The 72,089-nt window shown below is 34.1% G+C and overlaps 2 protein-coding genes across 2 annotated transcripts; one reads left to right on the top strand and one right to left on the bottom strand.

Moving 5' to 3' along the window:
* Positions 1–21,814: 21,814 nt before the first annotated feature.
* LOC128245775 (heat shock 70 kDa protein 12B-like) lies at positions 21,815–22,632 on the top strand. The gene is made up of 2 exons (XM_052964004.1): positions 21,815–22,114; positions 22,507–22,632. Exons 1-2 carry the CDS (start codon positions 21,815–21,817, stop codon positions 22,630–22,632), a joined length of 426 nt encoding a protein of 141 aa, XP_052819964.1.
* Positions 22,633–36,769: 14,137 nt separating this feature from the next.
* LOC128245773 (heat shock 70 kDa protein 12A-like) lies at positions 36,770–44,558 on the bottom strand. Its single transcript, XM_052964003.1, has 4 exons — positions 44,076–44,558; positions 43,401–43,619; positions 41,495–41,630; positions 36,770–37,824 (listed from the first exon to the last, which is right to left on the bottom strand). The coding sequence occupies exons 1-4, from the start codon at positions 44,427–44,429 to the stop codon at positions 36,770–36,772; spliced, it is 1,764 nt and encodes a 587-aa protein (XP_052819963.1). The 5' UTR covers positions 44,430–44,558.
* Between the last annotated feature and the right edge of the window lie 27,531 nt (positions 44,559–72,089).

The following is a 72,089-nucleotide window of genomic DNA, read 5'->3' as shown; positions in this document are numbered from 1 at the left end:
TATATGTTTTTAAGAACTTTTAGTAGCAAGTCATTAGAAAAATGGCTTACTACCTTCTCCGTAGATTACTATAGTCTTAACGATTGCTTTCGAATGTTCTCAAAACTTCACCTCATGTCCGTTTGGCGTTTCGTTACCTATTTGGGTGTCAAAATCTTTCTGTATTGAAAAGTTACATGTGCTAAGCCAAACATTTGACTACTCTGTAATAGTGTGCATGGTTATGATAGTCATTGAAAAATCAGCACTGATTTACCCAACAACAATAACACCAAAAACAATCTTTATAATAGGTCGAATAGTCAAACCATTCGGACATTAATCATCCCGCTGGTTTACCAAGGCCGACTATCTTTATTAAAGATACGCTTTGTAATCACTGTTTTATCAATGCATACACATTGTAGTTGTTTTGGATAAATAAACAGATCATACCCATTTTATCCCAGTTGCAAATTAGGGGAAGCAACCGCGATAGTAATTTACGGGAAATGGAAAGGGATGTAAACCTTTGTACATTCACATGCGTTCTTAGAATTCCAGGTTACCGTTCAAATCATCTTATAGCATCGTCGCGCTGGTGTGCGATAGTGTATGCAAAGTCTCACTCTGTTCATTCACGATTTTAAAGGTCATGACCGAGTAAAGATGTCAAAACAGAATTTCAACAGTTACCTGGAAATCCCAATGTTTGGCACAACACATGTAACATTAGAGAGCAATCGTTAAGACTATTGTTATCTACCTAGAAGGTAGTAAGCCAGTTTTCTAATGAATTATATCAAATAGCAGTACTGTAATGTTGAAAAGTTATCCTGGATGTTCAATAAACATCCAGGCCCTATTATCGCTTACTAACGTCATTATCAGTTCTCAGTCCTTATTTTACCAATTACCAGTATACCCTGATTCAAAATAGACATCAGGTGTTCGTTCCATCAATAATCTTACGATAGAATTCGTGGATAATGTTGACCAATATTATAAAGAGAACAAAATCCAGAGTACATAAGTATTACCGTATTGAATTATCACACAAAAATCGCATAATCTACAGGTACGGGAGTTTAAATGAGTTTCTTGAGTTTTATCATGTGGCAGTTCAAACAATCAATGGGATACTGTACTTTACTTATCACAGCTTAGCCAGTAGTTGCCACTGTATTCAAGGAGAATGTCTTGCAGGGTATGTAAGGTCAAAGGTTACTTCGTTTCAGACAAACGCCTGAGATTTGCGGTTAAAAAAAAGATTGCCATCCTACGAACGAAAACCTAAAAAAGCAGCAATGGTAACAAGTGTAAACGTTATGAATATGGAAAAACTATTAAACTTAAAATAACTTAGATAGTTTGGACGAGCCGTACCAGTGATACCGATTCGTTTTGGACTGTTCGTGCCCATTGAGAAATTTAGGTTTAATGTTTCCTAGCCACTGAGATGTTATTCAAATAAGTTTTGAATATTTAGTCTTTTCATTCATTGATGTCGATTGTGTATTAATTGTGTAGCGAGTTTACCCCTTAACAAATGTGTAAGATGTATTTCCCTCAAACTATAAAAGTATATAAGTACAACTTAAAACACTAGAGAGACCACTCATGCGTTAACATGTATTTATCAGTTAATGTTTGGGTATTCGCCTTGTACCGGCCAAAGTGGACTTTTTTATTTCCGCTTTTCTGTAATGGACTTGTATTGTAATGCCGAAGTGGACTTTTTTGCACCACTTTTATATCAATGCACCTCCCGTGCATACGAGTCTTAATGTACGTATGCGATTGTTTCATTCAAGGGAAGTGTAATTATCACTATAAAGTTATTTCTTTCCTTAAACGAAAAACAAGAAAAAGATCAAATGTATTGTTGTAACAATATGAACAATAAACTACTTTCTTATTTATTACTTTATTTGGTATTTGAACTAAATAAGACATATTTAGTATAAAAATTGTAAAAAAATGACTTCATATATTAACAAGACGGTTTAAAACAACATTTTTTCATATATTTTTCAAATTCTCTCAACCAAAATATAATACATGTCGGTTTAAAAAACGGGTAAACAAAACAAATACTTTCAACAATCCTTAAGAGATAACAACCCACTCATTCGGCTTTGTAATATTTTTGATCGGTTATTGATCGTTAATTTTGGAAAATGGTTTACTTCCCGCTTTTAGGTCTATTCCATGAATTTATTAAGATATTTAATGCATGAACTAGTCAAAAGATTGTATTCGAGTATAAAATGTGTGCTTTTGATTAAATATTGATCATGGAAGGATATCACAAAAGGTTGAAATTTAAGACATCAATACTCTTATAAACCAAAGAAAAATTCACACTGCTTATATTTTAATTTTCGTTCAGCCTTATCATACCTTTTCGGCGTGGTATTATGTAGAAGGCAAACATGTACTGTGTTCACTTTACGAGGCCTTTTTTAAGATAAAGGTAAAAACATCAGTTAACCATAGTTGGCAAGGACGCCGCGACCGTAAATACATGCACAAAAATCAAATTCCAGAAATTTATGCAAATAACAATGAATTTATTAGACGACATATGCCCCTTGCCTTGTGACAGTGATGTTAAGCATAATATAAACAAATCGATGATTTTATCAGTACTTGGTCATAACATGACTTTGATATCATATAGTCCTGTGCTATACATGTATGTGATTTTCTTTACAGCTGGTATTTATTGTTGAGGATAAAAGAATGTTTGTCTCCCGGTATTTAATCAGTATTTAAGCAGAGCAGAAAAGATTGTGAAAATACTTCTTTAAAGTTAAATAAATCGTTTGGAATCAGCCAATACTTAATGATTTGCGTGTTATATTTCACTTATTAGAATAGCTCACAATGATTACACGTTGCGTATTCTTACAGTCGTTTTTCTTGATCTGGATAACATAAATATTCATCATTTAATTCACAAAATCGCTTATTAGATAGATAGATACAAGGTGGGAGTGTATATCGGAAATAAAATATCGCTGCACTGAAATATGATACCGCGTGTATATTTAAATTAATACGGCAATAAATTAATATGAATGTTGACAGCTTAAAGGGACTAGACAGAAGATAATACCATTGCAAGATTGTTTGTCAAAAACGTGCATAAAATTGACAATGTTCTGTACAAAGCATTTAATCTTTCTTACTGATGTTTCACATCGGTTACACATGCATCTTTAGCAGTTTTTGAAATTCGAAATTTATGGGGGTTGTCTACCAGGTATATCCAAGTAAGTTTAAAATAACGTTGTTATACTTATCTGCACTCATAAACAGATATGGATTACACTGGGAAACCAATATGCGCTATTTTTAAACTTTGGACATCCGTTGAAACAGCAACATGACAGTTGCTTTTATTTTTTAATCATTAAAAATGTACTTTTGGCCTCCTGCTAGCTCGTATTGTCAATTCTAAGCTTTCTTTGAAAAAAAATACTGAATTTGCCGATTTTTTGGACCATCTAGTGTTTTGTCTCTTTAATGTCTCTACCAAAGCTAAAATACGAACTTCAATGTTTTATTATTGTGTTAAGATGTCATTAAACTAGAAATCCTGCTAATGGATCATATGTCAACATCTTTTGCAGGAATACGATAACAAATCGTATGCAGTAATACTTTTATTTAAGGAATAGTAAAATGCCTTGAAATTTATAACTGAAAACTAAAACTGTATTTAATAACTGGATTAAATTCTATGTGTTGACGACATGTTCAAAGGAGAAACAATAAATAAAACATATATGTTAGGTATATCAAAATCAAAATATGATTGTTTAAGTGAAATTCAGAGTTTAAAGAAAACTATTCCAACTGTTTTCATTTATGTTTCTAGTGATTACTACAAAGTTTGTGTTTTTAATGTTATACGACTACTGTATACTTGCTGGCTTTCCTGACATTTCTTGGCTTTTCGCAGTTTAGTCATATTGTAATTCAATATATAATTCAGAGCAAATTGCCTGTTGTTTTTCTACACAAACGTTAACATTTAGTATCGATACAATCGTGTTGTTGATATCAGTATAATTGCATATTCAAGTAATTTATTCCAGTTACATTAAATACCCCTGATAGTGGTGTTCCTATTGCATGTATATCTGTAGACAATCGTGTAAACATAGTTATCATTTAAGTGACACTCTTATTCAATATCAATGCATATACATGTATAACAAACAAACATTGTGACTGATAAACCTTTAATTACTTACTTTACAATGCATTTATGGAAAATATTAATTACTGATTGTAACCATGTATTAAGTAGCTGAAAACGCAAAAATATTAAATAATTTGCGAATGCTAAAATATTTACTGTGATCTACTATAATCTCAAATGGTAAAAATACTGTGTTTTATGCACATTTCTTTCAAATTAAAATAGGTATCCTCCATTAGAGCCATTATTTTCGACATTTATTCATGCTTTTTGGAATAATAAAACAATAACATAAATTGTGGTAAATATTATGTGTGAGTAAGAGTGCATCTTTAAGTTACACAAGTTATATGATCATAATTGTGGATTACTTCGTGTGGCCCTGATAAAATATTGTATTAGATTCAATTGTTTAAAATCATATGCAATACGATTTGTTAATTGATTAATAGAAAATATCTGAATAAATCAACTATGAGGCCCTCTCATACATGTATCGGTGATGAGTGAATTACAGCTTATACATTATGCTGTCCTTGAAAGAAGATTAAGAATTAATCAGACGCTCAGCTTGAAATATTTTAAATAGGCAAAACTATAAATCGCCGATCGTATGTTGACAAAACACTTCAAATAAGTTTCACAGTGAACTTAACATATATTGTTACGTCTTATCTATACCACTGTAGATTGTGTATTTCCTAAATCAGTAAGTGGTTATTGCACGATTTCGAATTGTAAGTAAAATTTTAAAGCAGTCTGAAAATAGTTGTGTGCATTTTTTAGACGAGCTTGCTGATAGAATTTCGTTTCGAATATAGGTTGCTTTTGCAACATTATATTTCATTAGGTACTTAACATGATGTAATTCATGGTTTATTCTTCATATCTGTGTATTCATGATTTCGTCGAATTGTAAAATAAAATACTGTTATTATGTACTTTAATTTGAATATCATTTAGTACATTATAAAATGGAAATAGATCTGTGGTAAAATTAAACATTTAATCAGTTGTGACCTTTGAACGATTCCACCAAATTCATTAGTGTTTGCATTGTGTGAATGTGTGCGCATGACATTAGCGGTTTACATACACTATTATTACGATTATATTTTTTTTCAATTCTAACAATCGATATTATTGAGCTGAGGTTTGTAAGTTGAAGAATAAAGAAACAATGGTTTCCCGAATGTTTGTATTTTTATGTCTTCATTACATAAGTGTACATTGAAACTCACAACTACTTCCGGGTATAATGGTTAAAGGTTATATAAATCAAACATTAAATAATTGAATAACATACACTTTTATGAAAATCAATTGAACTCATTCTAATAAACATTGACTTTAGATCTCGAAAAAATTTTAGATTTAGATTTAGAAAAATATTTTACCTTTAAGCTCGTTGTGATCAGCTAGCTAGTCGGCAGTAAAATATATCGATTGTCAATTTCAGCAAGTAATCTACTTCCTTTTCTGTGAACAGTCATTGAAAATTTGAAAACTTTAACTTGAAATCAATAAATAAGATATCCAAGAAAACTATAACTATGAACTATATACGTGTTAATTCGTGTTTCCATTTATTCCAGCAACAAGTCAACCTTGTGTCGTTTCATGTGATGCGATTAGGCACTATAGAGTATTCACATCAATCAATCAATCAATCAATCAATAAAAAAAAAATCTATGCAAAATCTCGATTTTGGTGAGATAATTTGCTTATTTTCAGAAATAAAAAGATAACGGGTTGAATAAGGCCTTTAAACATTTTTATAACAATATTCGCTGATAATCAAAAACTGTGTTTCTTTTTTGTATTAAAGGTGATCAAAAATATATATTTCGATTTCGTCATGATCTCAATAATTCATTTTACCACCTTCAATACAATGATTATGTTCTTCAAGATCGTCAAAATTAATTATAAAAAATACATATAAACGGTCGGATAGCCATTCGAAGTTTCTTAAACCTAACAATAGTTCAATTATCCAAAATGCATGCTTTAAAATAAATTATAAAAAATTGTGTGGTTAGGCCACAACAAATTGATCATTTGTTCTACGGATTTTGCAAAAACAAAGTAGGAGCGAGCGAGCGAAATAAAAATAAAAATACTTTTTCCTAAATTTAAGGCAAATCAGAGGCGAGTGCAAAGCGAAAAAAAAAAAAAAAAAGTTACCAAATTTATCATACAGTGTATGTCAAGAAATGCTTATTAATTGCAAACATAGGTTCAGTTATTAATGAAAAGGTTTTGATTGTATCACTTGCAAATCTCTCTCAATATTTAACAAATGGCAATAAGGTCCAGTGCTTTACTATTAACTTCAATTTAAACGTGGATTTATTGTAAAGACAACCTTCCACATAGTAACATATAATTATTTGAAGACCAAAAAGAAAACTATTGTATTCATTCCATAACTTACTATTACAAAAAAAACAACATTTTAGACTTGTAAGAGTAATTCATGATTTGAATCAGGTCTAAGTTTGAACCTCTTGAAGCACATGATTAAATTGTAGTGACTTTGACATTGCAGAAGATCGAAAATGTAAATAACACAGAGAACATATCTAAAAAAGACACTGTGGATTAAATTGCGGGACAACATAAATGAAGCAGTATCAAACAAATCTGCAAATGTGGCACCAGTCATTATATTAAAGCAGGTGGTGGAATAAAGATATTTCCCTTTAAAGAACCCTCCTTTACCCCTAACCTATGGTTTATAGGTCCGTGCCTTGAAAAAGAATATGATGTCGGCCTCCATAGCTTCAATGCCCATAAGAAACAGGCCACTTTAATTACAGGCCATTTTATACAAATCGATCAATGAAAACAAGTGGATAAAAACGAAGAATTGAGAAAATTAAAACAGTCATTTTACTTATAAAAGGTTTTATTTTCTGGTTTTACTGATGTTTTTTTTTAAAACTGTCCATGTGTATGTAATGCACTAGTCAACTGTAACCACGCCCCAAGGTCCGGGGAATAGCGGGGACTTTGACATTCGGTCCAGCCAACCCCGGGTAAATCCACTGCATTCATCCGGCACTGTGGAACCACCTGGAAGGTAAAAACTTGGCCCATTTCCCCGACTATCCCTGGTATATCTCAGGACCTGGGGGGAGGGGGCGTGGTTACCGCGGATTGACTGGTTCATAAATATAATTTACAGGCTGTTTCTAAAACATTTACAAGTCCTACTATTTTTATCTGTTTATAACGATTATGATTATATGAAAAATGAGAAATGCATTTTAGAAAATTTAAAAAATAACTCACGAAAACATGTTCAATTGTTGTAAGTCGTGTGTTCGTGTATTTTAATATAAGTTTTGCACTCAAAATTCGATTTAGTTATTATTTAACACAAAATTTTGAGTACAACACAATGAATTACTTAAAACACAATAAATAATTATTGCTTTCGACTCTGTGAAACTGTTGTTGTTTACTGAAGACTATAATCCATTGACTTTGACACTGATTTTCATTTAAAACGTGTATTTTACATTACGAAAACTGAACGTAACCCGAAAATTAATACCGGAAATAAATAACAACGGTGCGTCCTGCAAAATATTCCCGACAAAAAAGACTGTCAACAAATATCGGCTGTTTTGCGGTTACCCGGACCTGATTTTGTCCTGACACGAGGAAATTTTGCTCGCGAAGAATGTAAAGCATGGAAATACCTTCAAAAAAGGCAAAGTCGACGTTGAAGGATTAAATACTTAGTAAAAGAATTTCAGAAAATAGAGGAAATTCAGAAGTAAACAAAAAAAAATAATATGCTCGGCCAAATAGTAAGTGCGGGCGCAAAAAAAAGTTGTTTTTTTTTTTTTCGTTTTTCGAATTTTAGGTGCGGCAAATCCGACGAACAAATGATCAATTTGTTGTGGCCTAATAAGGAAATAAAATATATTAAATAAATTGGGACCAGGGACTTAGTCTATGTATCATCAGCCCGATATGTGTTTCTGTGTTGCTGTATCGTCTAACGATACGTGCCTAAATTTTTCAATCCATTATTTATTATACAAACTGATACTGGCCTCATTTGTCGAATTCACGCGCCACTAAAATAAAAACTACTTCCCCTGTTTTCCTGTCCTCATGTCACTTAATTGAAATCTACTTCCTAGGTTGTTCACCGTAACGCACCATAGTAGTCCACGTGTCACTAAATTAAAGACTATTTTTTAGTTGTGAAATCCACATGCCAATAAATTAAAAACTGTTTGTTTCAATTGTACAACCCAAGTGTCACAACATAAGTTAAAGAAAGACAAGTCCTGTTCCGTAGTCTAATGGCAACGTCATTAATGCGCAACAAAAAGTGAAAATCTTAGGACACTTTATTGACAATGATTTGTCCGGTGAATCTCACAATTCCCACAAGCCACCCAGTTTCATTCAAAGCCATCCATTAGATCCAGCGACAACGACATTGTCCAATGTGACACAAACATAGCTGCGAGACGACCTAAGCCTCTTCAAAGTGACGTCTTATTGTGAATGAAAGAAGACATTCCAGGCATACGACGTGACCTAAATTATCCAAATGAAATTATATTAACGTCCAGTATTTTCATTGAGGGTCCCTGGCTTACTTTTAAGAATGACGTAACTGTATCTTTAAACCGAAGTGTACCAAAGAAAATGTCTACATTTCGACACACAAACCCTTGGATAAACCTTAAAATTAAGAGATCAGTTCGAAGAAAGCAAAATAATAGAAGAAAAAAGATTCACCAAGGCAAAAAGGGGCCTAGGTCGATACAAGAATTACAGCATGAAGTTAAAGACTTAATCCGCAAACAAGAATAACTTATAGTTTTTGGCATATCTTAGAATTAAAGGCCAGGAATCCACAGTGGGAGCTTCACTGAAAACCAAGTATGATTTTCTTCAAAGTAACAGTATAGCTAAAGCAAACATCTTTAACGATCAAATTGTATCTGTCTTGACCAAGGAGAATATGGAAAACATCACAACTAAAGGTCCAAGCAATATACCATCAATGCCCGCTAAAGTTGTTAAAAAGGGCTCCACAAACATAGAATGTACCTAACAACTCACAAAGCTGCAGGGCCAGATCAGATCCCATTGTTTTCTTGAAAGCTGCTGGAAATGAACTAGCTCCAGCCTTAGCTCAGCTATTCCAACTTTCACTCAACCTAGGCCAAGTCCCTCAATACTGGAAGGAAACGTCTGTAATACCTCAATTACAGAAGGGTGAGCGTATTCAACCGGCAAACTACTGACCTTTCTCGCTGACCGTGCAAGTTGCTAGAACACAAAGTCCACCGTTATGTCATGCAACACATTTTACACACACCACGTCCTTAGAGACAATCAGCATGGTTCTCGGAAGAGGCGCTTATGTGAGACCCAGCTAATGACTACTCTTCACGTTATAACATCCAACACTGATAATGGACGGTAAGTTGGTGCAATACTCCTGGACTTTGCACATACCGTCGACAAGGTTCCTCATTAACACCTTTTACACAAACTAGACTTTTATGGGGGTAAAGGGAAATGTCAACTCCAGGAACACTCGTTCCTCTCCATCCGAACCCAGCAAGTCATTCTAGACAGTAAAAAACAGAGACAGCCAGAGTTTTATCTTGCCTACCAAAATGTACAATTCTTTGACCATCGGTACTTTTAGCCCACATCTTTTAGCTCCCTAAGATGTTACAATCCCCAAATACGGTGTTATTTGCTGACGACAGTATGGTCTTTAAAGTAATCACCAGTGATCAGTTGCATACTTCAAGAAGTATTTCATTTGAGACTTTAAATCAAAGAATTGTAATTTCTCATTAAGTGAACTTTTCGGCTGTATAAACTGTGCTCCTAAATCGGTATAAGGTGGGAACCTTGCTTGTTCCTGTATATCAATTGTATTATAAACAATGTCAACCAGCTTCTTATCAATATCTCTGGTTTACAGCGCTGACTCCGGTTATGAAGCCAAAATTCTTCAGAAATGGATGAAACACGTGTAATATGCTGCATGTCTAAAGTCTAAGGTAATATGTATCAATTTTCATAGTGCCGCATAGTAAAATAATGTTTATTTGTTAAATCATTGCTGGTTGAAAAGTATGAATCATACAGACATAAATGCTTCTGGTATACTTACCTGATGAAGATAGTACAAAAATGACTAAAAAAAAAACAAACAACGCATTTCATTTTTCTCCCGTTTAAAAATCCTAATGCCTTTCAATAGAGTATTTCGTCCTGTTTATTTCAATTTTAAAGCAATCAAATGGCAACCAAACGGACAAGATCCTATTAGAAACAATATAACATGCATACACGAGAGAAAAACGCATATTAAATGTTTATCAAATTAAGGGTAACCGGTATGCGGATCCTCATGTTTGTGATATTGTCATTCAAGAGGGAAGCGTATTGTCAAGTAGCATTGGATACCAAACATTTCAAATAAATTACATATTCATTAAAACACCACCAAGCCTGCAAAAGGTACTAGGATATGCTTAGTACATATCTTTATGCATTCCATACACAACAATGTTAATGTGAGATTCAAAAACTACTTCTTTTTCGGTTTGCTTTGGTCGACTGATTGTAAAAGTGATCACTTTATTGTGTCAGAATGATTCAACCGCAAGTGATCACTTCTGTAGGGTAAGAGGAGTGACCCTCCAGTGATCACTTCAGTAGGGTAAAAGTAGTGACCCTCAAGTGATCACTTCAGTAGGGTTCGAGGAGTTACCCTGAAGTGATCACATTAATAGGGTAAGAGGAGTGACCTTGATGTGTTCACTTCAGTGGTGTTAGTGGAGTGACCCTCAAAAGATTACTTCAGTGTGTCTGAATGAGAGACCCCCAAGTGATCACTTCAGTAGGGTAAGAGGAGTGACCCTCTCTTGATCACTTCAGTGTGTCAGAATAATTGACACTCAAGTGACACTCACTTAATTGTGGTAAGAGGAGTGACCCTTAAGTGATCACTTCAGTGTGTCAGAATAATTGACCCTCAAGTGATGACTTCAATTGAATAAGAATAGTGATCCTCAAGTGCTCTCTTCAGTAAAGTTGGTGGAGAGACCATCAAGCGATTACTTCAGTGTCTCAGAATGATTAACCCTCAATCGATCACTTCAGTAGGGTAAGAGGAGTGACCTTCTAGTGATCACTTAATTGTGTCAAAATGATTGACACTCAGGTGATCACTTCATTAGAGTAAGAAGAGTGACCCTCAAGTGATCTCTTCAGTGGAGTAAGAGGAGTGACCCTCAAGAGATCACTTCAGTAAGACAGAATGATTGACCCTCATTTGATTACTTCAGCAGGGTAAGAGAAGTGACCCTCAAGTGATCACTTCTCTGTGTCAGAAGGATTGACACTCAAGTGATACTCACTTAATTGTGGGAAGAGGAGTAACCCTCTAGGAATCATTTCAGTAAGGTAAGAGGAGTGACCCTCAAGTTAACATTTCAGTGGAGTAAGAGAAGTGACGCTCAAGTGATCACTTCAGTAGGGTGAGAGGAGTAACCCTCAAGCGATAACTTAAGTGGAATAACATGAGTGACGCTAAATTGATTACTACAGTATGTCAGAATGATCTATCCTCAAGTGATCACTTAAGTATGGTAAGAGGAGTGACCCTCAAGTGATCACTGTAGTGGTGTTAGAGGAATGTCCCTCATGAGATCACTGCAGTGTGTCAGAATTATTGCACCTCAAGTGATCTCTTTATTAGGGAAACAGGAATTGCACTCAAGTTATCTCTTTAGTGGGCTTAGAGGATAGATGCTCAAGTGTCACTTCAGAGTGTCAAAATGATTGAACCTCAAGTGATCACTTAAGTGGCGTTAGAGGAGTGACGCTCAAGTTAACACTTCAGTAGAATAAGAGGACTGACTCTCAAGTGATCACTTCAGTAAATTGAGAGAACTGACGTTCAAGTGATCACTTCAGTAGGGTAAGAGGACTGACGCTCAAGTGATCACTTCAGTGTGTCAGAATAATTGACCCTCAATTGAACACTTCAGTAGGGTAAAATGAGTGACCCTTAAGTGATCACTTCAGTGGAGTTAGATGAGTGACGCTCAAGTTAACACTTAAGTAGGGTAAGAGGAGTAACCCTCAAGTGATCACTTCAGTGGGGTAAGAGGAGTGACCCTCAAGTGATCACTTCTGTATGGTACAATGAGTGACCCTCAAGTGATCACTTCAGTAGATTAAAAAGAGTGACCCTTAAGTAATCGCTTTAGTGGAATTAGAGGAGTGACGCTCAAGTTAACACTTTAGTAGGGTTAGACGAGTGACCCTCAAGTGATCACTTCAGTGGGGTAAGAGGAGTGACCCTCAAGTGATCACTTCTGTGAGGTACAATGAGAGACCCTCAAGTGATCACTTCAGTAGAGTAAATGAGTGAACCTCAAGTGATTACTTCAGTGTGGAAAGAGGAGTTACCCTCAAGTGATTACTTTAGTAGGGTAAAATGATTGACCCTCCAGTGATCACTTCAGCGAGATAAGAGGGGTGACTCTCAAGTAATCACTTCAGTATGCTAAGAAGAGTGACCCTCAAGCGATCACTTCAGTGGGGTAAGAGGAGTGAAACTCTAGTGATCACTTAAGTAGGGTAAAAGGAGTGACTCTCAAATAATTACTTCAGTAGGGTAAGGCGCAGTGTAGTAAGAGGAGTGACCCTGAAAAAATCACCAGATTAGGCGCAACACTTGTTGGACTGGTCCATTTTAACGTTAGTTCATTTTCCATAGCGGAATCATTATACTGTTCTAGGTTTAAAAATTATAATCAAGACTTATCAAATCCTTATTTGCTGTACAATTTATAATTAAACGATTAAAGTTTCAACCCCTATATTTGCGCTGCAATTATAACAACCCGTTTAATTGATAGAACTGAAATGTTGTTTTCATTTTTTTTCACTCAACAGTTTGTGTCACACTTCGTGAGATACTGATAAAATCTAAATTCCTTACAAAGAATATGGTCATTTGTCTTTTAGGAATAAAAAAACCATCATAGGTCAATTAGCTTGAAATATAACTTTCTTTCAACTGCAACAAAAACTACAGATCATTTTATAATCGCGTTTGGAAGGTAAAGCAATGAATTGTGTCTTTGATTTAAATGAGTTTGTTGACATAACACTTCATACTGGTTTTAAAGAGCACTTAAGATATTTTGCTAAATCTTATCTTCACTGCAGAAGATTGTTCAGTTGTAAAGTACACAAGTTTTCTGTTATGAGTAGTTAAATCACATCCTATTTTGCGAATTCAAAATAAAGTTGCAAACAGTTTTAAAATGCTTCTGTGCATTTATTTCACATCTGCGTTCACTTTGCGTGTCGGTGTAATTACAATTTCGCTACACAGATACAGGCAGTTTTTGAGAAATTGTATTGCATAACGTTATTGATGTATCTTAGAATTCGTCTGATCTATGTTTCCACGTGTTTCGCCTATTTTTAAAATGTTATTAGTATTTACAATGATTAAAAACATTCATTGAAGAAATTATTAAACAAATATCAATCGGTGGAAAGTGTAAACATTTCAATGCGCTGTGGCCTTTAACCTCTTTTACTAAATGTATAAACAATTGTGCGCCTCTGTCAGTGGTTAATATACACTATTATTTAAGTTATACCAACACAAATTTCAAACATCGTCTGTTATGTTTTTCGCAACTTTTAAGCGATATTTTTTTAAATGAATCTTCCGATTGAAAAGCGGAAAAAAATAAACTATGCTAAAAAAATACTGCATTAGATTTGCTTCTCACCAAAAAGAAATGTTTGTTTAAAAGTTGAAAAATATTATACCTTAAAGTTAAATATATAATTAAAAGCTTCAATTGTTGGCATTGCCAAGGCACAATTGCTTTGTGGAAGGCTCTTTATTGTGTTTTGTACTTCAACAGATCAATTGAAAGCAATTTACACTTAAAGTTCGTGTCCTTTTCGACAAAAGCACTTTTTGCTGAGTGAATTGGGGTAAGGCAACGCTGTTGGGAATTTACACCTATACATCTCGCATTAGTAAAAAACAACGGCTCTTCAAATTGAACGGTGCGCTATGAGATTTTCACAGGGATAAAACAAAGCCAAGCCTAAATGGCCATAATTAGGTTCTCTTTCAAGTACCAAGTAGACCAAACAGATACGAAAATCGCGTGATCGGTTATCGAGCTTTTTCAACCCGTCTTATAATATACGTTTGCATACTTCCCTGTTTAACTTATGTTTAAAGTTAATCTAATGATTTCCCATGAAGTGTTGATTCGATGACAAATGTCCGAACTATAGAAATAAGGGAAATATTTGAAATTCAATAAATATCAATTACTAGTGTTATAAGAATTAAATTCTTTGCATGATTTATTCAATCTTCGTTTAATTTCTGGAGCAACTTCAAAATGTTGTAGCAAACACTTCATCTGATTTTAAGATATTGATGATTTTTAAACACATTTTAATTTGACAGGCATATATCCCATGAGTATGTGTAATTCACATACAATAATTAGATAATATACATAAAATATTAACATTTAATTCATATCGTATTTTAAAACATCTAATTTGTGCAAAGGAATTGTGCAAAGTCAGGCAAACGTGTCAAATCTTGAACTCGAGTAATAGCAGTCATATTTACAATTAAATTATTACTTGCAAATGCCATGTTTGCATTTTGATTCAAACTAGCTTTATTTTGTATCAAACATTCATTATTGAATATCTAAGGCATAACTATTACAAAAAAAGGTAATACGTACCTGCGAAAAATCCTTTATGCAAAGGTAAACCAGCGCCCACAATATGGCCCAAACAGATAAGAAATCAGGTGATATCGGATATATATCTTTGGAAAAACGAGCAATTTACTTCCTTGTTAGTCAAATTCATCTTGTTTTAACAAATCATGTATCTTATGTTGTTTAAATATAAGTTCCAAGACGAGCAGATAAATCACAATCATGTCTCTATGGAAACGAAACACTTCTATATAAGTTCCAAGACGAGCAGATAAATCACAATCATGTCTCTATGGAAACGAAACACTTCTACCTCCAGTTGGGTAATAAGGAGTATTCAATTTTTACTTGTTATATTTTTTTTTCATTATTGAATATTAAACGTTAGGAATAGAAGTACTGCAATGAAACTTGGCAAGGGAAATAAATTAAGAATAACTGTGTTGCAATGTTGCAATTTTGAAGTTTACGATTTTTTATTGTAATAAATATAATTCACGGTGAATGCTTTACAATGGCGTTCAGACATGGATGTGCAATGTGATTATTTCTATTCAACCCTAAGTTTATTTCAGAAATTTGTGATATTTGATGTTGTTCCGTTCCTCAAAGCCTTAGTCTAATACGCTGAAGAAATAGTTTAATAGTCCAAAACGACAATTGACCAAAAATATAATATGTTAACTATTGTGTGTATCTATATGTTTAAAATGTTTAAAAAACACCAACTCGGTAAGCCTTCTCTTTGTACAAAATTTAAAAGGATTTGAAACATGACCTACATTATGTATGCATATTTATAGACTTCCGAAGAGGGACTACCCATGTCCGTACAAAATGCAATGATTATTTTAAATTTGAGTTGCTTCCCTAAGAAATATTCGGCAGTTACTTCAACGTTTTTAGGTTTTTCGAAATTAAACTTAAAATACAGCAATTCATGGTATTTGTATAATTTATCACAGGTTTTATACTTTATAATGACAAATCAATAATATCGTCTGATAGTGCAAGGTATAAGGAAAATTAAATAATTCCTTACAGGGCTTCATGTAAATGAGCGCGCGCGTGATGACGTCATCCTCGCGTGCAACTTACAAGGTCAGAAGTGTAAATAATGATTATTTGGGTCGAATTCCACATTACTACTTACATTTGAACGCAGAAAACAGCTGATATCTGTCAAAAAGGATGCCGCAATGAAACACCAGACTGATTTGTTTTAAATATTTCGTTTTGACAGGTTTTAACTTGGTGGGCCAAAAAAGTGGTATGGGCGAATAAAAGGTCGCTAACCAGTACACACCATTAGATAACATATTATAAATGATTATATTATTAGCTACATAGCTACAGACAGAGTGTGGGTGAGAGAGAGATTTGGCCGCTAGCTATAGTAAGACATACATAAGTTTGGAATATTCTTAAAAATATATTCTTTTTAATCATATTGGTTTGATACTGTTTGACAGTGAAACATTACCAACGTCTTCAAATGTCTGGTCTGTTGCTAGCTCTTTCGTAAACATGCGTTCCCATTATATTCGCTTAAAAAAAGGAAATTAAAGTCAACTAGCAATTACAACTAAGTGTATTTTTTATTAGAAATTTGGTAATATTAAACGTGACATCAATATAAATATTCTCCTAAACGGGCAAGACTTATCTGAACAAGAAAAAATATGCTGTTTGAACAAATAGGATGAATTGTTCCTGAAAGGAAGTAAATTGCTGGCTTAATTATTCTTTGAAAGATCGATAGCCGATCGAATCATTTATTGTCATTTTTTCGTTGGGTATTTTCCTTCCTATCAAGAAAATTGACGTAATTCGATTTTTCAGATAAATATTCTTACAAAAGAAGTACATATTGAACATTCAATCATCAATGTTAAATACCAAACATAGCTATTTTAAATCAAAATGTATATTATCATTTGCAAGGGATAACGCAAGCGTATATGTTATTGCTTAAACACGATGAGTTCCAGATTCTGCAATTTTTGGTGCCATAGCATAGTTCACCGAACATTATATATTTGCACGAAATGGGTCAGGTGTAATAACATCTTTTGTATCTAATATTGCCACTTAGCTTTTGTAGGATTGACCTTATAATGTAAAGGATTCACGAGGTATGTTTTATGATCCGATGCCGATTGGATTGCTCATGTTGTTGCCTGCCTGCTGCTTTAACATTGTAACAAAACATAATTGTCTTTTACCCAAACGTTATTCCTATTCCAAAAAAATATTTACTTTTAAAACTAATGTCATTTTACTGGAAAGGAAGAAACAGAGTTTCTAGCAGACTTCAGGTAAGTATGCTGATTTGCATATGATTAACTCGAATCATCGCTCGCTAGTTATTTGCTTCTTTGTAGTTATCGATAACATATATATTAATTAGGATGCAGTTAATCCCGGTGATTTAAACGGCAAGTTACAGTTTAAGGATTGTTGTTTGCGATACATACACATGTTGACAAGTACGCTAAGCTTGTAACGCAAAATGAACTCAAATCGATTTTTTGTACAGTTGTAATGTTAGAATTTTAAACCGAATTGAGTTTTTTTCTGTGCTGTGAAAAGAGTCCGTCCAACGCAGAGACACTGGCAGTATTGTGAGGTCGTTGGTTCGATCCCAACTAGGGGAACTTTCTCATTGCCTTTAAAAAAGGACACAGTACTGGTTTCTGCTCAGGACACGGACTCGATAGTGATTCTATAAGCCCAGCTTTCGTCACGATCGGGCTTAAATAAATTAGTACATATACTCAGTCACAAAGGTCTTCAAATAAATCTAGCATTTTTATTTTTCATTTGACCAACATCTTATATTAATACTATTTGTTTTCAAACAAATTTACAACCCATCTTCACAATTAAATCTCGAAATATTACAATCCAGTGAACATTAAAGTGGAGCACACGTTCTTCTTTGCTGTACGTATGCATCTATAACTGCAAATGATGATTTAAACAAATATTAGGCAACTTCAGAGATGTTCAAAGTACATCGTCAAAAGCATTAACAATTTATATTTTGTCAACGTATATATACAAGTTAATAGTTTAACGTATACATTAACTTCAATGCAACCACTTGTTCTTAAGTATAATGCATAAATCATAAGCCGTTCGAACTAATAACTCGAAATTAAACATATAAATTAAATAAAACTCGTATATATGTACTTTTCTTGTAACACTAGCTATATAAATTTGTTAATCACAAATTATCACGTATAATACGTCCGAAATTTTCACCGAATTAAGCCCTGTTAGAAAGGTTAATATGTGTCTTATACATGTACCACCTAATATAGTAAAATATAATAATAAAAAGGCTCGATAATCGATTGCGCGATTCTCTGATCTGTTTGGTATTCTTGGACAGAGAAGTAATCTCTAATCTGAAAGATAGCCTTATAGCTTTGATATGTACTCCGTGTCGAAATTTCCTGACGTAGGCTTTCAACTTGAAGACTCGGTGTTACACATTTAAAAAAGATATACAGAGATTGGTTCTCGACATACTTGCATTTTCACCTTTGAATCGGCAAACAGTGCGTTTGTTAAGAGGGAATGACTATAATTATATATTTGCATTGCTTTCCCATTTATCTGTAAAAGTATAACATACATTCAAGACCTTCTTCAAATGGTGGTTGGGAAGGGTTACAATTGAAACTCTTTTTTTCACTTTTATTTCATTGTTGAGGTACAGGTCTGAGCGATCTTTGAAAAATAGACGACTTTACAAAATCATGTTTATTGACAAAATACTCTCTACGAAAAAAAGTGTTTATAATCACCGTCAATTCTGCTCTACATGATATGGAGCTGCTTTAAGTAGGGTTAATCCTCGATTGACATTGGCCCTTAAATATATGCGAACACCGATCAATCACTTACCGATTTCCTTATTTTTATTTTCAGTCAAGGTTGTCGAACTTTTGAAAGCTTATGTAGTTTCAATGTCTGTTAACAGAACAGGCAGTCAAGTACTTGCTGATATTGACAATCGATATGAAGCGCAGACTAATTGACTGAACTTATTTGATCACCAAAAGTAGGCAGTAAAATAAATAGTCATGACAGAACACTGATTAACTTAACACATCAATATTCATATATATCATAATCTCATGTCAAAGTATACCTTGAAACTTGACATTGGTTTAAAAACAATATTATCATCATCATCATCATCATCATCATCATCATCATCATCATCATCATCACCATCATCATCACATCATCATCATCATCATCATCATCATCATCATCATCATCATCATCATCATCATCATCATCATCATCATCATCATCATTCATCATTATCACCATCATCATCATCATCCTCATTACCATCATCATCATCATCATCATCATCATCATCATCATCATCATCATCATCATCATCATTGAAATTGACAATCAATAACTGTTCACAAATATTATAAAGCCCATCAAGTTGGTAATGGTAACTTCTTTTCTATAGGATTGTTGAAGGTATTTTGTTTACGCTTTTTATACAGACATAATGATTCATTTTGAGGTTTTGAAATTTGTATGGACAATTAGTTTTGTTTTAACCGTCTTGTAAGAATATATAATGAGTCGTTAATGTTCCTTACTAAATTGTCTTATTCAGTCCCTGATCAATATTCAACAAACAAGGATGTCGTTTATTTAAATATTCTTACAGTAACTTTTTTAACTCTTGTTTGTTCCATGTTTAGGGAAACAAGTTTCTCCATTATGAAAAGAACGCTTCTCTTCATAGACATTATCACATACATGAAGGAGGGTCCTTTAGTTTCATATGTTTTATTAAAGGAAAAACAGAAACAAATGTTTGTACTATCGTCAACAAGTAAATATACCAGACGCATCTATAGCAGAATGATGCATACTGTTCAGCCATTAAGAACAAAACGATAAACAGTTTTAGCTATGCGATATATAATATCGCGATATTGTCGTACTATAATGGAAAAAAATGTATTGTTTCCTACTTGATAGTGTCCTGTCTGAGTGACTGATTGTTCGATTTATTACTTGAAAGCATTGGATTATTGTTATTTGTGTACGAAATCATGATTCACGTGATCCCCGCTTTTTATGTAACTGGTCAGCCGACTACAGGAAGGCCGCGCTTTACACATTTCACTGGGTTCGTCACCGGTGTCAATATACACATTACTACTCACTACCATGTGTAATTGTTTTATAAAAAAACATCGGAGGAAAACTTAAGCATATGAAAAATATCATTTAAAGTTGGACTATATAGCAGATTCTTAGTAAATCTAAGAATGCACAACCTTTGAAAGGTCGGTACAACAGAGGGCTCACTTGAGCTTAAACAAGATTTAATAATTCCACAATAGCATTACACTTAAGCCTCTTGGATCCAGAAGGAACGTTTACATTTTACCTTTACCGCCAGTGTAACCTTTTTATACATTGTGAATGTATTCTATAAAACTCGGAAAATAAGCATAAAAGAAACAGAAAATTTGTTTATTTCAGTGTAAGATCGTATTTTAACCCACTCGTGATCATAGAAAACTATATTTTCACTCGTGAAAATATGTTTTTCTATGACACTCGTGAAATAAAATTTGATCTTTTTGCATAGTATGGACGGTTAGAAACGTCCTTGCTTGTCATTATTAACGTTCAATACGTACAAGTTATCGCGAGTATTTACATAAAAGTTGCCTTAAGAATGTCCACAGTTGCAGTTAAAACGTCCATTACATAAACGGTGCCGTGATGAACGTCATTTAGAGGCAAGCGAAACGTCCGCATCGGTCCTTACTAGAGTCAATATCATAATGGTTGCTGAACGAAACATCCGCTTTTTCAGTTAGAAACGCCCCTGTCATTGGCAAAAAGAAATGACAACCTTTTAAAATGATCTCAATATGTTCGATCAAAACAACTAAAACAACTAAACACTAGAATTTCAAAACGTTCTTAAAACTAATTATAATTCGAGACAAAGAGTAAGATGAAATATTTGTTTTAAATGACCAATGTATGTTCTGGAGTTGTCGTATGTCGTATTTTATTTTCCTTTCTTTTTTATACGAATTTATTTCGGCTAGATTGTGAAAAAAGCACTTATATGAACTTGTATGAATTAATCTCCAGCCATTTGTTTGGGTATTAAGCATAACTGACCACAAAATCATGAAAATACTTAAGCACTTCCCAATCTTACTCACACCTCATTTTTTTTTAAACAAAGCAAAGCATGATTAAAAAACTCATGGTATTCCTCTTCTTTATTATATAATGCTAGTAGTTAGTCATATTTTGATAAGGTGATTAATTATGTACAAAATAATTCAGTAGAACGTTATGTTGTTTATCAATTCCTTAAGTTCATTTTGTGCTCTAGAATCATTCCTCTTAAGAAAATTGACCATCATATTCATTGACAGAATCTGTATGTCAATAATGTAAAAAACATATACTAGATAGTTTAAGATTCATGCTATGCTGTTGGGATAGGACCGAGAGTTATAAATGACTTAAGCTTGCGATATTGAGGTCTGAAGGAGGTTTCATACCTTGGATATATAGCTTCAGTAGTGCAATACTATTGAATATAACTACTAAGCACGCACCCACTGACGTTCTACTGTTGAATATCTCCCCTAAGAACGAATTTTTCCATGATGTTTTTGTTTAAGACTACGAAGAAACAAATCACGACCCCATGGGTGAGATGCGGATCCCTTAACCACTAGACCACTCTCATATTCACCGTTCTGTCTTGTTTTAGAGCAGCGTGTGGCTTTATCAACAATGGCAAGCAATGTTCAAGGCAAGACGCTGTTAGTGGCCGCTTTTGATTTTGGAACGACGTACAGTGGCTATGCTTTCTCTCTCCGAGATGACCCGAACAAGATTCAGACAAACTGGAATTGGTATGCAGGAGGTGGTGCTTCCTTGAAAACTCCTACATCCGTCCTTCTAAATCAGAAAGGAGAGTTTCATTCATTTGGTTTTGAGGCTGAAGATTATTATACATATCTGGCTGAAGATGGTGCACATGACGACTGGAGGCTTTTTCGGAGGTTTAAGATGATCCTGCATAGTAGTGAGGTCTGTTTTAGTAAACAAAACATGCTAACTTAAAAGGTCTAATGAATAATAGAATATTAATTGCATGAACATTTACGATGACCTTGTTTAGAGACAGGTGTGTCAACGCAAAACACAACTTTAGCGTCACATTACAACAAACACAACTTACATAGGCATCATGATATCGTTATCAATAAATATCGGGGTTTACGCCTTGGAACCAGGAAGTCCCGGGCGTCGGCTCAAAAATTGCTTATGCATACTCATCGTCAAACTGATCTCAACAATAATTTATTAGAGAAAATAACAAAGTTAGTCCAATTTAAGCAAGTAGCAACTTAACGACAATTAGAGTTATTTTCTGAAAGAAAAACGAGTTATATTAACTAAAGAAACAGTGTAATCTCTAGCACTTGATGAAAGACGTTACAGTGGAGGACGTTTGCGGCAAACAGATGGAGGCATTCCCGCTGTTTGTAATGTCGATCGAGTATCTGAAAAAAACATCTTCTAACGCCGGTTGTCAATCTAAATGAGGCGGATATAGTGTATGTGTTGACCATCCCGGTTATCTGGCATGACAATGCGACGAGATTTATGAGGGATGCAGCAGTTGCAGTAAGAATCAGTTTTAAAAAAGAGAAAAAAACTAAATAATAAATAAGATATTACCAACTTCTGAGGGTCATATTGTATAATCCAATCATTTTCGGGGGGCTGTCCATAACATTTCATATTTTATATGGCCAAAGTCGAGTGTCATATTTCTTATATACAGTAATACAGAACAAATCGTATTCATATTCTCTTTTCATGAAGTCTCGTATTTATTTTATTTGAATAAAAGCTGGATATATATGACTATAATTGTATCATACTGGTTCATCTTAAATCAAATTAGATTCGCATCGGTGAATTACATGTGTAGTACTTTAATTCTAAGTTGCATTTATTTCCTCAAAATATTTTATACCGCATATTTATTGTAGCATACTGCGGTACAACTATGTAGCAAATCTAATATAATAACAATTTAATAGCTCATTTTTTGTTAAGGCTGGAATCGACACAAGTCGCCTAAAACTGGCCTTAGAGCCGGAATGTGCTTCAATCTGGCGTGAGAAAACGGACACCAAGAACGATGTAACGGTTCAAGGAGCACACTATATGGTGGTCGATCTCGGATATTGTGTACAATTATTTAATCATTACGAATTTATCCGACTTTTTAAATTGCTTTTGAATGTTTTTTTTTTTCAAAGACTGTGAATTCAAAACAATTTTTATATTGAATTTTGAATTAAATCAGTCAAAATGATTAATTGACACAAATATGTTAGGATACTCGACTGCATTTGCCTTTCTATGTCGTTATACGAACATACCAAATCATCTGCATTATGTATCCATCAACATATTAGTATATATTTTTCAAATCTTTTTAGTGATTGTTTCGTTACATATTTTGCCTGAAAGGAGCAGTAACAACAAAGGAGTTTGTCTTAATAAGTACGTTTCCATAACGTTCGGTTATTTCATTGTCTGTCAATATAGTGTAAAACATCATGACTTTAATTCCATTATATCGACACTCGAGTATTCTGTTTGGATAGCATAGCTTGTTTATACACAAGGATTTTTTAATCCTATCACAGAATTGAACATTGTTATAAAGCCTTGAATGTTGTATCGAATTATGTTTTAAAGATTTAAATCTTGACGACTTATTTGAAGCACCCTAGCAAAATTGTGCGTCCTTTCGACTAAGCCGTTCAATCTTATTTTTAAAAAGCCAACACAACTACTCCCGAGAGTACAAGTTTTATTGTAAGCAATAATTTATTTCTTAGTTGTCAATTATTTAATTCTATTAAAAGAAAACAATGCTGTCTCAAAGATCTTAACTAGGCAACCTGCCTCGACTCATAAAAAGATACTCACATAAAAATGGTATAAAAATGAATATAAGAAACACACAGCGTGCTTTTTTATCCAAATAGTAAAATATAATTGCATTCAAGGACAATAGTGCTTCATTTCATAAACTCGGCTCGTGAAAAAGAATATATATATAGAAACGAAAAAGAATAATAAGTAAAAGTGGAAAAAGTATATGCATCACAGTCAAAGGCTTTGGTGTTCTTCATTGATACAAAGTTAAGTATACAAGCATTCTAAAGAAACTATCGTTGATAATACCCGACAGAAGTTTAAGGAATGTTGCCTTTCAGGCATGGCATGTTGTTACAGATAGCAAAATGAACTGTAATGAGTAAGTGATTTGAAACGATTGTCGTGTATTCAATTGAACCAACATAGGAATCATTGTTTTGAAAGGCATTGCTTAAGGAAAAATGAAGCAATAATTAATTTGTCATGTTTAAAATTCTTCTAAATGAAATCTGCATAATGTTAGTTTTTCCAAATTTCGCACAGTAATCTTCTCCGCTTTCTATGGGAGATCACTACATTGTATCATTGAAAATAGCAAAGGTTGGGTGCGGTAACAATACTATTCACGGAAAAGTTGGTATTTAAAATTAATATTTTCATAAAACAATGTTTGGGCCGTCATATTTCGTTATCAATTATATTATTGTTAAACATGTAAATGCTTCTTTACAAACATCGTTCATGACATTTCGTCATGCAACTTGGAAATTATCACTCACACTTTTCTTCAAATAATGAACAAATCCTTAAGTTAAGCCTTATCTCTGGCAATAGTAAATATAGTCATTAACTAATTACTATTTGAACAATACTAGGATAATCAACTTTTTGACAAACTGGTTTCAAGGGTTAAACATATCGCAGACGATTTTATATCTTTAGATCTTAAGAGCCCTAATCCCTTTTGCCCAAACTTGTGTCTTTAAAAACGGAAGTTTTGGCGATTCAAACTATGAATATTGTATATCGCATGCTAATTCATGATATATGCCGTTTTGGAAGTTTTTACACGCTTCAACACGGACTTGACCAAACATTTGAAGTAAAGTTGATTTATAGTTATTTTTAAGACATTTAAACATAGACACCTTCCCATTGAAAATTGCAAACATGTGTGGCGAAGTTTCACTTTATTAGGCCCCGAACTTGCCACACCGGAGTTGAGAGATCACAAAAACACATTTAGAATTTATTTTAACTTTAATTTCCCGTTTTAGGTACACAAAATCACAAAGGTATATTTCTGTATTAAATCCAATTGTAAGTAAAAGTGCAAGTAAATATTGCAAACACATTTTTAATACAATATAAACTGATAAATGTTAGTCCAATAAGTCCAGTAAAAATGATCTCTGTGGAACAATTTGCGCACCGATTTATATACTAATTATTCCCGCCAACTACACATGAAATGCACGAGAATTGCGGGTAACATGAAAGTACATACTAACGGAGCAATGGCTCTGGTGAAAGCTGTTATATAAAACCTCATCGGTGCAAACATATAAAAGAAACACAAAGATTAACTCATGATGGAGAAATACAACGGAGCAAAACAAACATTATACGTTAATTATAGTTACCAAAGATCAATGTAATACTTATAAAACATAATATTGCACATGAACTATCAATTATACAAAGATCTACATGTTTAATAACATATTCGCGACACGCCGGCAGACAGAAATCGACTCATCAATAAGTATTTCCTTACACCCTTGAAAGTGTCACAACCTTGTCGTCATTATATTTGTAAAAGTTTCTGAATGTTCTTGTTTGCATTCCTTGTAGCTCGTCGAACTGGGCGACGTCCGATGGCGAATATAATTATGTTTATCGTTTAGTACATTTTTTTCCTTCATTATGCCTGGTTCACTACACACCTCTAGTGGATAAAGAAGGTTTATTGGTCGACCAATCACTCGGTCAGATGGGACCTGCACATTCGCAGATCGGACTTGTCCGTCTTAACTCGATACGACATTCACGAATTTTCCATATTTCCAGGATCCCCTAGAACACTCGTCACGCACAAGCACTACATCTCCGACTGTTGGAAATGAGCTGGATTTGATTCGTCCTGATTTTAATTCATTTTGCATTCTATCTCGCAGACTCAAAAGGTAGTCTTGTCTCCACAAGTTCCAAAAATTGTCGAAAAACCGTTGACACTTTTTCCAAAGTTTTATCAGTACAAATGTATAGTTTTCCTTTGGACTGAAATCAAGGTCATTAAGATATGTGCTGACATCGGCTATTCCAGTATGAGGATTCAAACACAGAAATTTTGATGGGGTTAGTCCAATGTTAGACTCCAAATCGTTGGACACATAAACGAGAGGCCTATTATTCTCAGTAACCTCAACTTCCTTCACAATTGTTTGAAACTGTACTTCAGAAAGCATGTTCTACCAATGGCTTTTTGCAAAGAACTTTTCACTATTCCAACAAGACGTTCATAAAAACCGCCCATCCACGGTGCGCGTTCGACTATGAAATTCCACTTTATGTTTCTTTTTGATATATAACTTTGCACTTCGTCATTTGTTGTCACTGATTTCCACACTAGATCCAACACAGATTTTGCACTTTTAAATTGTAATGCGTTATCATTGGTAATTTCAAGATCATCGTCCCACTCAATTAGTTTGCTCCACAACGTTTGTAGGAGCCACTTCCCCCTCACCAAAATAGGAGCAAAGAGTCCTTGAGGGACATTCATCTGGTGTTAGGATGGATATTGTGTCTTTTTTGTGCCCCATGTATGTCCAATTACCTTCATATCTTTGCAACATGTTTTGTCATGTTCAGGTAACTGACCGCTTACACATTTGTCATTGGTACACCATTCCATGATGTTCATGGATGCGTCACTGAATATTTTCTTTGATTCTTTGTAAAGACCAACTGCCTCCTCTTCTGAGTTGGTACCAGTTATTAGATTGTCAACATAGATATTTCGATTGAGTTTATCAGCCAGATCAATTTTGTAAGATTCAAGGTGTGTTTCTATAGTTGCTCCTAACAGAAAAGGGCTTGACATCACTCCGAACGGAACACGACAGAATCGGTATTCCTGAATGTTGGATGGTGTGATGTTTGCGTCTTTCAAATTTTAAGCCAAAGAAACCTCGTTGCATCCCTTTTAGTTTGCTGTAGTCCAATTTGATGAAAGGCTTTTTCGATGTCAGCAACTAATCCTATTTTATGTATCAGACAACGCATCAGTATGCCGCATAAATCATTGAGTTTCACTGGGCCTCTATAAAGGCATTCATTCAATCTGCTAACTCCACTCTTTGCTTTTGCGGAAGCGTCATTAATTGTATACAAAGTATGACCAAATGAATAAAAAATAACAGAAATATTTCATCGACTGAAGCGGACATGCTAAAAAAGTATCACATTGAAAGACAACATTTACAGTTTCCTAAGAAAACTAGACTCTAGTTACCATGGCAACTGTTTAAAGTGACACTCTTATTTAATATCGATGCATACACATGTATAACAAACATATACTTTGACTGTTAACAAGTTACTTAATAATTCATTTATGGAAAATATTTAGTACTGATAACAAGATTGTAACCGTGTATTTAATAGCTGAAACGCAAACATATTAAATGATTAGTGAATGCTTAAAGATTTACTATGATCTACTATGATCTCAAATGGTAGAAATACTGTGTTTTATGCACATTTCCTTCAAGTAAAAATAGGTATCCTTCTTTAGAACCATTGTTTTTGACATTTATTCATCCTTTTTTGGAATAATAAAACAATAGTATTAATTGTGGTAAATCTTATGGGGGAGTAAGAGTGCATCTTTAAAAGAACTGACTTTTTTTTAAGTGACATGGATACTATAAACACGAATAATACCAGTTACTGTTTAGAAACAAACAAAAGGACAATAGTCCTGTTTCAAACCAAATTTAAAATACTTGTATTTGTAACCATTCATAACACATAAAACGACAACATTTTATATGGAAACATTTTCACTCCATAATCACTCAAAAAGTGAAGGAACTGTTCATGCTGTACATTTGGAAGTGCAGATACTTCTTATTGCAAGAAGATAATTCTCTTTGCACTACACTGTAATCTTGGATATTGCAGGAATTGAGAGAGAATCTGTAAGACACTTCATGGTATGACTGTTGCATGATAGAACCACTGTCAAATACTGAAAAAATACTGTCAAATTACACCCAGCTGTTTTTTCTCAGAAACCATCATGAGCCTGAAAATATAACAAAGGAATGTGATTTCAATACACATGTACACAAAAGAAACTGCATGCATTCAGTTTATATGGCAACATACATATACAGATGTATACATACAACTACAACTACAACTACACTTGTAAAAAGGTTTTATCACAATTAATTAAGGGAATACATTATATTACCAGATATTATCTTAATAAAGTTGACATACATACTGAGAGAAATAAGGATTTTATAATTTAAAACTTCATACTGTTCAACATCTTTGTCAACTTTTTATACATAGCAAATTACTTTTTCTTTATAATAATTTATTTTTTCTTTCCAAATTATTCCTCAAAAAGGTCAACATTATATTTCTAATAGAGCAAAAAATACAATTTGACAAAAAAGTACATACAATTAGGTAACTGAATCTGCATCAGTCAGGTGAGGGTGAAACTGGAAGTAAAAAGAAACCTATTAAAGATCATTATGTATTATTCAGAGAAGGACAACTATGTATATAAATGTAGTGAGGTTTGATGTCTATACACAGTTTGGTATTTATCAGAATCAATTTAAGAATCAATTCAACTTTACAGCTCAGAAAAATGTCAAAAGCGTTTATTTTACAAATAATAAAATATGTCATCATACAAATTGTCACAGTTTATAAAGAGTTCTCAATAACTTAAGGTATAATTCCAAAAAAAAAATTAAGCAAATGGCATGTTCATGAGATATTCTCTGGTAAATATGCATCATAGTTCTAAGTTACTTGCAATCCTTCCCATCATTCTGAGTTGATAAATTTGAGTGGCATGGATGTATTCTATGGCTTTATATCTCACTGAAAGGAAGAAAAGATTAAATAAAAAAGGGGAAAAAAAGCAATCAATGACAAAACTGACCATTCATGAATTGGCAGACTTACTTCTATGTGTAAAAATAGTCACAATATTTAGTCAAAAAGTAAAAACAGCTATTTATGGAATGTGAAGTTTAAAATCATTTCAAATGAATAATCACAACATTGAGTTGAAAATTGATGACAGCAATCAAAATCCTATCATAACAGGAATTTTATGAAGACTAATTATGTTTGACAAGTTGAATAATTTGTACAGAGAGTGATTTTATAATCCAAGTAACTAAACAGAACATAAAAATGTCTCCTGAAATTTACACCTTAAAACATTGATATGTTGAAATTTGAAACTTTCCCATTATTATTTAAGTATTAGTTACTTAGTGATATTGTATGATCTATAAACAATTAAAATTGGTAGGCATCCAATCAACTGTTTAGAAGATTAAAAAATGCTTACTTGCTTAGTTTCAATTGTGAAATGCCTAAACATAGGCCAGCCTGCATTTTTCTTATTAACCAATAAAACACTAAATGGAAACTTGGCGTTGTAATTTGATTTATTGAGTTTTGGTTGTTGAGCTCCTTTAAGTTATTAAAAATGAATTTGTCGGGCAATGCCATTGGCAGAAACATGCACATAAACGCTAACAAACTTTAGCTTGACAGATTTTGAATTAATAATTTAGAATGGCTTTAATAAAAAAATAACTGCCAATTCTCCATTAGTTTATTTACAGGCTTTAAAACCGAAAGTGACCAGATCCCTAAAGAACCCGGTCTGTTGATTTCATTAAAACCAATCACAATATCCAAAATAAAAACAATTGCAAATGTCTTATTTATTTAAATTATAAAACATTGGACCAAGGTTGCATGCCTTATGAGTAATCATATTGTTTTTGTTTTTGGCCACTCTCAGAAACGATGTGTTTATAAATAGCCCTTGCGGAAAAATGCGACAGATTACTGCATCAAATGGATAGTATCACTGTGTAGATAAATGAATGAATTTTCAGAAATTCGATCATGCATTCTTGTTCTCTTTCGATTTGGACCTGTAATTCAGCATGTTTTATCCCCTGTTTCACAATCATCATCCGATAAAACTATTTATTTGAAACACTCAAATGTCATGAACGCCTCATTCCCCGTGACAGTGTTATTTGGCTTCACCAGCAGCTCCGTACCCCCAAACATGTTTTTCACACGGAATGGCAATGCTATTTACAATTGTAATGGTCCCGAGAAGTTCACACCCATCTTCTGTTGGGTACTTAGGGTTATTCTGTGTCGTCCTGAAGACGGGTAAAACGGATATTTTACTCCTAGGCATACTCGTCACGATCATCTGTTGGTCTACTCTGACCTACTCGTTCAATCGCAAATACACAATTAAACAATCATTCATCAACCATTTTCCATCCATCCAAACATACTTCTTCTCAAGACACCTGTCCCAAACGTGTATTTCATTATCCTAGAGGAGACAATAGCGGGGATGTGTCCAAACCTAATTGCGCCTTTAACACGACGAGGCCCGCATCCGGAGGGACGATCAGTCTCACGCCGGCTAATTCATTCCTGATTCTCTCCTGAACGTACGGACTTTCACCGCCCGCCTCTATCGTCTTGGAAAGAGAAGCAATATGTATGTGAAAAGCTACAGAAACAAGCTCAGTAGCAAAATGTTTAAGTATAAACCTGGTTTAATGGCACTGAGTAAACGCCAAAGACAAATAACCTAAAATCACAAACAAGAAACATGGAAGAACAGCACAAAACTCCACAAGCAGCACATTGCATACATACTATATATAAAAACTAGGTGTTTATCAAGGACTGTTATGTACCGCTTTGGAACGGTCAGTAAAATGTAAATTTACTGGGGGTTTAAACCAGTTTAAGTGCAAAAAACTCACTCTTATCCCAACAATCCTAAATAAAGATAAAACGCAAAAGGTAAATCTTATCAAAGTATGTATTAACTTGAGGAATCTTAACAATAAAACAAAAAATAATAAACTTATAGGTAAACCCCATGTACTTCTATGATTAGAGATCCCAACTCTATCTACAGACGGAGGAATACAATTCAGAGCACCTAATGCAAAAACTTTTCAAAGATACGATGCAGTCATTGTTTGAAACTATGAACATCACTTACAGTCTGCCTTAAAAAATAAAAGTTTTAAAACTGTGTGATCATAGAGTTTCATAATAAAAAGCATCATTGTACCAAAACTGGGAACAAATAAGGAAAACATTATTAACAATAAAAGTGACATGTATAAGCTAATTTTTCTTTCCAAATGATTTGAAAATGTAAAATATTTAAAGAAAATGAAGTCACTTGCCAAAACAATCCGAGTCAGCCAAAAAAGGTTTTAAAGATAACATGAATTGTTTTGTTTCAGGAATTCATCTTCAAAAACTAGAAGGCAAGTGCTCTTCAAAATATTGCCTTTATATCCACGGTTTAAATAAAATCCAAGTAATTCATTGAGTCTACGGCGCCAAAGGCAGGCGCCGCAGATACCTCTGGCACCACAGTTACCGCTGAAAAACGTAGATGGAAACGGCGTTCAGGGTAATGTTATCGATTTTCAAAATGTAATTGCGCGGTCCTAGAGTTGCCCTCTCTATCTGCTTAAAATGATGTTCCGACCGAGGATAGGCATTTTCTCTAGATGTTTAGGATGGATTGGCGTATTCTGGTCAAGGTGGAACTATTCTCATGGGTGCAAACTATTAAAATCATGTTGACATAGACATGTAAATGTTGGCTAAAAATGATTTGTCCACACGTGTACCAACACAATCGTACCGGCAAATCATGAGGGCGATTTACAAATATGGCCATTCTTTTGTAATGAGCAATGTAATTAGATGACATGTGCAAAGGTTTGGTGTCGTGGTGCATCCGGTACAGCACTTGTATTTATTTGACCTCTGTGCTCTTAAGTAGACATGTGGCGGTTTTTCTCTCATTAGTATTTAAGTTCAAAGCAGTTGGTTAAACATTAAATGGGACGTTCATGTTAATTAGTAACTTCGTATATATGTAGTATGCATGTATTTATCATTTATGTAGCTATTTGTCAAAAAAATACGTAACTCATCTTAAAAATGAATATATGGAACTTTGGAAAAACACAGCAAAGTTTTGTGTCGTGAATGTGCATATGTTTCCTTCTCTTTGGTGTGGGGGTTGGTTGGAATACTGGTATATTTTGATTACGAAGGATCTGCTTTAGTCGCTTTAATGCCGAAAACATTACCTTTATTAATAGTGTAAGTTATATTAGGTACAGCGGTCTGCGCTTGCGGTGTTTCTATCAAATATTTACTTAGCTCTTAGCGACGGCTTTGGTGATGCTAGATTTTCTTAGAACGTGGAACCTCTTCGGCAAATATACGAATATAACGATCAATATAACGCAATTAATTATAACGATTAGACGGATAGTGTTTGTTGAAAAGCACCTTATAATTAAAAAATCGTTGCCATCGTGGGCTTGGGAAAAGGGAGATGTCAAAATTCTAAGGAACCAAAAGTGACGGACTGACTGTATCCTCGACTAATTAGGATTCTCGGATGTAGGGAATTAATCAAAAGTAATAGTCAGACAAAACATTTAAATCATTTTTAGTTACTTTAGCCATTTATTCAACCTTATTGTCACAAGTATTTAGGAAAAAACGGTCATAGGTTCGCGTATGCGTTGTCGGCGGGACACAGGCACTAAAACTAGGCAACCATCTGGATTCGAGTACCTAGATTCGCTCAGTCTGACGTGGTCCGTGTCGGCACGTTTTTAATTAGGCCAGCACTATTTTAATCAATTGTTTATTGGGGAAGAAGTCAAACATATCTTCAAAAATATTAATATCAAAATTTCAACTTGTAATAAAATATTTACAATATTTCGCAGGCATGGACATTTCATCATATGAAATTACTCGTAGTGAGGGGTTAATATAATTTATATCCAAGACGAGACTTTCTTTTTGGGTATGTTTTCAGCGACACTAAACATTCCAGATGTCTTGAGGGCACAGGTGCTTTCCTCTCTGATCATTTTGAACAAAAGCATAGAAAATTAGTCTGTATTGCATTATCATTTCTGGGGATGTGCCTAAAACAGAAACAAAGATTCAATAATTCCTTTTTTTTTACCCTAAGACTTTGGTTCATGTGAACCCATATTACCCATATTGTAATTTAACTTAGCCTTACTTCAAGAATTCACGTCCCGTTACTGCCATTTATAAATAGTGTGCAAAGCTGATGGGGTGGCCGGCGAGTTTTTAAGGATGTTTTGTGGGAAATATTGTGGGTTTCAATGGCAATTAATTTGGGAATAGTAAAACTGCATTATTTGCCATGTTCACGTTCGTGGTGGATTTATCTGTTGTTCAAAAGCAGTTCCTTAGTCATTAGTTAATAGTAAAAAAAAAATGAACTTTAGTAAAAATGGTTTCAAAGCCTTGCAGATACGCGCAAATATCGTGATAACCAGTCAAAAACAATGATTACCGCGATTCAAGGTCACAGTGCTCGTGATTTAAGGGACTATGACGATACAATTTGATTTTAATATGTTACAAAAAAAGATATAATTCAAGAGGCTTCTGACTTAGAATGTGAAACCATGGTTATAAATTACAAAACTTTTCTTCACATTATATAATAGCGAGGTTAAGAATTAATATGTGAAAAAATGAAAATAGTGAGAATGACGGTCAGGATTGATTTATTTTTTCTAGTGATTCTGTGTTCTGTACAGTAAATGAATGCATTTTTAAAATGGTTAGCTACCCCATCCAGGATATCAAAACATCAAAATGTTGGTTAGTCATATAATAAAAAAGCATTGATTATAATGCAACGAGTGTCGCTGTACCCGGGTACATCAGTACAGTCAATATTTTAGATGGTTGTATTGTGTCCAAATCAAAGAAAAAGAAAATACAATCTATTGAAAAATGAAATGCTCCAATACATGTATAACATTAGAGAATGCGCGTCGCGACAATGTGACTTTGCATGGGGCTCATATGACAAGCAATTCAGGTTACGACAGGCCATGATGAGCTCCGTCTTCATGGACCAAAATAATGATCTGTATCGGCGCTGTATTTTTAGAACGTAATACATTTCAGGGAAATCCAATGGCCCTGGTTAATCAAACGGGTCAAACACGATCGTCTACACGATATGCTTGCTTTATTAAGGAAAATGCTCGTGGGCGAGCTGCAAATTTAATCATAGCTATTCATAATGTGGGCCAGTTCTCCCCGCTAATCATGCGTGCAAATATAACCCCTGCAAACGCCAATTCAGGGTGGGGGCATGGTTTAAATACATCTCAACTTTCGGTTGATATAATTTCATTATGACGCTTTAAGGGATTATATAATACATTTCATAGAAAAAGAATTTTGGGTGGGAAATTGTTTAACAATTTTGTGGCGGAAAATAAATCGCAAGCCGTGAGTTGGCTTGACTGTCTTCAGTTAAAAATGCATAAATTATATACATATATAATTTAGAATTTAGTTGTATATGGGTTGAGCACCTCGGTGCTAGTTTTCACTTGGTAGGAAAATCCACAAGAGGGCCATAAATATCAAATTGGGATTTATACACAAAAATCTTTTTTTATAGAATATAGATATAATTTACACTAATAATCCCGTTGCTGGAATTACAAAATCTGAAAGAGTCTGCTGCATGTATATTTCTCAAGGCCGGGAACGTCCTAGTACTTTGCGTTCCAGTGGTTGCATAGTTGCGTTGCGTTGCGTTGCATTGCCAGGAGATTGCTGATGTTGCATTGGCTATTGAAAATTGGTGGTTGCATCATTGCGTTGCGTTGCATTGCCAGGATATTGCTAATGTTGCATTAGCTTTTGGCAATTGGTGGTTGCATTGTTGCGTTGCGTTACCAGGAGATTGTTGCTGTTGCATTAGCTATTGGCAATTGGTGGCTACATTGTTGCGCTGCGTTGCGTTGCCATGAAATTGCTGATTTTGCATTTGCTGTTGGCAATTGGTGGTTGCATTATTGCATTGCCATTGCATTGCGGATTTTGCATTGACTATTGGATAATTTAGATGCAGACAGTAGTTGCTGAGTTGTCCCACTTTGCTAAACAGGCTATTCCAGCACGGGTAGGCCATAGGACACAATAACATTAGCAAAATGTTATTACATTTTGTATATAACATTTTGTATAATCACTTCATATAACGGGGCAGCCCAGCCTCTCTCGGCTTGCGGGGTTCGTTTCAACTCGGACTTTCAGCCGTGTGTTACTTTGACCTATGATGGAGTTCGTTCGTTTTCACGGCCATATCTTGCCAATCCTTTTACTAACTATTCGGTTTAAGCTGTTATTCCAATAGCATTTATTTAATAGCAAAGTTATTATGCTCTTATTACGTTGGTTATGTAGAATTAAACTCGGAAACTTTCAATGTCGTTTTGTTCTTGTTTCTGTTCAAACGAAGTCGTAAAATAAACGTTTATTGCGGCAAAAATGAACTTTATTACGATCACCTTCGTGTAATGGACGTTTATTGCGGCCAAAGTACACTGTTGTTTACGGCATAAATTAATGAATGTAATGAACGTTTAATGCAGCAACAAATGACTTTTCTTTCGGCCAATTTTATGTTATGCAGGTATTCCACTGTCACCACTATTTAAGGTGCGTTCCTCTTGGCAATGAAAGACGTTTATTACTGAAAATATTCATCGTACAATATGTTCTCCTTTTTCATATATCCAATAAGTTTTTTTCTTTTGGTGGTGGGAGCACATAGTTTATTTGAAAAAAATAAAACCAGTTAATAGAAAAAGAAAAATTATAAATTCGCGTTGTGTACAAATGTTACACTAATGATAAATACCATGATTTTGACTCCGAAAGGCTTAAATTTGCTGTAGTTGATAAATGTACCAAAACTACTCTAGTGAACCCCCTTTTCCAATGACAATTCCACGGCGTTGACCAAAATATATGATATTTTAGGGCACTTGTTTTCTGTTAAAATGTGATGTTGAGTATTAAGAATTGTTATTTTATGGCTTTTATTGATGTATGAACTGTCGGGAAACGCCTAGTAGTAGTAAGTTGTTAAATTATGATATTAAAACATTGATTTGACACATTTACTCTCAAGTTTAACCTAAAGTTTTTTTTTGAAACACTCGGTTTTGTAAAATGTATGCTTAAAATATTTAATATTAATTTCTGATTCTTTATCGAAAGGCAGATGTAGAGATTCCAGTGCATCTGAAAATCATTTTGATAAATGTCTTTACTTTTGGTTTGCTGTCAGATAAACTGATTATATAATTATGAAACACATACTTTTATTAACAACTGTATATACAGAAACTCATTCAATTCTGATTGCTATTTTGAATACGATTATTATTTATTATTATTATTATTATTATTATTATTATTATTATTATTATTATTATTATTATTATTATTATTAAGAAATATGTACACACAGACTTAAAATACATTCAAATAGTTTGCAAAACATATGAAATCACTATGGAGTTTATGAGTAGGTAATACAAGTCATGTCAAATGTATCAAAACGTTTCATTTGAAGCATTCAAAGGTCATGTAAGCTTCTTTTCCTGTGGTCGTGTTCTTCTGTTTGACGAGAAGTTCTGTATCTCCGAACATAAGCGTAGTTTTTATTGTCTGCTGCTCAAATGGAATATCGGTGCTGTTTTCGAGCTCAACATCCCCGAGCAGTTCACATCCGGGGTCTGTTGTGAACTCGGGGTTCTTCTGTGTCGTTCTGTACACGGGTGTGTCGGATATTTCACCATTAGGATAACTCTCACAGGACACCTGTTGATCCACTCTCACCTCCTCGTTGACCCGAACGAACACATTGAAACATTTAGGCACCAACCACTTTCCATCCACACAAACCTTCTCTCCATCTTGGTGCTTCTTTCCATCAAAATGTTCACACACTTCTGTCCCATACGTGTATTTCATGATCCTGGAGGAGACAATGGAGGGGTTATGTCCAAACCTCACGGCACCTTTCAGCACGACGAGGCCCGCATCTGAAGGGACGATCAGTCTCACCCCGGCTAATTTATTCCTGATTCTCTCCTGAACGTACGGACTTTCACCGAAACCGCCCACCAGAATAACAGTTCGCACGCTTGTTATCTTTGGTTCAGCTAAAAGAGACTTCAGATGCTGGATCAGCAGATCGATTGGTCTTTTAAACCATGATTGGACAACTGCTGTACCAATCTTCAGCTTGTCTTTGCCTCTCGTAGTGATGGCATTTTCCCGCACTTTTAAGGACGCAATTTGTTCCTCTAAAGATTTGGATGAATACTTTTCAGCAAGATCCCTCAGCGAGGCAGAAACACGAACAATTATCTGCTTTGTTTTGTCTGTGTCGAATGACCGTTTCTTATGTTCAAATTCCCTAGTGACGTCGAAATAATCATTCATTTCAGTCTCTCGGAGGTCAGTGAGAGCTTTTTCCCCAAAAAGTTTATTCAACATTTTCATGTAATTTTCATCCACATAGATGCCTCCCCACGGGCCCCCACTGGCTTTGTGTATTTCCCTCAGGGTTCCATCTAGTTTTCTTTCATGGACAGATATATCTGCGGTGCCTCCTGCATTTTAAAACAATGATAAATTGTTTTGTTTCATGTATTTAAGGTATACGTTACCTGTCGAAACTAATTAAAAAGCAATCTTGACTCAATAGTTATTGAACAAATAAGTAAATTGTAAATGGACGATAAGTTATTTCCTTATTCCGTTTTCAAATAAGGAATAGGGAACTAGTTCTTAATTCCTTATTCAAAATGAGTTATTCCTAGATATGCATAAAATCACTTTTTTGTGATGTGTTTCGTATTTTCATAACAATTCTACAACTTTGTGAATAAAATAATGCACGAAAATGGACATAAAATCGAATAAGGAATAAGGAACTATTTCCATATTACTAATTCAAACTCGAATAAGAAAAAGAAACATTTTAAGTAATACATTTGTTTTCAGATACCTAGGCAGAAGTGGTCTACATAAAATGTTTTCAGAAATGCATTGTCTATAAAAGAGAGTTTTAGCACTTAAAGTGCTTTAAAAACGCTCTAAATCCGAATAAGAATTTACGAAAAATACTCAATTTCAAAGTGCTTAATTTGCTCATTTTTTGACGAAATATCAACTGAACATTGATTTTATGAAATAATTTGAATAAATGCGTTGACTTATTCATAGGGATGGAGCGTTTCAAGTACTGTATAACGCACATTAAGTGGAATAAAGAATAAGAAACTAGTTCCTTAAAGTGCTTTTAAAACGTACCAAACTCCGAATAAGGCACCGAAATCTTGAAAACGTCAAAAATTTAACTAACTCGTTTGATAACCTTTCGACAAAATAACTATGCAGATGTGATCTTTATAAAAAAGTTTAAAGAAACGCATTGTCTACTCAAGATATTTTTGGTGCTTAAAGGGCTTTAAAAGCGCTTCAAAATCCAAGTAAGAAATATAATGTACGAACAATTCTCAATTTCAAAGTGCTTAATTTTCTCATTTTTGACGAAATGTCAATTTAACATTGATCTTATCAAATAATTTGAATAAATGCGTTGATTTATTCAAAGGGATAGAGCGTTTCAGGTACTTTTTACGCACACTAAATCGAATAAGGAATAAGAAGGAACTAGTTTCCTATTCTTTATTCAAAGTCTAATAAGGAACAGAAATGGTGAAATATCAACTTTTTAAGTAAGGCATGTTTTGATCAAATAACTATGCAGAAGTGGTCTACATAGAAAGTTTGCAGAAATGCATTGTCTATTCAAGAGAGTTTTAGTTCTTAAAGAGCTTTAAAAACGTAATTAAACTCTGAAATCTTGAAATGTACATATATTTGGAAAAACGGATGAGAACACACTCCATAAATGATCAATAAATTAGTTAAACAAATTTTAATTGACCTTAAAACCTTAAATATGATATTTTCGTGTCCTGTTGTGGTTCAAGTGGTGGCTCGTTTCTTTATATCCAGACAAAAACGTATCAATGATATTTTTGCGCAAGCCCAACAAGCTACCAAATCCGATTCTGGTCATACAGAATGCCCAAATAAGCAAAGTCAATAACTATAAGCATCTAGGTCTTACTTTTTCTAACGATTTTCAACGAAGATCTTATAAAATGGCTTCGACCGAAAGAGCTTGGCAAAGTATTGTATAACTTTCCATTACGTTTGTTGTATCACTGTCAAGCTTAAAGAGCATGTATTTGTCTTTTTTTTCTTTATTTGACCCCAAATGATAATAAACGGACGTCTCATATAATGGCTCTAACCAACAGACATTGGCAACGTATTGTTTTATAACATTCCATCACGTTTGTGGTATCACGGTACAGCTTAGAGAAAATGTAGTTTTCTTTGAATCGATCCCTGTTATAGTATGTGGACACTGTATGAGACAACTGTTATCCGAGAATTAAAAGAAACGACATTGATGCAGTTCAAAAAGGTCCTCAAGAATCATCACAGGTTCAACAACCTGTGCAATGTTGATATGCTTCTCAGCCAACTTCTTTGGGACAATCTATCCGAACGTAGACGAAAACGCCGTAAAACTGAAAATCAAAAATCACCTTACCCCTCACTTATTCGAGTTTGAATAAGGAATAGGGAACTAGTTCCTTATTCATCATACGACTTAGTGTGCGTTATAAAGAACTTGAAACGTTCCATTCCTTTGAATAAGTCAACGCATTTATTCAAATTATTTGATAAGCTCAATGTTCAAATGATATTTCGTCAAAAATGAGCAAATGAAGCTCTTTGAAATTGAGCATTTTTCGTAAATTATGTTCCTTATCTGGATATTGGAGAGTTTTTAAAGCACTTTAAGCACTAAAATTGTCTTAGACAATGCATTTCTTTAAACTTTTTATACAGACCACCTCTGCATAGTTATTTTGTCGAAAAGTTATAAAACGAGTAAGTTAAATATTTGACGTTTTGAAGATTTCTGTGCCTTATTCGGAGTTTGGTACGTTTTTAATGCACTTTAAGTACTAAAACTCTCTTGAATAGACAATGCATTTCTGTAAACCTTCATGTAGACACCTTCTGCATAGTTATTTGATCAAAACATGTCTTACTTAAAAAGTTGATAATTCACCGTTTCTGTTCCTTATTCGAGTTTGAATAAGGAATAAGGAACTAGTTCCTTATTCGATTTTGTGTGCGTATAAAGTACTTGAAACGCTCCACCCCTTTGAATAAGTCAACGCATTTATTCAAATTATTTGATAAGATCAATGTTAAATTGATATTTCGTCAAAGAATGAGCAAACTAAGCTCTTTGAAATTGAGTATTTTTCGTAAATAATGTTCCTAATTTGGATATTGGATTGTTTTCAAAGTACTTTAAGCACAGAAACTCATTTGAATAGGCAATGCATTTCTATAGACCACTTCTGCATAGTTATTTTGTCGAAAAGGTATAAAACGAGTAAGTTAAATATTTGACGTTTTCAACATTTAAGTTCCTAATTCGGATCTTGGAGCGTTTTTAAAGCATTTTAAGTACTAAAACTCTCTTGGACAGACAATGCATTTCTGTAATCTTTTTATGTATACCACTTCTGCATAGTTATTTGATCAAAAAATATCTTACTTAAAAAGTTGAAAATTCATCGTTTCTGTTCCTTATACGGAGTTTGAATAAAGAATAGAGAACTATTTCCTCATTTTTATTCGACTGAGTGCGTTATAAAGTAATTGAAACGCTCCATCCCTTTGAATTAGTCAACGCATTTATTTAAATTATTTGATAAGGATTTAGAGCGATTTTGAAGCACATTAAGTCTAAAACTCTCTTAAATAGACAATGCATTTCTGAAAACTTTTTATGTAGACCACTTCTGCATAGTTCATTTGAAAAGAAATGTATAACTTAAAAATTTTATATTCCTTAATCGAGTTTGAATAAGGAATAGAGAACTACTTCCTTATTCGATTTTTTTTTCTATTTTCGTGCATTATTTTATTCACAAAGTCGTTTAGTTGTTATAAAAAAACGAAACACATTACAAAGAAGTGATTTTATGCATGCCTACAATAACTGATTTTGAATAAGGAATAAGGAACTAGTTCTCTATTCCTTATTCGAAAAAGGAATAAGAAACTAACTTGTCGTCCATAAATTGTAACAATAGCCCAGAACAAGTGAAAGTGACAGATAGAACACTAATTGTAATAACTTGTTGTTTTTCAGTAGAATACTTTATGATCCCTTACCTCCAAGATCGACTAGCATGAACTGTGATCCTTGAAACGCTACAGCGCCCTTCACGTCTGTACCCAATGTTTCACACCAGATCGAGGCACATTCCGGCTCCAAGGCCAGCTTAAGGCGATTTGGGTCTACTCCAGCCTTAACAACAAGGTTTTACATCAGCATATGTAAATATAATTATCCTTTTTACGTATTCAATAGTATGTGACAATCGCCTTTAAATCAAGCGGGCCAAGATGGCCCTATATCGCTCACCTGAGTAAAACTTTGTGTTATAGACTTGTTAATAATTAAAAGGGATTGATAGGGCAAGAGCAATTTTAGGTTATTTCTATGATTAAAGCGCAATAACTCTAGGGTAATTACAGCAATTTTGCTAATTATCATACACGTGCATACACATTCTGACCAAATTTAGCCATGATTGGACAAAGGGTTCAAAAGTTATTGATCGGACTACATACTGGGTGGTGCCTGTCTACCTTTCCATACACCCTAGGTGTAACTATTATTACGTCTATTTTTTTTAAACACATGACAAATATGTATTTGTTAAAAAGATACAAAGGACAATAACTCTTACAATATTTAGGTTGGATTTGTATGAAACATAGTCACAAAAAAAACACAATTCTCTATGAGTAAGTTCATGAAGTTTGAAGTCGGTACCTTCACTGATTTTAAAACAATAAATTTACAATAAAAAACAACAGAAAACCCATATTCGAACTTGACTTAAAAATTATTTAAACAACCTTCCAGGATATTTGGGCTGAAAATGTTACCTCTAGAGTGCTTACAGGTTTTTTTTCTAAATTTGAGCTCTGTGACCTAGTTTTTGACCCCAGATTAGCCATATTCAAACGTGAGCTAGAAATCATCGAAACAAACTTAATGACAAATTTCCAAGATATTTGGGCTGAAAGTGTTACCAGTAGAGAGATAATAAGGTTTTTCCATATTTGAGCTCTGTGACCTAGTTTTTGACCCCAGATGATCCAAATTCAAACTTGAGCTAGAAATCATCGAAACAATTTTTCTGACAAACTTCCAGGATATTTGGGCTGAAAATATTACCACTAGAGTGTTAGCAAGGTTTTTCCATATTTGGGCTCTATGACCTAGTTTTTAACACCAGATGACCAATATTCGAACTCGACCGAGTAATTACTATGACAAACATCCTGACCAAGTTTCGTGACAAAAATGTGACGACTAGAGTGTTAACAAATTAAGTGGGGACGGACGACGGACGACAGACGACGAATGACGGACAACCATCGATCCTAATAGCTCACCGGCTAAGGGGAGCTAAAATAAATTCAAATTCAATGAAAATACTTCGATACACAAACTATTCGCAGATACTTGTCCATGTATCAGTATTAAATAATGAACGTTTATACTTAAAGAGCTTATAAACTTATCCAGGTTTAATCTAAGGAATACATAAGGAAAATATATTATAAAATACTAAGAATTTTTCTTTCGGCAGAGCTATTTTAGGTAGTCTAATGCTTTGACGTTCTATATTTAGATAATGTCTTTATATTAATATTACATGTATGGAAGCCCTCCTCATGAATATATTAATTCCTAGTGATATGAACGTTTTTACTTAAATACTATCAAACACGTCTGTACTAATATAGCCTTTATCAAAAATGTTATTTTAAGAATGCAATGCGTTCGGTGTGATATGAGAAATATCAATTATCTCATCGGGGTGTTCGGTTTGATATGATATAGATTTATAAATTACAAGATTGGGCCATATGTAACTATAACGACAGTCCAGTGATCTCACGGAAGTGAACGGACCTCAGTCAATTATATACATCGTCTGAAAGATCATTCTCATGCCAATAAACTCTCACTGCTGTAAACAATTAAAAAAAAACGTCTTACTTCTATAGCCGCGTCCCTCATAAATCTCTTGGCATTGTCATCCCAGATAGCCGGAACGGTCAACACGTACAATATATCAGTTTCCTCGAATCCTATCTTTTGTGTAGTAACCGCCTTTAGTAGATGTTCTCTCAGGTACTTGATCGACATGACAAACAACGGGAAAGCCGTCATTTGTTTTCCACTAAAGTCCTCTACCGTAACGTCTTTCGTCAAGTGCTAAAGTTAAACTTTATATAGGTGATACGCTCCCGTATCTAATTTGCTCTTATTGATAAATATCGGGATATATGGGATGTTGAGTACTCATAAAAAATGTCTATATTCCACCCAAATCGAAGGCGATAACCCAGATACATGAATTGATAAGGATATTTTTAAATCAAAGTAATCTGTGTTTGCTGCTGCCATACCTAATGAGGGTATTTCTCGTAAGACTTTGAACCTTGTTCCTCTAAACAAAAGCATCATTTTATTTTAGCTTGTTTGCTTGGCTAATATGTGTTTGGCGACTTGGCTAATTTGTTTGGCGACTTGGCTAAATTTGTGTTTGCCTATTTGGCTACTCGGGTAATTTTATTTGGCTACATGGCTAGTTGTTTTCTTCGCTGATTTGTGTTTGGCTACTTGTGTAAATACGTTCATCAAGTTGAATATCTTTTATTAATGACTTACCTCATTATTATGCAGAACCATCTTAAACCTCCGAAAAAGCCTCCAGCCGTGGTGCTCATCATCTTCAGCTAGGGTTGCGTATTTGTCTTCAGCCTCGAAACCAAACTTGTCAAACTCTCCCTTAGGGTTCAGAAGGACAGAAGTAGGTGTTTTCAGTGACACCAACATTGCGGCCCCGCCCCCGGCGAACCAGGTCTGGTTTGTCTGAATTTTGTTGGGGTCGTCTCGGAATGAGAACGCATATCCGCTGTATGTGGTTCCGAAGTCGAAAGCCGCAACCAACAGTGCCTTGCTTTGATCATTGCTTGCCATGGTTGGTAAAAACAACACGCTACTCGAAAATAAGACAGACATGTAAGGTTGAGAGTGATTTTGTAGTTTCTGCCTCCCAACCACGGGTTTGTGGGTTTGAGCTACACTAGTGGCACGTTCTCAAGGCTTCTTAAAATTGTATATTTAACCGGGAAGTGGACTCTGATTAATATCAGCATAAAGCTGTTTAAACAATAAGGCTTAAATACTTTTGTACTTTAGACACTGAAACACTTTGCACTTGAAAAAATAATTTGAAAACTTTCAAAACGATCATCATTTGAAATTAATTGTTTTCACTTCTTATGAATTTTATTGAACTATTGTTTGATTTATTTGTAACCATGTTTTCCAATAGACTGAGGAACTGTTTGTTTTCGATAAGAAAAAAAAATTGAAGCTAAAATCCCATTGACGGTTAGGATGAATATTTAAAGAGCCTTCATTTCATGTAGCAGTTATTTCTACTAAACGTTCAATGCAAGAATTTCACGTACATGTTCTAGAAATTAATGATTTAGTTAATTACAATTGGTGCGGTCAGTGGTTCGTATACCCGACGTACAGATCTGACTTATCAGAAATTGATTGATTGCCTGTTTATGTGTATGCCTGCGAGAAAGAAAAAATCGAAAAGGTGAATAAAGGCTTAAAAATAATTAAGTTTTTATCGAATATTTATTATAGATATAGGCGCATAATTTAAACAAGAGCCGTCGCTCGACTATTCCGCCGCTTTATAGATAAGAACTGCATGGATGGCCGTAAAATAAGATTTAATGCAAAACCTTATCCAGAATGTCTAAGTCAAATAATAAAGGAGCAAACTTTGTTTACTATGCAACATAGAGTTATCATACTTGATTGTTTAAAGTTTCAATGCAATACATCAAGTAGTTGCTCTCAGAGTTATTGACTTAATTGCTTACATGCAAAACCATAATTGCTAAGTTGAATAATAAAAGGTAATAAAGGGGCAACATTTATATCCTATGCAAGACAGATTTATCCTAATTAATTAATTAAGAAGGTTCAATGGTTGGGAGCTTATGTATAAAGTTTCAATGCAATACATTATGTATTTGCTGAGATATTGAATTAAGTGTGGTTACATGCAAAACTTTAACAAGAATTTCTAAGTCGAATAATAAGGGGCCATCATCTGCAAAACAAGGTAATCTAACTTGGTTTTTCAAGTAGGTTGGATGGTTGAATACCGATTCATTAAGTCGATTGGATAGTTAGCTATGCATATCTAAAGTTTCAATGCAATACATGATGCATTTGCTGAGATAATGGGTGAGTAGTATAGCTCTCCTTATTCTTCGAATAGTCGAGCTAAAAATGCTCCTTGTATTTTTCTCAGGGTGCGCCATTCAGATTTTGAGCTATATTTATCGATTGCTGTAAGTACAACATTTAAGACAAGGGAATATACAAACAAATATTAAACCCTTCATACATTCACATTTTAGGTAAAACTGGTCAAGTGTGTCGTTTATTTGACCGATTGTACGATATGTTATTGAGATGTACTTCAGAAATAAATTAGACTTTAAAGATTTTTAAAAAAATGCTAAACTACTTCCCTGTTGATCAAATAGTCAACAAATATTCATGATCTAAACTTCGATAAATTGGTCATACAACTCTTATATTCAGTTTAGCTAGTTACTTTATAAGACGTTGATAAACAATTATCTATACTTTTTTGCCAAAATTAATGAATAAAAACGTACAAATATTAGTTACCTTCAAAGGTCCGCTAGACAAAATGATAGCTATACCTACTATGTTGACTTCTGTTATCTTTTATTCGTTGAAATTTGATAGCAATTAATCTACTTCCTGTATCGTGAAAAGTAATTTATTTCAACTGATATGAGATTTGCTAAAGGGGAATATGTTAAAGTTTGTTAAATTAGAATAACATTGATCATTTGCTATTTTGAGAGAAAAAAATGAAATAAACACGATAACGTTTAAATATATATAGTTGAAGAAAAATTCCACCAATTAGTAGTTTAATGATAATAATTGTTTACGTTGAAAAAATATTGCACCTGATGTATTTGACCACTTAGCGTTCAATATGTATTGCAATTACATATGTCAAAAAGAGAAAGAAGACCACCTCTTTGATTGGTTTAAAACGAATCGTATTGCTGTAAATTACAATTTTAAACCTTCAAAACAACCGCTAGCAATGGTGCTTGTCTTCGTGCCATACAACCGTAAAAGAGTCAAGAGTTGCTTCTTAGATTCAGCAACACTGACATTGGTGTTTTATCAGAGGCTAGTTGAGTATGGCGTACTGGCTCAGAAGTTACAATATGATAACAGCTTAGCTCTATCAAATATAGATACAGCTGTTTTATAGCTAAAGTTGTAATCTTAATATGTTGTTGTTGTTAATGGAGTGTTGTTGTGTGTTTTTCAAAGTAAAGTTATAGGTATAAAATACGGATGTAGAGTTTATATAGAGTTTATTAACAAATACATCGAGTAAAAAATGTCCATGAGTATACAACAAGAAACATGTATATTTACAACAGATTGTGTCATTTTATTACTTTTATATTGTTACTAGTTCTTTACTTTTCTTGTAATTGCTATATTGCTACAGCTATAAGCGACAGCTACAGATATAAATATAAATTTAAAGCTTTAGCTATATGTGTACAGCTTTAGCTATATGATTATATTTTTGTTGGTGGTACATGTTTGTGTCTTTCGGAACGCCGTAGTCGAGCAGCCCTATCCACAGTGTACCACGTTTGTTATGCCTGAATCATGCCGTGGTCGTATCGGAAGGAGAAAGCATAGCCACTGTTTGCTGTTCAATTACCGTAGTCCCATCCGTAGTGTACCATGTTTGATACGGCCGAATGATAAAGTATAGCCACTGTTTGCTGTTCAAATACTGTATCACCACCTGCAGTGTACCATGTTTGTTATGCCTGAATCATGTGTGGGGTGTCTCGAAAGGAGAAAGCATAGCCACTTTTTGCTGTTCAGATACTGTATCATCATCCGTAGTGTACCATGTTTGCTATGTCTAAATCATGTGTGGGTCGTCTCAAAAGGAGAAAGCATAGCCATTCTTTGCTGTTTTAATATCGTAGCACCTCAAGCAGTGTCTTTATATTTAAATAATATAAAACACCACTGAGGGTCATATGGCATAATAAAGACCGGCCAGTCAGCCCCTGCAGGTGTATATGGACCGAGGCGTTAGCCTAGTCTATCATACTATACCAAACATTAAAATTACCTTTGAATATTGGCAAATAAATTTAATGTGATAAATTGATAAAGCAAATAATGTACAAACATTTCAACTTTTTAAAAACATTTCAAAACGTGATTGTACACTATTTCAATAATAACAGTAAAGATACAACTTACAGATGGTTCTTGATTTTTAATAGTTCACATAAAGACTGTACAGAAACAAAACTCATAACTGTGAAACACTTAACTCATTTGTCACAGTCAACAGTTTCACTTGTAGTAAATCTGTATATTGCACCCACTGAAGTTAAATGCAGGTGATGGCCCCTTGGCATAATTAACATTGTTTTCATTCATTGACACTATGCCCACTGGCAAGATCACATTTTTCGCCTGGAGTTTTTCAAATTCATTTTGCTTGTTCATTACAGCATTACAACCATATGTTCCTGAAGAGTTTTCGTAGTGTGTTATGTCCTCCAGAACGCGTTCCGTCTGTGAGGCTGATAAGCAAAGCGCATCGTTCATTCCATCATCGAATTCAGAATAATTTGAATATGGCAAAAATATACTGAGCGTTTCTGACATTACTCGCCCTTGATTAAGAGTAGTGTCCTTAACGTAACTGCAAACAGATGATTCATTGCGTTGCGCAGAAATCGTCATAATGTGACGTGATTCGAAGCCGGCATGACTAAGAGATCTGATTGCTGTTGCACGTTTGCAATGATTTGTGTCAGCTGGGGCGATGGCTTGTTTGTTTTCAACATAACCTTTCCCCTCCTGACTAACCATCTTGTACATAGCAACAAACATCTTGTTGCTGCAGTTAAAATCCTCTAACTTTATAATGTCAACAGACCTCAGAGCTGAGAGGTGCCTGGCTATGCCACCTCTGATGGAAAGCACTGAAGTGCGTTTATATAATTCCCCATTTGTACTTCGTATTATCTCATAGAAATGTTTGAGCAAACGTTCAAGACGCGGATTTTCCCAGCTGTCAAAGTCAGTTTTACAACACTTTTCTTGTAAATACGTCCTGAATATTGACACAGTATACTTAGTTGCAGATTTTGTGCTCTTAGAGTCTTTATCATCGGTTATTTTCTAAATTTCATGCTCATTTAATTTGTAATTTCGTAATAAAGAGAAAATTGTTGCAGTGTTAGATAACTATAAATTAAACAAAAAGTAAATATATCCCTCGTGAAATATTGATGTTTGTGCCAAAACAGTGACAGATATTTGAATATAAAACTTAAACAAGCAATTGTCCTCTATATAATGTATACCATGGCGGTAATGTATCTTATCAATGTTAGATGAGATATAACAGCGAATTATAAAATACGTACAATCTGATATGATCACAATTGCTGCATCAATGTTGCCCCAGTTCCAACTGTAATATACGTACGTAATCGTCATTGCACATAGGTTCAATGAAATTTGTAATTTACTTTTTGAACGATTTGAGTTGCAGACGGACGCATTTTACGCACAGTACTGCACGTGATTATATATAGTATTTAATAAACATAACCCTGTAAAAGAAGCACAGCTAAAACATATGTTTCAAAATGTGAAGAAAGATCTGCAAACCACAAATGTATCCATGAAATTTCCAGAGAAGGTAATATTTGAAAGATTACAACGGTGAAGCTGGTTACCTCGTTGTTTACACGAACAAAGGTCCGAACAATCAGCCCAATGTCCTACCATTGATATTTATAGTAAACGTTGTTTGTCAGATACACCCATTGCAGGGTTGTGGGTAGCAAGGTTCGTCCTTGAAGGTGACCAACCATTAAAAAACCTCCTTCTCGGATAGCTTCATTAGCCATAGTGTTAAATGTAATGCATAGTGGGACCATATAATACTGGTGTCGTTTGTTAAGATACATATTGATATTCAGTAATATTTATCCTAAATGACCTTATGTGTATAATTCATTATAACCGTTTGTATATATACGCGAATGGAAATCTAGTATGAGGTCACTGCATGGGATATAAATCATCGATATTCAGTAATACGAAAGATGATGATGATGATGATGATGATGATGATGATGATGATGATGATGATGATAAAACAGTCATTCTGATTTACGCATTATGTATTTGAAGTTAATGTAGACTTGTTACGTGTATTTCTTTACTGAAGCTTGTCCCTAAATCACTACATGTATTAATATATTTGCTGTTAATGTATTTTTTAAACAAATGAGTTTGTAAGTTTACAAAGAAAATACATTTTATATCAGTTATGAATAACTAATTGTAAAAAGGTGAAGGAAACCGGAAACGAAATCGATTTTGTTCGTTGCTTTCAAAAGTAACTATCTGTTACTATCTGTAACTATCTGTATGATAGTTACACTATCTGTTTTGAGATTACAAGGATAGCCGTCCTTCTCCTGAACATATATATATATTCGTAGTGACATGACGATTTAAACTAAAATACCATAATGCAGATATTCACTTATGTAGGCAGTATTAAAAATGTAGTTCTAGGAATTCAATGTTTAGGTATAATATGAGAAATAACACATATACCACTTCGTGCCATATGCAACCATTACAACACACCGGTAATTCCATATAGTGAATGGATCCCAGTCAATATACATTGTGGGGTAAATAATTTGTATCCCAGTTGACCCTCAGTGGTGTTAATTAAAAGTACGAGCAATACAGAAATCATCTTACTGTTATAGCTGTTTCACTCATGAACCTCTTGGCCTTGTCATCCCAGATAGCCGGAACGGTTAACAGGTGCAATATGTCTGTCTCCTCGATTCCAATCTTTTGTGTGGTAACATACTTAGAACGACCCGACCTAAACCGGAAAAAGTTTATCAAATGTCCTCACTGTAAGAGGGAAAGGATCAACCACTTGAACTCACTTTTAAACGTAAAATTGAAACACAAATGGCAACAAAACATTTTGCATATCATAAATTTAGATTTATTTTTTACGGAACCTATTCGCTATCCGAATATATCCGAAGATGTTGCGTTCATGATATCCTCAATTGCCGAAAGGCAGTTCATTTTAGGAGTGAAAGTTGTGGTGTAAATATTAGCATGTGTACCGCATAATGCTTCCAGCACAGCACTTTGTGCGGACCTTCTCTTCTGATAAAACTTTTTATATACAAACGCAAAATTCCAAGGTCAATACGACAATATAAAATCAAGTACAACCTAAAATGACACCGAAAATAAGTATAAATATCATCGGTTTATACCATGACAAATTTATTTATACCGGTTAATCATTGTCAGCACGTTACCAGTAGCAGTATCAAATATAATGTATCATATTGCGTTAATACCACGAGATGCAATGTACACGTCCTTTAAACCGGATATTAGAAAGACCAAAATTGAACACTTTGCAAAAACATTGATACATCATATTTTCCATGAAAACAGGAATTAATTACATTTTAATTATTGTACTAAAAACGACAGTGTAGATCGAGTTTAACTCAAATTATTAATCTTTTTTTTTACATCTTAATCATCGTATTCTGAAATTATGAGTCTTATAAAGCGTCAACTTTCTCGTTATTTAAGAGTTTTCATTTGCTTTACATAACATTTTAACAATTTGATTTATAATTTTATTCTTATTCTGTTTAAAGTGTCATCGGAAATGCATTTTGTACATTTCACCTTTGACATTGTTTACTGACGTCATGGCATGTAGTAGTTTAGGTTCTATTTTGATGTCAAACAGTTCCTTTTATTTATTTTGTTATGATTTTTTGCGCGTTGTTGTGCCTCATTCATCTGTTATATGGGGTTGCCACATGGACCTTTTCAGCACAATCTAATTTACAGGAAATGCCTGTACGTTGAGCAAGAATGGAGAAAAAAACACTTCCTGACGTACAACTCCATTCACTTATTTCATTGACCTCATGACCTTGAAACACACACCTTAAGACTTATGACTGACCACTATATTTGTGGTGGATATTAGTTTTTTTTCTAACAAAAAACGAACAACGTTTTGAGAAATACAAATACTGTATTTGAATAAGCATCTGGACAGTCAACTGAACAACATAATGCACACACATGTAAATACAATCAGAAACATACATATATTTCAAATTATCAATAACGAATACACTAAGATATTCTACAAATTGAAACGTTTCCACAAACTATGAAAAAATATGTTGCCTAACGACTTGTTGCTTTGTGAACGTGTCTAAGATACTCCTTCAAGTCTTGAATAAAGTGGAAACATGACGCATGATCAGGGTCAATTCCGAGATATGCATCAACCGCTAAACATGGGTGAAGCCCAACCATCAAGAAGTATGGCGTCATGAAAGTACTTTAGGGCAATATATATGCAAAAAGCTACAGAAACATGCTCAAGTTGCGTTATACGCATATACTAGAGTTGGGATGTGAGATTTTCTGTTATTCTTCTTCAAAGCATCAAGTGTTCCAATAATATTAAGCAGAATTGCTGTTGCACGTTTGCAATGATTTGTGTCAGCTGGGGCGATGGCTTGTTTGTTTTCAACATAACCTTTCCCCTCCTGACTAACCATCTTGTACATAGCAACAAACATCTTGTTGCCTGATCGCTATTAGAGCGACATTGCCATTAAATCCGAAATGCACTATAAATTAATCGAAAAGAGCGTTGGAAGTGGTTTGAGCTAGCACATACCGTGTAAAGTTGTCTGTGCTGACTAGCAAATATTGGTACCTGCTAGTGGAGACCTCAAAGGTTCAACAAACAAGATCCAGAGTGTCCGTCTGTTCGTTTTTGGACGGTACTGCCAAAGCAAAGGTACCATGCTCCTTTCGCCCGGCAAGCATCATTAGTCCTCGGCTTCATACCTCAAACAGAAGCGTCCAGGAACCAGTGTTTAACGGAAATGCACGGCCAATCAGCACAAAGAAGTTCTTCCTACGCGAATTATATATATATATATATATATCTATATATATATATCTATATATCTATATATCTATATATCTATATATATATATATATATATATATATATATATTTATTCAATATATATATAGTATTTATGCACTGTGCTGTTTTTAGAGTTTTGTGCTTTTCTATGTGTCTTGTTTGTTATTTTGTATTCTATGTCTTTGGCGTTTGCCCATTGCCACTTAACCGGGTTTATGTTTAAACGTTTTGCGTCTGAGCATGTTTCTGTAGCTTTTTGCATAAATATTAATAACATTTTTCGTAAACACGTTCTTACTTCACGTGTCAATATATTTGACTGGTATTTCATTTTTAAGAAAATATCAAGCTGAAGTTATTCGTGAGCGTTCAAAATGAATTCTAATCATCTAATATGGTATTTCTATGAAGTTCGAACAGAACTGTTTTGAAAAATGAATGAATGAACGACGTTCCATTCATCTTTCAATACTTTAATCCGACATTTCAATCAAACAAATCATTATTGACCAATGAGAAAGCTGCAATTTATTCACCGCGTCCCTTCCGCCATGTTGACCCACAAAGCAGCGATAACTGCACACAACGGGACAAATTGTATTTTTTAAACTTATTCGTTAAAATGGTACAAAGATGCACATAAGGAACATGTAATGCGGATGAAAGTAATCCTGAAAGACTAAAAGGAGGCTGTCCCCGAAATCCGATAATGAAAAACGTAAACACTGTGGACAACCACATGAGCAACTTAATTTGAACGGGATAAACCAGACAAAGCTGTCCGCTTAAAGTTTAGTATATTAAAATTGGATTGTATCATATAACGGTCAAATATACAATAATTTAAATTATAATTCTGACTTTCACGCAAATGTTTATATTGTTTACGTTCATGGGTTCTAAATATTTACCTCCTGTATAAGCCACAAAAAAATGATGATTTGTTCTACGGATTTTGCCAAAAAAAAGTAGGAGCGAGCGATCGAAAATTATAAGTTTTTTGTGTTTTTTAAATCTGATTTTACTGATGTTACTAAAAAAAGTGTATGTGTAAAAAAGACAGTTTCTAAAACATTTACAAGTCCTACTTTTTTATCAGTTTATAACACTTATAGGAATAATATATATAAATACTGAGAAATGCATTTTAGAATTCAAAAAATAACTCACGAAAACATGTTCAATGGCTGTAAGTCGTGTGTCCGTGTATTTGAATATAGGTTTTGCACTCAAAATCTGATTGAGTTATTATTTAGCACTTAATTTTGAGTATAAAAAAATTGAATTACTTAAAACACACATAAGTAACAATTTCCTTTGACATTGTGAAACTGCTGTTGTTTACTGAATCCATTGACATAACGAAAACTGATAGTAAACTAAAAATTGATACCAAAAATGAATAACAACGGTGCGTAATGCAAAATAATCTCGACAAAAACGACTTTCAACAAATATCAGCTGTTTTGAGGTTACCCGGACCTGATTTTGTCCTGACACGAGGAATGTTTGCTCGCGAAGAAAGTGTAAAGCATGGAAATGCCTTCAAAAAAGGAGTTTTAGACGTTGCAGGTTTGAATTCTTTATAAAAGAAATATAGAAAATAGTGGAAATTCAAAAGTAAACAAAGGAGAATCCGTGCGGCCAGATAATATGTTGTTTTTTTTATTTGATTTTAGTTTTTCGAATTATAGGTGCGGCAAATCCGATAAACAAATGATCAATTTGTTGTGGCCTAAGTTGAAACCTCAAACATTTTTCATCAGATTATGGTTGTGTCTAGTTTAAACTAATAATTCAAAAAAAAAACTCTGTCATCTCAGGCCAGGTTCGGTGGTTGGAAATATTGAGGATATAATTTTCGAACGGAATAAGTTTGTTATTGATTTGGTATTTTGTTTTGACATTATGAAATAATTTGTAAATCTATAACAATTACAAATTTATTTCAGTCAGTTATCGTGCTACATATATCTTATTTGGTAGGAAATTGAAGTTAATGGTGCTGTTATTACCTTAGTTCAGTAGTAATCTAACTGTTGTTCATTATGTCAGATCCTGCACACGATGTCTTCTCGAAGCTGTCCAGAAGAAGTCAACTCAGCAAAGGACTGACTTCAATGTCTATGTGTAAAGTGAGTATTTTTATTGCCATTTCAAACGCAAAATACATGAGCATATCTTTTGTATAGCATATCCATCTGTATTTATCTGCTCTGCAAAAACACTGCAAATATAGTAGCGCTATAAATAAAAAAGAAGTAGGTTAAATAGGGTTTCTTAACCGACTGCGAAATTTCTACAGTAAATTTAAACACATTGGATTTGTGTTTCCTGTTTTTATTGCAAATGCTTTAATGAGTTGTTGTTTCACTATGTTACAGCTCTATTTTTAGAAATATATCAAATTAAGAAAACTTTTTTACAAGAGTGTCATAGGATTCATGATCACAACCTTCTCTTATTATTTTATCAATAAATTTGCCGATTCCATTTTCAGTCTTATGAATTTGAAAATATTCATCGTAGCATTTGCATAGTTGTAAGTCAAAAGAGGTTAACCGTTTCTAATAGGGGTCATGTTCAATTTGACCAGTAGAAAATTAACCGTGGGACGTATTTTTAAGCTGCATTTTCACAGATTGATCGTTTGAACAACTTTTTACGTAATGTTTTGTTTAAGAATGATCCAATTATTTCTGAAACATCTGGAAACTAGCAATACAAATAATCAGATCAAAATTGTTTTCATATTTAGAATCAAAATAAGATGTTTTAAAGCTTAAATCTAATGCTTTAAGAAAAATGACATTTTCGTCAATTTTACAAACAATTGAGATCATTTCTATATCTAAGTAATCTATTTGGAATAAATGGAAAGTAATGCATTAATACCAAAAATCAGTCATTTTGAGACAAGAAATGTTCTTTTTTTCAACACTGTTAATATGTGAGAGTGCAGCTTTAACATTTACATTTGATTCAAAACATTTGTAATAATCAAGCTGATCTCCAAGAAGCGGATAACCAACTGCATGGGCATATAAGCTCATCCTTATACACTTGTTTAATTTGTTATGAACCAGGAAACCAAGGCCTGGCGCTTGGAAAAGGGTACTTTTATATTCCTAAATTTTGTACCTAATAATTAGGAACAAAGTTGTGTCTAGAATTAAAAGAAAACTATCAATCAAATAAAAAGATAGCCATACAAAACGTAGGCCACAGTCCATGTTTTCACATATTATTTGGGTGTACTTGTTTGATTGTTTCGAATTTATGATTAAAATGCCCTATGTTTATGTCCATGTTTTAATTGATCACAAACAAAAACAATTTGAACTGCCCATTTTGGTTGACAAGTGGTTAATTTAGTACCTTGATAATAAGATAACAAAATACTATTTAAAATCGACTATGCCACCAATCACTGTTTCTGAACAGTAAATGTAAATTACACTGGTAATTTCAATGCATTTCCTTATTTTTTTTAATATAGGATGAAGCTCAGCTCATACTGATAAGGTATGCAATGAGAATGTGACCGCTATGCTTCATGCAGTAGATAGAGAAATGTGAGCCTGGGAGACTTTTACTGACGTCGTGCATAACTGATGTCGTTGCAAACACCCACAAAATATGCTCATCAACTACTACAATAACAACCAACATACAGGAAATTTAACTTTTAGAATAGCCAACTTAAAATAATCCTAAACACAATTTTCCTCAACATTGACAGAGCTACACATTGTATCTTCTATATCCATCATTTTGTCACTGCCAGGTCATACTTTTAACATCAACCACCATTGCAGTTTCAATACCTATTCAATTATTCCCATTCAACTTAAAATTAATATATGTCTAGATGATAATTGTGCCCATGATTAAAATAAAATATATTTCAACTTATAACTATGTACACATACGTTTTAAGGCTTTAATTTAATGATAGCGTATGTAAACTTTTCCAGAAAATCTGGGTTCCACTTGCAAAAGAGACCGAGAAATCATCGGGGTTATTTACTTCACTCAATTGAAGAATCGCATGCTGGAGGTTCAGTTAGCTAATGACATAAGGCTGACTGGTTCCATTGAACTGATTTCGCTTCCGTTTCCTACTTTGGCAAATGTTGATCAGCTGATGGCAGAAGGAAGTGTTTATTTTCATATTAAACAAAACAGTTCTGACATCATTAATTTTATCAAAATATAACTGAACAGCTCGGAATGAGACCAACTTTCTTCATTAACACATATTCAATGTGTGCTTGGACATTTAGTATTGAACAATTCAACATTATTGAACGATAAGCCTGTTGACATTTTAATTGTCTGCATATCCTTAATGTATTTTTTTAAGCCTGAAGTCTGAATACTTTTAAGAAAAAAGATGCCTAGAAATATTTTTAAATAAAAAAATAATTTGAATAACAACTACATGTACTCAAAACAGATTGTTTTGTCAACTTACAGAATACATATTCCAAAGATTCTCCAGTTATGAAATTGCTTTTGGACAAACATTTCGGTAGTTTAGTTTAAAGTCTAAAACTAAAAGAAATAAATGGGATATTCCCAAACAAAGAACACTACTTTAAATAAATGATACTTTACTTAAATAACATTATTTCTACAAACTGAAAGTATTTACTATTATCATGTGTGTTATGAAAATTGTTTGAACAAATCGCTGTAAAAATATTTGACGTTGTTTGTTCAGCTAGTTTTACTGCTGGAATGCATTGATTTTTATGTGAAATACATAGATTATTGACATTTTGTAACATTTTCACTCTGTTACATGTGCTTTCTTCTACAATGTTATTGTGCTATTATGTGTATCATGCATATGTAATTGTTTGTACATTTTTAATCCACTCATGATTTAGTGTCAATCTCATTTCATGTTATCTATTTTGTCCAAACAAATGTTACCAGTACTCAAAATATTGTAATGATGGGCATACTTTCCAGTCTTCCATGCTATGTGATAAGTCAGCTGCATCTTTTCATTCAAGAATTGCAATACCTTAATTTCTTAGCAAGCCACCGACTCAAACTTGGCCTCACATGTAATAAAATGTGTCATGGCTTTATGTGGTTGCTGTCAGAACAGGCACTAATATTTATCAACCAAATAGTCAGTACATTAGAAGTGTGTGATAATAGTATGTATTAAATAAATAATGTATTAATTACTGCTCTGACAATTGCAGTGGCAAAATACTGTACAATTTGGCCAAACAAAATATTAATTCTGTGATAAATCCTTTATATTACATCCATCATTTCCCCAAGCCTTACATTGTCTTAAAATCACTTCAAGTAAAAATTACTAGAAACAATTGTTATTTTCAGTTCGCTCTTTTTAAATCAAGAAAATAAAACGATAAGCGCTGTTATCCAAATGGTGCTCATTTGCGTACTGACAGAGAGGAATATGTTGAGTATACCTCTACTCTCAACAGTCATTCAGGCATTATTTTTTTATACTTACTTTATTGTTGAAATACATTGCAAGTAAGACTTTTGTTATTTCTGTCAATTAATCTAATAAACCCTAGCATAATTGATATTATCAAGAAATATGGGCTCTTCATAAGTAGTTGTAAATTGGGCTCATATTCAGACCCATATAGATCAAGAAACACATACTGGAATAAAACTTTAAGTTAAAATGCAGTAAGTGAACCTTGCATGAATATACGCTTTTTGTTAATTTGTCATTATGTTGTTATAAAAGTTGAACTGCACTGTAGTTGTTGAGGCATTGGTCTATGACAGTGGTCTATGTGTTTGCCTGTTATGTAGGTTGATTTTACTTTCATCAATTGAATTTTACTGGAAAGCATTTACAACATTTTCAAATAAATTTTATAATGTATGCACTACTGTCTTTCGTGTTTTTATTGTTTTATTCTTATCAAAGACAAACATTTCAGTTGTTGTAAAAGCCTTCGTGTAGATGTTGTTCAAAAAATTTATACCCCCCCCCCCCTTCGGAGAAGAGCGGTATATCGCTTTGCTCATGTCGGTTTGTCAATCCAACGGTAGACCAAAGCTTTTATGGGTGATAACTTGACGATCCCTGGACCTATAATAATTTAACTTGATCTAAAGCTTTGGCCTCATCAGTAGATGTCCCTATTGATTTTAGGGGTTATTTGGTCAAAGGTTAAGGTCAAAGTGAACTTGAACAGGAAAAAGTTGTCAAAGCTTGTCCGAGTGATAACTCAACAAAGCCTTCACCTTTGGTCATCAAACTTAACACGGAGGCTGGTCCTGACCCCTATTGATTTAGGGGTCATCGGGTCAAAGGGCAAGGTCACAGTGAACTCGAATGGTAAAAGGTTTTCCGAGTGATTACTTGTCAATGCCTGCACCCATGACCTTCAAACCTGACTTGGAGGTTGGCAAGACGAGTAGAAAATAAGGGTCATCAGGTCAAAAGTTTTGGTAAGCTTTAGTGCAATCTCAACAATTCCTGGACCCATGGCCCTCAAACTAAACTTAGAGGTTGAACCTGACCAGAAGATGTCACTTATTGATTGCTGGGGTCAAAGTTGAATGACCTTGAATGCAAAAGCTTGTCTTTTTGATAATTCGACATTCACTGGACCCATGGCCCTCAAACTTGACATTTAGGTTTTGGGTGACTAGTAGATGACCCCATGTGAATATTATGGTAATAATGTTAAAGATCCAGGTCACAACTCATTTTGGTCATTTTATTTACGTCATATTTACTTAATCCCTGTTGCTAAGAGGATACATGTTTATCTGCAAATATCAGTCATCTGAACATGATTTAAAACTGCACCTTCTATCCCCACACGTTGAATGGTCATAATCTCAAAACTTTCTCAAAGGCATCCGAGCTCAATGGTAAATCAGCTGTCATTTATGTCCATGCAAATTTCCTTCAATTGTCCGAATATTTCTGACAACATGGCGCTCATTTGGGGCATTACGATTGACAAACATCTCTTGTTAACATTGCCATACAACATCAATTGTTTCTTCAAAACAAATAGACTAGTAATGTTGTATAGTCCAAATCACTATATTTCTAGCACATAACTTCATTTACACTACCAGTTGTTGCATTACTGCTGCCAGCGTTAAGCAGTGCCGTCCCTCAGCACTTTCAGTGCTTTGATTAAACCTTGACCTCGACGGTTCACTCGTTTATTTGCTCTATACTTGTATGTAACTACTCGAGATCATAGTGATCAAATAGCCTTTGTTATATACTGATTTACAGTCTTGCTTAATCACAATAAACGCATACAAATAAAACTGTTGAAGCTGTTGTTATATAACAAGCGTTCCCTTAACGACATTACGCACAGGTCTAACTGCATAAAATGTTACAGAACATATTTTATTTTGCTTTGATGTTAATCACCAATTTTGCTCACTTGTAAAGACGCGTGTACTTACGATGGGATTCGTGAAGCTGAAGTTCTGTAAATCATTGAAAACATGGTTTATCACATCGCGACGTTTCTTGGTTTCTTTTTAATTTGACTTTTTTGCTTTTGACAGGCACAAATTACTCATTATTGTATTCATTTCTAAGACAAAGTGGAGTAGTCAAGAGCTTTTGTTGATATACTCCTTTCATAATGTTTCATATAAGATTGCAACTCACGTAGGATCCCATATTCAAAAAAGAAAACGATATGAAAAGTGTTTGATTTGTTTTACTTGCAAACCCTTAAATATTTATTCATTCAGATTCTGGAGGCAAAAACAACATCGGTATAGGGGTTGCTTTAATTTCTAACATGATTTCGTTAGCGCTCACCATAATGACTTCAAAGTTAGCAACAACCTTTACTTATACTCGTGTTGCTGAGGAACTAACCTTTGAAAAAGAAAAACTAAACTACTTCATAAAACTTAAGTTAATTTCGATATATTGATCATGAAAACATTAATCGTATATTTAACTCTTATTTGCATCAAAAACTATTTAAAATGTATTTACAGTTCTTCAACTAAATTTAAAAAATAAAAAAATGAATAAATAATTACGTGAAAATCCGCGTGTCAAAGTAACATTATGAACTATTTGGCCGACTTTTGTAATCGGGTATTTGCTGAAATTTTGTTGCAAGTAAACTTCTTCCTGTTTCGTAAAAATGTCACATGAATTTGTTAGGATATTAGCTTTAGTATGAATGTTTTAACTGAGTGAATGCATCTGTTAAGATATCGTTTACATTAACCAGTATCAGAAAATGATAGATCAACGACTAAAAATAGACAAATGTTTACTTAGTTAATATTTTGCACAAAGCATTTAGGTCAGTGCTCCCAATGGCCGTCAAGTGATCACTTGAGTAGGTAAGATTAGCGACGATCTGTTGATCACTTAGGTTAGATAAGACGATGAGAGACCCTCCAGTAACCACTTACGTTAAATAGGATGAAATACCTTTGATTAATCACTTGAGTGCTGGGTTAAGGAAAATAACCATCAGCGGGATTGGGTGGGAGACTCTCGATTGATCATTTTAGTAAGATATTATGAGAGACCCTTCAATTGATCACTTTAGTAGGGTCAGGTAAGAGATCCTTAATGAATTTCTTCAGCTGATTAAGATGAGAGACTCCTCAATTTATCACTTTAGTAGGGTAGGGTAAGGTAAGATACCCTCAATAAATCATTTAAGAGACCCTGAGATGATCACTATTGTTGCGTAAGATGAGGGACTCTCAATTGGTCACTTGAATGTTGTAAGCTGAGTGACGCTCCAATCGATCACTTGGTAAAATTAAATCACGTCAGTTGGGTAAGATGAACGACCCTTAATGAGTGGTGGGAGGTGAGTGACATTTAATTGATCACTTCGGTTGTGTTTGATTAGTGACTCTCAATTTATTTCTTAAGTTGTTTATGGTCAGTGACCATTAATTGATTATCTCAGAGTGCTAACACGAGGGGTGCTCAGGTGGTTACATCAGTGGTTGAAGATGAGTAGCTCTAATTTGATAGATTAAGGTGGGTACGACGATTAACACTCAATTGATCGTTTCATTAAGGTTGGTTGAGTGAACCTCATGTGATCACTTCAGTGTGTTTGAATGTTTGACCCTCAAGTGATCACTTCCTAGGGTTACAAAAATTGATCATCAATTTATCACTTTAGTAGGGTAAGTTGTGTGGCTCTCACGTGATTGTTTTAGTCGGGTAAGAGGAGTGATTGCCTCATTCTGTTCGGATGTTCAACCCTCAAGTGACTTCAGTGGGGTAAGTGGGGTGACCCTAAGGTAATAACTTCAGTGGGTTAACACAAGTGACGAGGGTATGATAAGTGACCCTCAATTTATCACTTCAGTTGGTCAAGATGTTTGACACTCTGGTTATCACTTCAGTGCGTCAAGATGTTTGACCCCCAGGTAATGGAGTGTAATGGATTGAACTCCAATATGATGTATGTTTGCGAAGAAGAAACGTATTTAAAGCGTGGTATGAAGACTTTGGTAATCTTAAGATAATTTGTTTTCAAAGAGTGGTATCATTAAACGAACGCTTTTCGTCTATTTCTTGACGATTGAACTATTTTAAACATACACATACTATGATAAATAGTTTTTTCGATTTGCAGGTGCCGGGGCATTTGGACAACAACCTCAAAGTCATTGGCTGTTTAACGAGGATATTAACGTATTTGTATTGTAATACAGTGTATACTGTACGAAATGATTGTTTAAAGGGCGTCGTCCCAAATGTCAAAATTACCAATGTCAAAAGCCGTATAAAATTTCGGAACCGTAGAAGATCTTTTCTAAAAAATGAAAGCGCATCAATTATTTATTTAATACAGCGTCGTCGACGACTTATAAGGTTTTATGCTATTACTTTATTTCAAATCCAAATTTACCCATTTGGGCGGATCTATTTTTCAAACATTTTTGTGGGAAATGTTTCAAAGTAACGCAATCTGCCTACTTCTGGCAACCTTTCCATTTATTGTCCCTGTGTCCGTGATCATTTGAGGCCTACTTTTTATTTTTATGCATTTTAAAATCGGGACTTTTTTGCCTGGTAGTAAAATAAAACACATCTAACAAAATAGTATACGTGAGTAAATACTTAGTACCAGGATTAGGTAAATTATGCACCTTCTGTATTTAAGAATGATACTGCTACTTAAGATAGATATTTCGTTTTAGTTTGAGTGATGCACATACTTTCTTGTTGTTATACTTCAAATTAATTCCAAAACGTGCGCTCAGAGAGAGATTTGTCATGAATAACTGACAGATTAAATAGTTGTGCTGGACCAGAACTTGGCTGTCTTTCAGCCTGATGCAATATGGATTCCTTGTAAAATGAACGGTGCTAAACATCAAAGTGAGTACATTTTCTTAGGAGAAACGCGATATACCGTTTTTTATTGTTTAAATCAATTTGGTTGAACTAAATTTAAAGGAAATATGGTCATATACGTGAGATGTTAGAAATTTTATTTTTTTCCAATCTGAAGTGTTACCTGTTTGTTTTGAAATGTTTAAGGAAATGAATTAGAAAAGTATGAACTTAAGCAGTACAGTATTTGATAGTACTGAATTGATTTATCGAAGTATTCATCACACTAATTCACAACTTAATGCGAGTTATAGTTGTCCGAGTTAGGTTTCAATATCTCTTTTATATATTATCACATAATGGTTTATTGTGGAATTCCTTTTTATCGCTGTTTTTCAATACTGGCACAGTCCCAATCCGATTAACAATACGGATCTTACATCGAATTATTTGCTAGTTTGATAGTTTCCGATCTTTGAATCCACTAGTCACCCACACGAGTTAATTATTTAATTGAAGCCAATCGGTGTCCGCGTACTGAAATGATTAAAACAGCCTTTTATGTTATAAATGTAACTAAAATATATTAAATTTTACATCGTAGTGGTTTGTGTGTTTGACTGATACTAGGTTTATTACGCAGGATGGAGTCCGATTGCATATGTTGCTATTTGCAGGCTCATTATCCTTGGTTTTGCAGAAATTAAACATAAAGAATATCGACAATTTCGACATTCATTTACAAGAATAAACAAAAAAATCTATAATGAAATACTGAAATTAAAAAATAAATAAAATAAAAAGAATATCCTTAGATCGACAAAGAGATTCAATACCGGGACCTCTGTGACAATGATTACGAACAGTTTCAAGTGACAAAACAGCAAATCTTTATTTTATTGTAACTTTCTTTCTAGATGAGTTCTGATAATGAAATATGATGAGTCTTGTAACTATTTAAAAGTGTTCAATTAATCAAGAATATTTATAAAACGAATTGAATAAATAAAAAAAATGTTATTATACAAATTAAAGTGTTTTTTTGCGGCTGATTATAGACTTGGCCTTAAGACAGTTCGTAAATATGGCCCTGGATTTTTAGATGCAACAATAAAACCCAAACAAATGATTATACATTGTATTGGAATTTGTCCAAATTGCAACGAAAATGGCCATCTGTCAGATGTTTGTATTTTACCTTTCAACAAACTTTATCATTCAACATACTTTACCATTTAACAAAGTTTTTAACAAAGATATATTTTAATGCGACACCTTTCGCTATCGGGCTTAAGGATAATGAGAATCTAGCCAGGGACCTAAAGCAACCAGTAATTGGTTTCTTGTTCCGTGAACATAAACATATGCTGACACACTCCATTAGTTTGATTTAAATAATGTTTTTATTCTTTCTTTTCTATTTTCTAAGTGTCAATATGATGTGTGCATTGTTTGTTGATAAAGTTCAATACCATGAATTGCACGGACAGTGTCCTTTCAAACATAATGTTCAAAAATAAGTTTGTAAAGTGATTACACGAAAATCTGTTCGTATGAATATTTTTAGTGTCATTTGCATACCCAGGTGTTTCATCGGGAAAAAAGGACGGCCAATGGAGTGGTTTGTCCAATCAGAATTCAGCTATTAAACACAACTCTAAAACGTTGCATTTTTATGTAAGGCCTTAAGAGCGTGCTTCTCAGTCGGTACAGTTTTTATTGCGACCTGTATGATCATTGTATTATTAAGCAGAATCGTCAACATGTATAACATGTGTTCATGTACCAAGGTTTGTACCTCTGGTGTAAAGTTCTGACTCTGGCATAATACCAAAGTTGTTTAGCTGTTGACTTTCATTTAACACGTAGATTTCATTATAGACATTCTTAAAACCTTTACCACTTTCTGTATTTATGACGTCATCTGAACGAGTATGACGTCACAATTTTAAAGAAAGTAAATTTCGTTGACAATATAATGTTTTGTCATGATTCGTACTGAATTTCATGCTTTTTATAAAAAAAAATCGGATAAAACTATTTTGTATGTATTGCTTCGGACATTCTATTCTGCTATGCATGTAGCGCGGGAAATAGCATTGTTTTGTCTGTTTGTTGTATTTGGGTCATATTCAGCGTAAGTAAAACAGGTAGGTGATTTTTTTCTATTCATTACCGAAAAAAACATGTTACGAAAAGCAGCTGATACACGTCATCATTTTATACACCATATTAGTCGACTCATCACGGAAATATTTTAGTTAGTGAGCCCAAAACAGTTGAACAGATTGACGCATTCAGATTTAAATCGTTCTAGCAAAAATAACCTGTTGTTGATATTAAAAATTACTATAAAACAAGTCACACAATGCACGTAACTCTTATTTATGAAAATAAACTCTATTGTTTTTTAATAATAGTATTTCCGTCTATTTCATTCTTTCATTTAATCAAAATGGAACCTGAAGGGAAAAGCCCAGAAGCCAAATAAGATAATGTAATACCCTGTGGTGACACTTGGCCAAAAACATAAAAAGATACTCCAAAGGACGGCGTAATCCCCCGCCACGGTTTTTCAGAGCATTTTGTTTTTCTCTGAACCTGACTGCTGCGTTGAATCCGACCAAAACTGTACACAACCACTCGTAAGGAGTGGTGTAAAAGGAAATACAAGTTGTTTGATCGGTATCATTAATTTTCTTGGATATATGAACATGCTATGAAAGGATATTTGTTAGTGGTATTCATAGTGTGTGTAGTGTAGGTAAAATCAGTGTCGATGTAATTTTTGGCTTAAAAAGAAGGGAAATGATTCTTTGATTCATAACATTGATAAAATAGTAAGCCTGAAGTATTTCGATAAAGTGAAACATATATATTGTGGTGACTTCATAACATTGTTTTACTGCTTTTAAAGATAAAACACACACTATATTATCACATTTGTGTCCATTGTTTATTAAAATATTGAGCTTGTTGCGCATAATGATAATGCTCCGCAGAGTGCGCAATGTATCAATCCGTGCAACTTGTTTTACGCTTTTAATTAACAAACTCTTTTAATTGTGTGCTCTGACCTTAAAATGTCTTGTGTGACCTTGACCTTTGCAGTATCGACCTTAGTCAAGCTCACTACACATCGTCTCAATGAGGACAACAGTTGTACAATGTTATACGTCAATCCATCAATGCATAAGTAAGTTATAGCGCAGACACGAGCATGTGTACTCTGACTTTTAAATGTCTGGTGTGACCTTGACCCTTGATGTATGGACCCAGGTAAATGTCACTGCGTTTCGTCTCAATTAGGACAACATTTGTACCAAGCAATATTGTAATCCATCAATGCATCGTCAAATCTGCTTTTCGCTAAATAAAATACTTCTTCTTTAAGTTCTCTTACACACATGTGGTAAAATCAAAGACTAAGTTGTCAAATCCACGTGTTACTTAATTAAAGCTTGTGGTTCTAGTTGTCCAATACATGTGCCATCTAAGTAAAAATACTTAAAGCGTTTCAATTTTTCAAAATCTTCTTTTTTTTAAACGATTCAAATTAATGTGTCGATAATCAAATACTGCTTGTTAAGGCTGGCCATTTATGTGTCAATACATTCACGACTTGAACTTCCTATTCATATGTCGATATGGAAATACTACTTGTTGCATTGTCCAGTTTATGTGTCAATGAATTAATATCTTGCTTTAACTGTCGATTTCACGTGTCGATAATCACAGCATTCACTGTTTCAAGGTAACGGTTAATAAACCGGCCCATGTCAGAGTCCCACCTTGTGTAATTCACGTGTTATTTGGCACAGGGCACACGGCTCACATAACAGTGAACTCAAGAAGCCCTCGACGATTGATCCCTACAAATGTAGAACAAATCATATTGGGACCAGAAACATAATGTCATTGGAGAGGACAAGACAAACGTTGTCGCAAATGTTCTTTCATGTTAGTGAATACTTCACAATTAATACAAGTGACCATTCAACCTTTCTTTTGCTTTTCTGTAACATCCAGTCATAGCAATACTTTGATTGGTGTTGCTCGTTTGCTTCTCATCAACATGCCCAGGTTGAATTCCAAGCCTGGGAATATGCGAATTTGATGTTTCGGCTTCCTCAATCGTCAGGTATCACCGGTACAGTATAACGCTCTGCTTTCTTAAGCTACAGATATTGTAAAAAAGTAAAGGGGTTTTCGTCGATGCACCACCGTATGTGCTCTTTTGTTACATAGTCTACATGAGCTCGACTAGTATAATTCTCAAGGCAATACAATGCTTTACAACTGTAGTTATGTAAAACAAGTGTATGCGTTTAAATGCATGAAGCAATGTAAAAGTAACTAACTTTTATTTCAAACTGTATTCTGACCTTGAACCAGAGCCCAAACGTTGCGTAGGGGAAAAGTCCCATAAAGGGCGTCTCACCCATCGGGATAGCTGGCATGTAATTGTGATTGCACCATCAACATGCCAGACTTGCGTTTGAATTGTAATGGATTGTAAATACCTTATGTAACTGCTATTTGTAACAATACTAACATACGTCACAGAAAATAAATCTCATAGCGAGTGTGTCATCCATCCGTATAACTAGCATGTATTTGTGGTAGCACCAACAACACGCAAGGTATGTGTCTGAAATAGTGTTGTTGTTTATGATAAATGTTTATAAACTTTTGTTAGGATGTGTACCTGTACAGGAGTTTATTGAATATGTGACGGGGCCGGGTAGTTCCGTAAACATTGACGCGAGCATCTCGTAACGGCCCGAAACAAAGCCTTAAATGTACATGCTGATTATTTGATAGTGCCACAATGAAATATATACTTTGAAATTAGTTTTGTACTATCAACCCTCAGGCCCTTCACATCAAATGATCACACACCACACACATGAACTGAGAAAAGGCTCGATCAACCAAAAGAAACACACTTGATACCGCCCCTCCTTCTGGTGAAAATGTGCCGACAGATGGAGCATGACTCACAGGTCTACCCTTACAAAGAGTTACAGAGCATATTTGTTTTGCCCTTCTGCTTGTCATTCACCAATATTGCTCACTTGAAAAGATTTGAGTATAAGAAGGAATCATAAAAATACTTCACTCCAGATTTGCTCCCTCAGGAATTATTCCAGATCTAGATCACGCAATGAAACAGACAAACGCACAACAACATGATTTGGGTTTTCGGTATCAAAGGATTTTTTCTTGTGCTCAAATTCACTCATTTCCGTCTTTCGCAGGTCGTTCAGAGCCTTTTCCCCGTACAACTGACCCAACATTTTCATATAATTTTCATCCACAAAGATACCTCCCCAAGGACCACAGTTGGCTTTGTGAATTTCCTTTAATGTTCCGTCCGATTTCCTCTCGTTTACGGATATATCTGCTGTCCCTCCTGCAGTAAATCGTTCAAACATGTTAATTGTAAATATCACAATAAGTTAGCCTTAATCAAGGGCCATATTCACTTTCGTCATGAGTTTTTGACACAGAAATGCTTACTTCAAATGCGTCCAAACGCATAAGTTGTATTATTTCTTGTCATTTTACTTGTTATTTTTACTTGGTATTCCAACTAGTTATTTTATCTAGTTATTTTTACTTGTTATATTTTCCTAACTGGGCATGTTTCATCGTCATTACTGATTTATGAGATGTAATCGATTGCTCTATACCTATTACGTGTAGCCAGTGGTCGTATGTTCACGATATGACGGAAAGCATTTCAAGTGGGTTTAATTAAAATAATGCATTTGATTCTAAAGTGCTAAACATAATTCTAACCTCCAAGATCGACGACCATATACTGTGATCCTGCAATGGCTACAGAGCCCTTGACGTCCACACCCAAAGTTTCACACCAGATTGAGGCACATTCCGGCTCCAAGGCCAGCTTAAGCCGGACGGGGTCGATTTCAGCCTTCACAAAAGGTGCATATATATTGGTAAAATAAAGTGATAGTAAAGTTTAACTAATATCAACGCCAGAATTAAAGGTGGATTTGAGTTAAGTAAACTTTGATTTAAATATTACGTTTTGAAAACAAACTTTATAATAAACTACCAAATTTACGTTTTCACATTACTAATATACATATGATTACTGAATAAATATACATTATGATTAAGTTCTCAACAACTCGCACTAAACCACTGAGAGACAAAGCGGTATATTGAGGACATACCTCAATGCAAAAGAAATATCAATGACTTACTGCAACAGCTGCATCCCTCATGAACCTCTTGGCAGTGTCATCCCAGATAGCAGGGACGGTTAACATGACAATATGTATATGTCTTCGATTTCTATCTTTTGAGTGATAACTGCCTTAAGCAGAAGTTCTGTCAGGTACTTGATCGACATGACAAACTGCGGGAAAGCCGTCATCCGTTTTCCACAAAAGTCCTCGACCATAACGTATTTTGTCAAATGCTTAAGATAACATTACATTTTTACAAAAGCAATACAATAGTAATTACGTTAGTCTTTAAAGTCCTTATATTATGTGAGGCTGAGTACTTATAGAGTTGTCCCACAAGTTAAACTTAAAGCTCTGCTTTCGTTTTAATCCGATTCAATATATCATGTACATAATGGCATACAATGTTGTAATTACAGATATTTATGTTAAATAAAATATTTAAACTTTTCCCTACAATCTAGTTTTTTTATATATAGTATGTGTGCACTGTTCTGGTTGTGAGGTTTGTGCTGTTCTTTCAAGTTTCTTGTTTGTGATGTTATGTTATATGTCTTTGGCGTTTATCCAGTGCCAATAACCCGGGTTCATGTTTAAACTTTTTGCTACTGAGCTTGTTTCTGTAGCTTTTCGCATAAATATTCAAATTTAAATATTAATGAACGTTGTGTATGTTGGTTTGTTGAGTCGTGTGACTATCGATGAGAGTCTGTTATGCTTTTAACGTTGCACCTCTAAATAAGGTAATCGTTTATTTTATTGATGCTACTAGGTGCCCTGAAGATATCATTGTGTTTATGTTGGCGTGAATAAGATTTAACACTATGAAGAGTTAATTATCATATTTACTATTAAACATCCTGCATAACCTACCTCATTACTATGCAGAACCATCCTAAACCTCCAAAATAGTCTCAAGCCATTGTGCTCATCATTTTCAGCTAGGGTTGCGTATTTGACCTCGGCCTCGACACCAAACTTGTCAAACCCTCCCTCTTGATTTTGGAGGAAGTATGTAGGCGTCACCAGTCGGGTGGCCCCACCTCCTGCGTACCAGTTCTGATTTGTCTAAATCATGTTGGGGTCGTCTCGGAAGGAGAAAGCATAACCGCTTTACGTTGTACCAAAGTCAAAAGCCGCAACTAGCAGGGCCTTGCTTTGTGAAATGCTTGTCATGGTTGATGCAACTAGGCACAGCTCTTAACAATACGGGTAGGTGAAGATTATAGTCGTAAAGCTTTCATCTCTCACCCAAGTGGTCGTGGTTTCTCTCTTTCTTTTGGCTTCTCAAAAAGACACCAAGAACCTGTCCATTCAATAAATCCAGAAGCAAAGTCGTTTTGACGAGAACCTTTTAACAGTCGTACTTAACTGTTAAAAATCTCTCATAGGAACGCAATCGACTATTAGTTTTTTATGAAATGCCTCCAGGCTCTTATATTGCATAACTTGGTAAATTTTCCATTCTCATTCTCCACACATACCAAAAACATCATATCATGATTCAAAAAAAAGCATTTATTTCATATTCTGGACGAATTTCTTCGTATATTGAGTTAATCAATCATAGTCAATACTTTAAAAATATATATTTTTAGAGCACAAAATGAACTTGAACAATTGTTTAACAAAATAAGTTCAACTTAATTGTGTTATACTTAATTAATTACCTTAATATATTTATATCACACACAAAAATAATCTCAAGATTATATACTTTTAAAGAGGGGAAATATATTTTTATTCCTTCCTTGCTGTTATTTGGTTAAATGAATTAAGATTGAGGTTAGGCTTTTATAGCTTCATGATATTGGGGAGAGTAATGATTTCTACGAAGGAAACTGATTGGAGAGTAATTCAAACACGCTTAGAACTTCTTCACAATCGAGCCGAAATAAATTCCGATAAGCTAAGAATGACGTTACACCTGATATACTAGAAAAAGACACTTCTAAAACCGGTGATTAATGAATTCATTAATCATGGCAAACTAATAGTAAATGTTACTTTCGTGCTCAAATAAGCGTCAATTATCAGAATTGAAAGAACTCAATAGCGTTTTATTGTTAAACTTTTCGTGATGTATCGTATTGAAATCATATTATTTGGTGACCGTTTCTCATGCCCAATGATAAAAACATGTACAACGGCCAATGCGGACGTTTGTTAAAGCCAGTATTATTGTTATTGCGTTATTTTTTTACGGACGTTACTTATTGCCACTATTTCGTAATTCACGTTTTCCACGGCAACTCATATGTACTGGACGTTTATCTTGGCCATAAAAAAACGTTTAGAATTATTGTAGTTGTTGTAGCACATTTTTTTTTAGAAAAATGAAAACTAATGACATACTTTAGGAAACATAATGAAAGAACAATAATGATACATTCACGTTGTGTGTAAAGATAACAATTGTGGTACAAATAAAACGTGAACCTTGATTCCTGCTCCGAAGTGCTGACCAAAACAGCTATTTTTCAAGATATTTTGTGGATCTAGTAACCGTTGAACTGTAACATTGAAATTGAATTGAATATTAGTTACAATGATGTATGAACTGTCGAAAAGACAACGGCTTATTGTGCTTAAAAACCGAAGGTTACCATAACCTGTTAAGTTGTTAACTCAGACATTAAAACATTGATTTGTTCAGATCCTCGAAACTTTCACTTTTTGAAACATTCCAGTTTCATTCAACTGTACTTTCAATTTCATCTTTCATAGCTCAAAATTCTTACAATTTCAGATTATTCTTAGAAAGGCAGATTTAGAAATTTACTTCGTATCTGAAATCAGTTCTACAAAGATGTCTCCATTTTCCGGAAGTTACTAAGCATGCATGATAGGTAATAAATAAGAACAAATTTTAGGCTTCATTTTCAAGTATTGAATGCGAAATTGAAAATAAAAATGCCTTTAAAAGGGTTATATAAATAATGAGAAACTGAAAATCA

The sequence above is a fragment of the Mya arenaria genome, chromosome 9 (genome assembly GCF_026914265.1).
Source record: "Mya arenaria isolate MELC-2E11 chromosome 9, ASM2691426v1".
Taxonomy (NCBI): domain Eukaryota; kingdom Metazoa; phylum Mollusca; class Bivalvia; order Myida; family Myidae; genus Mya; species Mya arenaria.
This window is presented reverse-complemented; position numbering and strand designations above follow the sequence as displayed.

What these genes read in the sequence shown, in the direction of transcription:
- LOC128245775 (XM_052964004.1), top strand. Translation starts at nt 21,815, where the DNA reads ATGGCAAGCAATGTTCAAGGCAAGACGCTGTTAGTGGCCGCTTTTGAT. An exon ending in TGATCCTGCATAGTAGTGAG is followed by an intron (nt 22,115 to 22,506) that starts GTCTGTTTTAGT and finishes TGTAATCTCTAG; the next exon opens with CACTTGATGAAAGACGTTAC.
- LOC128245773 (XM_052964003.1), bottom strand. Translation starts at nt 44,429, where the DNA reads ATGTCTGTCTTATTTTCGAGTAGCGTGTTGTTTTTACCAACCATGGCA. An exon ending in TGGTTCTGCATAATAATGAG is followed by an intron (nt 43,620 to 44,075) that starts GTAAGTCATTAA and finishes GTTTAACTTTAG; the next exon opens with CACTTGACGAAAGACGTTAC. An exon ending in CATGCTAGTCGATCTTGGAG is followed by an intron (nt 37,825 to 41,494) that starts GTAAGGGATCAT and finishes TTTAAAATGCAG; the next exon opens with GAGGCACCGCAGATATATCT.